We start from the raw sequence: 58,215 nt of genomic DNA, 5'->3' as shown, positions 1-58,215 counted from the left end.
AGAAATCAAAGCATACTTACCATCAGCTTGTGTTTTAGTATAGTAGTCATTAAGTTTACCATCAGCTTGAGTTTTAGTATAATAATTATCTGATAGATGTGTTTTATCTACAGATCCTTGTATATTTACATTAATATCTGTTTTATCATGCCCATAAAATAAGCTCATTTATATTATTCCTCAGATTTTATATCCGGTTTATTATTTTTATGTTCGTAAACATGTTTAACAGTTGTTATACCCCCAGATAAAAACCCTAAAAAAGGTAATATTGGTGATATTTTTTCTACTAAACTGTAAACATCTCGTTTTAAAAGGTCGTCTGATTTAAGCTGTTTTGTTAATTCTTTGGAATCTTCAATAGCATCAAACCCTTTTAATATATCTGAAAATTTTGATATAACTAAATCAGTTAAAAATTCATTAGCTTTTTGTAATCGTTTTTTCTCGTATTCAGTGTATAATTTATCAATAATTTTTTGACTAGCTTTTTTAATGTAAGCAACTGACTTGTCTAAATCACCATCTTCAGCTAGTTTAAGTAGTTGATCTCTTTTATTAAAACTTTCTTGCGGTTTATCTTGTATATTATCATCACATACAGAATCTTTGATAGTATCATTTGCGGAATCAATCTCATTAATTATATCATCAATTGTTTCAGGCTCTTTACGCTTTGGCATATATATATAACACATGTTTTATTGCGGAATAACAATTTTCCATTGGTATGGGTATACAAGTTGAATTTCTAAATATGCATACTTATTATTTTTCAATTTTTTGGTTATTTCTTCTATATCAACTTTCTCAACACCATAAAAATAATCATCAAATATGGTTTTCATATCATTGCGGTTTGTATTATAAAATGTAACTAAATAACTTATATTTTCGCGATAAGGTTTAGCAATACTAGTCAATTGCTGAGTAACCACAACAGTAGAAAGCCCATAATGACGAGCACTGAAAGCTAAACGAACTAATTCCGATGTTCTATTTTTAACTGATAAGCTAGAAGCACAATCATCAAGAATAATAAGACTATTTGTACCTTTATATACATCACTAACATATTCTAAAACAACATCTATCTGATCTTGGTTACATTCTATTTTAATTAAATCAGAATCATTTATATATTTCCATTCTTGGTAGGTTTTATTATATGATAGCGTTGGACATATTAAAATAATATAATCAAAATATCTATTAAAGTTTTTTTCTAACATTGTGAGAAGGTAATAACTTTTACCACAATTTGTCATGCCTACAATAATCATATTAAAGGGTGTATCCATTTATATATTACTAGTTATTTAGTATTGAATACTTTGTAAATTATTATTAACAAATTGAATAAGAGCATCACTAACAACATAGATGTAGCAGTTTAAATTTTTTGTATATACTCTTTTTTTAATTTCAAGTAAAACACCATTTTGAGTATTCATAATTCGTTTTCCGTTACCAGCAATATTGTTTTCTTGAAAAGTGCGTAAATCGATCACTAATACAAATTTATCATTATAGAATTTTTCAATTGTCATGAAGCAATCTATTGGGTTAGTTTTATCAAAAAATCTTTTTGCTTCTTCATAAAATACTTTTTTATCCATACCTTGGGCAAAAATACAATTTGGTAACCCTTCAATAGTGACTTTAACTGAATCGATATTGGGATATATAAAAGTTTCACTATTACTAACTGAATTTTCTGTGAATAGTAGTACAATACCTTTCATACTTTTACGAGGCACATTGACATTAATATTCTGTAATGTGCTTGATTTATCCCATTTTTCCTTTTTTAAGAGGGTTATATGATGGTAAAATAGGCTTCTACCTATAGAATATAGATTTGTTATCTCATCTGCAATTTCTTGATTTTCAATAGTTTCATATTCTAGCTGAATATTTTCTAATTCATAATCACCGATACTTTGACCACTTTGAGGAATAAGTACTTGATCACTTGGTGGTAATGTTATTATGTATTGAAAGTTATTATTCATATTGAAAGGGCAATACAATCCATGGTCTTTAATAATATAGTCAATATTAATTTTCTGTCTTGTACCATAAATATCATACATTAATTTATCTTCTACTTTTTCTGAACTCCCACTTGTAGCAGAACTATCATCCTTAGAAATAAGTTTTCTTAGATTTTGTCTACATATACCATATTCAATAAGGCTTTGTCGGTCACTTTTAGGTAACCACAGGTCTTTGTATATTTACTTATAATTATCAAAATTTCTCCTGCCACTTTAATTTGTAGTCTATGCTGTAAAATCTTACTTAGATTATTTAGAAAGTGACTTTTTGTATTACTGATTTTAAGATCAAATGATAGATTAAGCGAACCAGGAACTAAACAACTATTTGCTTTCAATTTTGGTATATTAACATATATTTGTTCATTCGGTTTAACACTATTCGGATTAAAGGTTATACTATAAAAAGTACGGGTACCTTTAATTTTTGTCATATTAATTCTTTTAAAATTAGGTAAAAGCTCTTCTTGTAATCTGTTCATATATATTAAAACATATTTTATTTTCTTCTTTGTTTATACTGATCATATATTAACAAAGCAGCAGCAATAGCTAAAACCCATAGATTAGAAGCTAACCATGCTAAACCTTTTGCTCCCCATGATATAGTCTGAGCGATAATATTCAATAATGGTCCTAATACTGGCCATAATTTCTTACCTAGGTTTACTAAAGCCTTAGAAAATTTACTAGTAGCTTGAGAACCTTGCAGGATTGCTTTTCTAGCTCCTATAACAATGGTTGTAATTATCCCAGCCAAAGATATAGCTAAAACTGATAATCCTGGTATATTTTCCTTAACCCATTCTTTAAACCGCTCTAATCTATTAATATCTTCTTCCTGTTCCTCTCGTATATCCTCTTTATCTAATTGATCTTGTTCTTCTCTAATTATAGTTTCTAATTCCGCGGCTCTTTCATGTAAAATAGTTAATTCATCAATATTATTGTCAATACCATTTTCATTTTCTATTTCATCTATTCTAGCTATAGTTTTGTTTAGCTCTTCAGTAAAGTGATTTATTTGTGCTTCTATGAATTGTGGTCTTGTTCTTTTATCGATTGTTCCAGAGGGGGTCATTACACCTATATGTTCTCTAAGTTCTTGATTAGTTATTTGATTGAAATTTTCTGTATATTGATTATTTAATTCAACCATAGGCATACTTTCTTCAGTTTTTATAAATTCATCTTTCAAATTAATAATTCTGTTAATTTCGTTTTTAAATTGTTTAACAGCTTCTTTAGCAAATTTATTTTTATTATATTGTAATATTCCATTATTATTACGTTTCAAAACAACTATACTTTTGTTGCTTCGTTTATTTCTTGTATTTAGTGGTTTGTAAGTAATATTATTTATATCAGTTTTACCTAAATTTAATCTAAGATTGATACCTTCATCATATGCCATACCTTTTAGGTGATTAAATCTAAACACTTTTCTATAATGTTTTGTAATAAACTGTTCAACAGTAAAAGAAACTTCATTTTCAGGTCTAATAATATCTGTATAAACAGGAGTGGAAGTAGGAACATCAGGAAGAGTATTAGTTTTATTTGTCTTTTTTCTTATTGTTACACCAAAATTATCGTCGGTAAATGATGTTTCATAATATTCATTATCATTGTTATTATCATCATCAATAAATTGAAAATTTTGCCAATCTTCATTATCATCGTTATTATATTCATTATCATCTTCTTGCTTCTTATCTTTTAATTCAATATAATCAAAACCTCCTTCAGCCATTATATAGATTACTCTATATTTTGTATTTCACTTTCAGGAATCCAACTGTTATGTTTATTATCATAACCTAACCATTTAACTAAAACCATCTTTTTACCTTTAACCTTCTTACGTTTTAATATCTTTTCAACTCTATAAACATCATCTTTCTTATTCACAACTGATAGTTCCTCTTCATAAAATTTACCAATTATAGGCTCTCCTTCTAGATCTTCTATTTCATATAAATTAGGATCTTGTCTAATAACTTTAGTCACTCTAAAAAGCTCTTCTGTAAAATTTGCTTCATAGCCTTTCGTAAATATAGATTTATACTTTGATATTCTAACCATATCACCAATTTTAATCTTAGGTAATGGTAAATAAGCAACTTCATGACCGTATAATGTATTCCATACTTCATCTTCATTATTTTTATTAACATCTTTAGGCTTTATTAAGATTGTACTGTGTTTTGTATTGTTATAATTATATACTAAATCATCTAATATATCAATCCGTTTATATGTTCCTTTACTATAGAAATATTTCCACATAGATGTTTTAAGCGTTCTGTTAAATCGTTCGACAATCGCGGCCTTTTTATCATTTTTAGTAGAGAAGTACTTAATTTCATGTTTATCTAATAATGATTTAACACCTACATTATAAAATTCTTTGCCCTCATCAAATTGAGCTAGTTTCGGGTAATCATTAAATCTATCTTTAAATTGACTTAATAGTTTTGCAACAGCTTTTGTCATATTATTTGTGTCTTTTCTATAAACAGGGATAGCAAATGCATATCTACTTAATATTTCAATAGCTGTTAATATCCAATAATAACCATTGTTTTTATACTTATAAGAACCCATATCAACTAAATCCAATTGTATTTGTTCACAAAGATAGTTTACTTTTATTTGTCTGAATTTATGTCTCCTAATAATAGGTTTATATCTAGTGTATGTATCTTGAGATATTAACCATTCTTTAACCTGTTTTCTACTAACATCTATACCTTCTTCTAATGCTTTCTGATAAAGCCGTTCTGCTGATTGATACCCTGTTTTAGGATCATAATAAATATCTCTTAAATTTTGCTCAATTTTAATGTCTTCATCCATTTAAATTACTCAAGATAACATTCAAGTAAAATACTACCTACATTAATAGGGTTATCATCTTGATCTAATATATTAAATTTTAGTTCGTTAAAGGCTCCTTTTACAATTGTAACTTTAGATTCAATATCATTGTATTCGTATACAGTGCCAAATAACGACTGAATTGTTATTACTGGTAAAGTTATATTACTTTTTTTTCCTTCAGGGTTATAATTATAACTTGAATTTACAATATTAGAAGAAATTTGAATATAGTTTAATTCTCTGTTTATATCAACTTTAGAGACACCATTTTGTACGATACCTTTTTTCATAGTTTTTATAGTATCATTAAAACCTAACATTTTAATAAGAGTATCAGACAATACTAGTACCTCGTCATTATTATTAGTTATTTTACACGTGCCGTTGCTTTCTACCATTTCAAGCTTTACATTAGCAGACTCAAAAAACATTTGAAAATCTTTAAAAATCCAATAACCAGAAGATAAATTATATTTTGTTGTGCCTATTGTAAAAGCTAAAGTATTATTTAATTTTATGTTTTTATATTCCCAATACACATAAGCTTTCTTAATATATAAATATGAATAGTTAGTTGTTACTATACTTTCTTGTAAGTCAATCTTTTTACGATCTCCGTCTATAAAAACAGTGAACTTCATATATAACATAGCTTATATTATATGTTAGACAAGCAAATAGAAGAAAATGCTATAAAATTAGGCGATGATTATTCAAAAAATGTACAAACATGGCCAAAAATATATTTAGAAACAACTAAAACGCCTTCGTTTTCAAATCTAATAGCAGCTGTTAATGGTGATGAAGGTCATTATGAAGACTTTTTCAATTCATCAATCCATAGGTGGGATTCAAAATTTATTGTAAAACCTACATTTCAAAGGCCGGTAAATATTGATATCTGTAACTTTAGATTGTATGTCACAGAGAATGATTATTTTATGAGTAATTTACCACCTATAACAGACACATGGTCAAGTGAAATTAAAAGTAAAAAAGAACAAACGACTGGTATAAGATACAATATTAAGAGTCATTTAAATTATAAACAAGAAGCTTACTACGCTATGATTTGTGGATGTTATGTGGCTTCGTTTCTATCTGGTATTGGGCTTAATCATTTAAATTTTGATAAAAGCAGAATTATACAAAGCCTTGTTAAATATCATTTATATTATCAGATCCAAAAATTTATAAGGCATCCATTATTATTAGATAAATATGATTTTACAGAATTAAAAAAACATATACCTTATAAAGGTATTTTAAAATTTGATAAAAACAATGATGGGTATTACGTTAATTTTCAATATTCGACTACTGATTATAGGAGCTTCATTGCATATCATTCAGAAGGTATTACATTAGTCGGAAAAATTCTTTTACAAGAGTCTATTGAAAGCTTTGTTTATACAATTCTTGGAGCTCAAGCAAATACAAGATGGTCAATAGTTAATCATGGAGCTAAGAGCCTGCAAACTCAAAACGTTTTTAGAAAATTATTAAAAGATACTATAGTGCAGAATGATACGACTGTATTTATATCTAACATGAGAAAGGCTATAAAAGATACAAATGTTATTTTAAATATGGCAATAAGCCCTGGTATGATATTAATACCCAGCCGTATGATCATATTGAATAAAAAGATTGATGGGTATAATAATATTTTAACACTAGCTAATAAAACTATGAAATTCGGTATTAATTCTAAAATAAATTTTTATGGAGTTAAAAAGGAAGAACCTAAAAAAGTACATCAAGATAATGCACCATCACAACACCTAGATACTCTAAATGAAGTTAATAAAAAACCAGTATTACATAAACATACAAAAACGATAGTAAATAATCCCTATCAAAGAGATATGGTTACTTTACTCGGTATATCAACGCTATCAACATTCATATTAGTTAAATATGTTTTTTAATATAATATGAAGAAAGTTCTAGATTTTAATCATATTTCAAGTGATTTGAGTCAAGAGGAATTTGAAAAGCTGAAAAAACTGTATTTATACTATCATAAGATGTATACTTGTTATAAATGGAAGTATAATAAATTAAAGAAAATTAGACTATCATTAAACATGGGGAGTATTTTTCTAATCTCAACTGGTGGTATTGTTGGTAGTGTAACCCTTAACCCGATAATTATAGGAACCCTGAGTGGTCTAGGTGCTTTAGTTCAAGGTTATATAGTTAAGAGTAAAATTAACAATAACTTAGAAATGTGTAAATTTGCATATACATCATATGAAAAAACACTTATGAATATAAGGTCATATTTAAGGGGATTACCTTATGATGAAGTGATATTTCTATCAGACATAAAAGTTATCGATGATATTATAATAGACAATTGCACTACTATAGATAGTATGGTGAGTAAATATAACAAAAAATATAAATGATCTATAAGATTATCTGTGAGTTATCTGTTAGTTATCTGTGAATAAAATCTACAGTATTATATAATATGTCTGAAGAAAATCTAAAAATTACTACAGTTAAGAAAGAGAAAGACCCTATTAGAGTTGAAGCTGGGAAACGCTTGGCTGCTATATCAAAAGTTGCTAAAGAACAAAAAATGAGAAATAAGATTGAATTAGAAAATAAAAAGAAAATTGAGGACAATAGCTGGAATATTAATTACGGATTCTTATTTGGAGCAGTTGGAGTATTAACTGCTATAGCTAGTCTCTATTATACAAGAAAAAATGATAAAAGACAGGAAAAATTAACAAACGATAAAGCTAGAGAAGAAACAACTAGTGAAAAACATGTTTTGATACAAAAAAATAAACAATATAATTTAGACTCATTTGAATAAAATATTTCCTATTATATATGAGTAATACTATAAATAAGAAACAATTTATGAATGAAGCTTTTGATGCAGTGCTTGTTACAACAACTGCTGTAGGTCTTTCTATGGCTTCTAGAAAACTATTTGGTCAAAAATTAACAGACACAAACAGTATCAAAGATTTTGCAAAATTAGCTATTGCTATTACAACATCAACAATGCTAGTTAAATATGCTCAAGACAAAAAATGGGTCCCTGAAAATCCATTTAAATCTGTATAAATATATATGACAAGTGTTATTACTAGTGGAGTTGGAACAGCTTTTGGGGCAGTTGTTAATGGATTAGGGTTTAGTCTAGCAGGCTGGATATTTCATAAACTTGATAAAAACGGTTATGAAGAGGAAATGAAAAGACACAATAAGGCTCTAGAGGACCTATCTAAGGCTAAAGAGGCATTCTATGAAAATGAAGTCAAGCAGCATGATAAAATTCAACAGCTAAGACAAGAACTTCAATATGCTGATGATGATATAGAATTGACAAACAAAGCTCTAGATACACTTAGAAAAGTACAAACAATACATTACAATGGGTTAACATTTCATAGAGAACCACAATTAAATGACTTTTACAAACCATCTAAGAATATGAAAAATTATCAATCTAGTACAATGGTTGTGATTGGTATTATATCTGGATATTTAATATATAAAATTACTTAAAAAAAAAAATATATAGTATTAGTATATGTATTGTAATAAAGTTATTCATAAAGAGTTAGAAGAGTTTTTTGGTTACGTAAATTGTTGCTTTTGTGATAAAAAGATATGTGATAATTATATTAACAGATCTGTTAAGACATACTTATGTTGTGAAAATCAAGAAATTATTTCAGATGACAATAAAATGGTTTGCAAAAATTGCGGTTCTGTTCATTCATATAAGATTGTTAATGAATGGATTCCAGAGATTTGGAAATGTCAACGATCAGTTCATTCAAGGAAAAAATGGTTTTATAATAAAATTAGATTGTGTGTAACTTTTGAATATGTTGAGACATTGACAAATGATTTTATAAAGGTTGTTAGTACTATGATTAAACATAAGTTGATACGTAAAAAGAATATTAGTATGTATAATTATTATATAATACGCTTAGCTAGTAGGATGGGTATACCATTAAAACACCCTATTAGAGATATGAAAAATAGTAAGACAAAAAGAGTTTTTGATGATAGATTATTTGGTGAAGTATATAAAATACTTGAGTGGGATAAAGACATCAACTGTACTTATTATAACAACTGGGCCCAGTTAAAGAAATAAAACATTTATGATTATATATGAATCTTAAAGATCTATTAAAAAAGATTAGAAATTTTATTCTATGTTGTAAAAAAACTAGTTCTAATATAGAAGGTGTTTTGAAGGATTTTGAAAAAACATTGTATAAAACAAAAGATAATTTAAACGCACCTTAAAAAATAATATATATAGTAATTATATAGAATGGTGAAAGTTATAAAAACAAAGATGTATATAAATTTAAAGGACATGAAATTAATTTAGATTTATTAGATGAAATTATGAAAGATAAAAACATGTATATTAAATCATTAAAGTACGAACTTTATTATAAAGACGATATTGATAGATATATAACTAAATATTATGAATTGAATACAAATGAATGGTTATCTTTTCAAAAATAGATATAATGTTGAAAATATAAAAAAATATTATGTGATGTGTAGTATGAATATTGATTATGAACCTGTTATATTGAATACATTTAAACCATCTAATATATATACTATTAGTAGTGATTTTATATACTTAATATATATACTATTAGTAGTGATTTTATATACCACAGTTTACACATATCACTGAAGCTTTGTTTAATAAATATCATGGATGGGATGATTGTTATTTTAAATATGAAATCAACAATATAGATACAGATGTTTATGTTATAAAATTTGATTTATATGAATATGGTCCTTATATAACTGCTTCTGGTATTATTAGAATCTATCTTAAACGCATTAAATAACTATTTAAAAAATAAAATATATAGTATTAGTATATATGTGTTCAGATAAACCAATACGAGGAAGACCAAAAATTTATACTAAAGAACAAATCAAACAACATAGGACATTATATATGCTCTCAAAACCATGGCATTGTGATTTATGTAATAAAACATATAGTTTAGCATATAAAACTTTACATCTTAAAACTAGAAAACATTTAATAAATTCAAAAATTTAGGTGCGTTTAACAAAAAAAATTTAAATATATAGTAATTATATATGATAGAAAATAAAAAACTTAAAGACTTAAAACAAAAGATTATATTAATAACATTGAAATGAGTAATAATAAAATATCATTATGTCATTTCGGCCTGGGTGGGTTTTGACTTTTAGACCATTATTTATTATCTAAATTTGATGTATATATATTAATTGATGGTTTACCAACAAAAATAAAACATTATGATTCTGATCAAGAAGGTTATAAAAAATGTAAAGATTTTAAAACATTTAAACATACTTTAATATCTGAATTAATAGAATATAATTTTAAATTAGTTGAACATAATAAAAAATTAAAATTATTAAGATTTAAACCTGATAATCATAAACAAGAACTATTATATTATTATGATACTACTGTACAAGAAAGTTTAGATGATCCTGTTATTCGTGAACAATTAAATCAGTGTATATGGTTACATATGAAAGGGTTCAATCCTTATTATGAATATGGTTTAATGCCAAATATGTTACCAAATTTATTACATAAAAAATCTGAATTAAAAGAATATTTAAAAAAAATAAAACTAAAAAAATGTTAAATAGATTAATTTAATTATTTTTTAAAAAGTTTTAAATATAGATTTATTTCTATAATTAAAATTAGTTTAAAGTTTAAATAAAATAAATATATATATATATATGAATAGAGATTATTTAAATCGAAAGGTACTTAAAGACAAACCTATATTATATAATATGCAGAAAATGAATAAAGATAAAACAAAACATAAAGTACTTAAAGACATGAGTATTTTATATATATGCCTAATATGAATAAAGATGAACTTCAAAAGTTGACTAAAGACGATTTAATTAAGTTATTATTAAATCAAAAGCCGTGGGTTGAAGGTAATAATACTTCAATTTCCAAACCAATACAACAAGTAATATCACAATCAAATATCAAACAAATGACTGTATCTCAGTTAAAAGTTATTGCTAAAGAAAAAAAGATTAAAGGTTATTATAAACTTAGAAAAAACGAATTAATCAAAGCATTAACACCAATCCCAAAACCAAGAAAGAGTGTAAAAGAGATGATTAAAGAGTATGAGAACAATACACAAATGCTATCAGATAAAAATAAAAAACCAATACCAACAAAAAGAGTTAAAATATTAGAAACAAATAATGCTCTTAGAGGATTTACTAAATCTTATACAATAGATATTATTAATAATAAAGATCCATTAAAACAATTACAGAACACTAGAAAGTATCTTACATATTATATTAAAGAAATATTAACAACAATGAAAGGATTAAAATTTGTTGAAACTCTTAAGATAACATTTGAAAAAATCAAAATTAAAAATAGTGGTGATGTTGATCATATAATAGAAACAGCTTATTTCAACAGCCAAGCTTTAACAATTACAAATAATGAAAATATTAATGAATCCTTACAAATTTCAAAACAAAATATATTAGATAAAATTAGTAAATTTAATCAAGAAGGTTCTTCATGGGTTATTAAATCTATAGATAATCATTATCTTAATGTTGTTAAATACAAGCCATTACAAGGATCTTCATATATTAATTTACCACAAGAACTTAAAAACTCTAAAAAAGGATTAATTAATATCAAAAATACAGATAATGAATGTTTTAGGTGGTGTCATAGTCGTTATTTAAACTCACAAAATAAACACCCATACCGAATAAAAAAATCTGATAAGGAATATATTAACAAATTAGACTACTCTGGGATTGAATTTCCAGTGACTGTTAAACATTATAATAAAATCGAAAAGCAAAACAAAATTAACATTAATGTATTCGGTTATGAAAATAAGCAACCATACCCCATTTATATATCAAAAGAAAAATTTAAAGACCATATGGAATTACTATTAATAACTGATAATAAAACAAACATTATATTCTAATAAAAAATTTTAATGCATTTATGTACAATCAAACAAAGCATAAGGAAAGAAAACACTTTTGTATGCGCTGTCTTCAATGTTTTAGTTCTGAAAAATATTAAATAACCATATAGAAAACTGTATATTAATAAATGGTATACAATCAATAAAATGCCTGATAAAAATAATAACATACTGAAATTCAACAACTATCATAAGCAACAACCAGTACCATTTGTTATATATTTTGACTTATTACAGAAAAGATATCTAGTTGTAATCAAAATAATAAAAATCATATACAGAAGCCTATCAGAAACATACTGACTGTGGTTATGGGTATAAAGTTGTTTGTTGTTATGATGATAAATTCACGAAAAAAATTCAACTATATAGAGGTGAAAAGGCTGTTTACAAATTTATGGAAGCTATGTTAAAAGAAGTTAAATATTGTAAAAATATTATGAAAACCCACTTTAATAAACCATTAAAAATGACCTCTTATGATGAAGAAGAATTTAAAAAAGCTGATGAATGCCATATTTGTAACAAAAAATATACTAACAAAGATATTAGAGTTCGAGACCATTGTCATATCACTGGAAAATATAGAGGCTCAGCACATCAAGATTGTAATTTAAAACTTAGAATAGATCCTAATAAATTAAAAATCCCAGTAATATTTCACAATCTGCGTGGATATGATAGTCATTTTATTATGCAAGAAATCGGAGCTATTGTTAAGAAACATACATACAAAAACAAAAAAGGAGAAGAAATTGAAATGAATATAAATTGTATACCAAATAATATGGAAAAATATATGGCTTTTATGTTAGGAAACCATTTAACATTTCTTGATAGTTTTCAATTTATGAGTTCTAGTCTTGAAAAGCTTGTTAGTAATTTACCTAAAGATTCATTTAAATATACCTCTAAGCAGTTTCAAAGTGAAAAATTTAATTTAATGATTAAAAAAGGTATATACCCATATGATTATATGGACTCGTTTGAAAAGTTTGATAATAGGCTGCCTTCAAAAAAAGACTTTTATAGTATTCTTACTGATGAGAATATTTCAGATGATTCTTATAACCATGCACAAAAAGTGTGGAATACATTCAATCTCAAAAACATGGGTGAGTACCACGACTTGTATCTGAAATCTGATGTTTTGTTATTAGCTGATGTATTTGAAAATTTTCGAAAAACATGCTTAGAATACTATAACTTAGACCCATGTCATTATTTTACATCACCCGGGTTGTCTTGGGATGCTATGTTGAAGATGACAGATATTAAATTAGAATTAATGACTAATATTGACATGTTTCAATTCATTGAAAAGGGTATGAGAGGAGGTATTTCTTATATTTCTAACCGATATGGTAAAGCTAATAACAAGTATATGGAAACATTTGATAAGAATAAACCCTCAAAATATATAATGTATCTTGACGCTAACAATCTGTATGGATGGGCTATGTCACAAAACTTACCTACTGGTAATTTCAAATGGTTAACTGATAAACAGATTAACAACATAAACCTTGCTAAATATCAAGCAGATAGTAAAAAAGGTTTAATTTTAGAAGTTGATTTAGAATACCCTGAAGAACTACATAATTTACATAACGATTATCCACTAGGACCTGAAAAAATTAAGGTAACTAGCAACATGCTGTCAAAATATTGTAAGACAATTGCTTCTAATTACAATATATCAACAGGTTTAGTTTCAAAATTAATACCTACATTGCAAAATAAATACAAATACGTTTTACATTATAGAAATCTTCAACTATATTTAGATCTTGGGTTAAAATTAAAAAAAGTACATAGAGTACTTGAATTCAATCAATCTCCATGGTTGAAAAAATAGATAACTTTACTCAAAAAGAACTAATGCAAAAATTCTTTTGAAAAGACTTCTTCAAACTCATGAATAACAGTGTTTTGGTAAGACGATGGAAAACTTACGAAAAGAGTAGATGTTAGACTAGTAACTAATAAAAATAAATTATTAAAATTAGCTTCAAAACCTACTTATGTAAGTAGTAAAATTTTCAATGAGAACCTTGTGGCTGTACATAAGATGAAAGAACAATTGGTGCTCAACAGACCGGCATATGTGGGTATGTGTATCTTAGATTTAAGTAAAACTTTGATGTATGATTTTCATTACAACTATATCAAAAATCGGTATGGTGATAAAGCTAAATTATTATTCACAGATACAGATTCTCTAACATATGAAATTGAAACTAATGATGTCTATCAAGATTTTTGGAGTGATAAAGATAAATTTGATAACAGTGATTATGATAAATACCATAAATATTATGATAATACTAATAAAAAAGTTATTGGTAAAATGAAAGATGAAGCTTCGGGAATAGTAGTTAAAGAATTTGTTGGTTTAAGAAGCAAGATGTATAGTTATATTAAAGATAATAATAAAGGAGATAAAAAAGCTAAAGGAATTAAGAAAAATATTATTAAAAACAAAATAAAACATGAAGACTATAAACAAACACTATTTGAAAATAAACAAATACATCATACAATGAAAACTATTAGAAGTGTAAACCATCAACTTAGTAGTTATGAAATTAATAAAGTATCACTTAGCTGTTTTGATGATAAACGGTATATATTAGATGATGGTATAACTACTAGAGCTTATGGTCATTATTTAAATGATAATTAAAACTTATTTTAATATACAGTTATAATGTGTAGTAAGCATGTAGCGTGGGCCTCTGTTAGAGTAAAATCATACATACCTGCTCCTCATGTTTGACTACATATCACATAACTGTTTGTAATAAGTAATTAATACAAAAGCGATATACAAAAGAATTCAAAATCCTGAAACAATTATTAAAAACACTTTTAAAAAAAATTATATGACACTCGCTTGACAGACAAATTAAAAAAAAACATATAGATTCCATATTTTGTACAACATTGTATTATACATGCGCTGATGAAATGTGCTATTACATTAAACAACCATTGTTAGAAACATGCACTAAGACACGCGCGCTGCTACTGATATTTTAATAACACTTGATTATTAACATTTGATTATTAAAGACGGTTTTTTGAAGAGCATTTCTTAAGCCTCTGTTATTCTCGAATATTCTTCGAATATTCTTCGAATCTACGAGGGTGAACCCCGATTTTCACTTCGTTTTCCCCGGGGTTCAAGAATTCTCGAGGGCTCCATTCCCCTGCTCGAGCATTTCATGCTCTGCGCTGCCGAGCCCTCTCCGAACCGATGCTTATTAACATTTGTTTGTAAAGACCGTTTATAAAATTTAAACGCACCTATATACTTCAAAAACATATAGATTCCATATTTTTAAACAATAGATTGTAAACTCGAGTTTTTTACCCCCTTTGAAACAATAACTTTTTTACATGGCCTTTTATTGAGGACGCCTTTAAAACATGGCCTTTTTTACACTGTTTTGAAATAACGATTTTTACACAGCTTTTTTACATGATCTTTTACCAGAGGGACGTCTTTATACCATGATCCTAATTTACGCTTTTATACCCACGGGTGTAGTAGTAATATACATGGAGGATTCGAATACATAAAAAGTAAACTTTTTATGGATTCGTACCCCCATGTATATTACTACTCATTTTCTTTTTCAATTTCCTTTGATTATACTTGGTACAACTGCTTTAACAGCACCCTGTTATAATAAGATACAGACCAACATCGACCCAACATTTAATACATACATATTATTATATGGATTGCTTTTAACTTTTTGCAGAAATTCATAAATTTCACTAAATAGTTGTATACAGACAACCCGTATATCGAATGTAAATCTTATTCACTTAATAAATCTAAAAAAAATTAAGTTTAGAGTAAGTTTATTGGTTCACTTGAGGCTAATATCCATTAAAGGCACCTGTTTTTTGTTTGCATTATACTTCACTACAGTGCTCGCACTTAAAGTAAGTTATATCGTGAGAACAATGGTTTTATTTACGAGTAGTCTGCCGAAATGCATAGTGCCTCTTTCTAGCTGTAAATAACGATTCCTTTGAATTGTTGGGTTAGTGTTCTGGTTAAAACAGTTCTTTTAAGAACTATTACAATGTTATTATCACCATTCACCATGGTATTTGCCATTTTGAAATCCATCTTTAAATGGTTTCATTTTATAAAAACATGTCATGAGCCGTTTGATAATAGGTATTTGCCCAAATTTTAAATTATGACCAATCAATTTAATCATGAAAGGCAGTTAAAAGAAAATATTTACCAACATTTGTAGTTAAGGTGAGTATTGGTGTTTTTAAAAAACGTTAAATATTGACATTTTAGATTTTCGCAGGTTTTAATCACCAGCTATATAACAGACACGATTACATCTTAAAATTTAAAACAACTTTACTGATTTCTATCAAAAATATTCAAAGTTTCTTACCTTGAATTTTATTCGTAATATCAATCTACATGTGCCGTGATACTTCAACGCCATGTTTTCGTAAAAACATATAAATCAGGAGGGAGTGAATATTGAAAAACATTTTCAAAGTGGAAGTTTTGACCACCAAAATCCGCCATTACCGCCATGTTTTTGACCACGCGGCCGCGCGCTAATAATTTATACTAATTTTGTTGACGTTTCCCCTCCAGTTATTATAGAACTCAATGGGAAGAAGAGGGGAGGGAGGAAAGTCATTAATATATATGAATTCAAAATGAATAAAAATTGTCAATATTCTTGTCATCCAAATACGCATATTGTTTGATTTACAAGTTAGACGCCTTTGTTTGCAATAGAACCGGAACCGCTACTTATTTACATATTACGCACATCTGTAACCATACATCAACGATGATTTTCGATAATTCAAGTTTTTAGTATTACTTTAGGATTTTAGAGATGTTTAAAAAAACGGAAAAATGCATGGTGTATTAAAGTTTTAAAGTCCTTTCATAAGCTTTGCTAGTTAGACAAGTTTGTTTAACCCCCCAATCCCCAAGAATTAAGAAGTTATTACATAAGGTTATAGCCACGACAGTTTCTTGCCATCCTCTATTACGCGAATTCGTGTCGTCTAAATTTGTCGCAAATTTTCTACAATTTATTTTTTGTGCACTCTCCAGTTTTTGGATTTATTATAGATAATATAAATATGTGTAACATAGAAAAGTTTAAAAAAATTCTACAGTGTAGTTTTTAATTTATATGCTAAATAAGAGAAATGAAAAGTACACTGTAAATTAAAGCTTAGTGTTTTCATCAATTTCTTGACTTTTATACTATTTTGTGATGTCTAAGGACAGTAAAATAGTCATAAACAGGTAAGAATTGTCTTTTACTGATGTATTTGATGGAAAATGTGTTTTAAAGACGATTTTACAATTTATCATTTTGAATGATAAATTTTGGTTGAATGTTGTGATGAGTGTTGTGTTGAATATGGTGCCAATTTTACAGTAGTCCGTGATTTCCTTGTCCAGTAACCCATCGAATTACAATAAAACTTCAACTTAACGATAAGTATGGTGCAATTTTTATATTATTAAAAAAGGAAGCTGAATGTGTACAAATGCATCAGTGAAAAACGAGTATTTGCAGTGATGAAGTCAGTAAAAGTATGTAGGCATTGATAGTATTATGAATATAATCTCTCATTTACTTTAATATATTCTCTGATAATGGCTTTGGAAATTTGGCATTGTCTCATCAAAGACAACTTTATATGACAATTATGGCTAAAATTATCTTTTGCTAGTTTCCTTAAACATTAGGTTTGTTTGAATCTTTTCGTGTTGCATGATCTTTAGTATGGCTGTAAGATTCTATGTTTATAATGAAGCACATATTATATCCAGACAATAAAGAACAATTTAACCAACCTTTGCTTATTTCTTTTCTTTTTTTAAGCGATGGATATCCACGGCATCAAAACATTTACCAATCACTGGCTTCTTTTCTTCTTTACTTTGTAACAGAAAGGAAAAACACTCCGATGAAGAAAACGTGAGGCGTCAAAGCCAAAGATTCGAACCATTGCATGTGACGTCATAATCCTGGTGACGTAACATCTGGCATACATATTATATATTACTCCTTAAATGTTTGTAAATGATGATCGTCCAGGTTAATAAAGTCCTGAGAAGGACTGTTTTTGTTGTTGACTGACGTTTCGACAACCTTAGCTGTAGTCATCTTCAGAGTCAAATGAGGAGTAAACGTCAGGTTAACCGTATTTGTTATCTGGTTCTTACGTCATTGTATTGTGTGTACAGGTAATGTGTATTGTCATTGTGGATTAGTGTGAAGTGAAATATTTTATTTTCAGTTGTGATGTGTGATTTAGGTGTGACGTTTTTAGTTGTAATGTGTGGGTGTCAATTGTGTATTGTCATTGTGAATTAGTTTGAAGTGTAATGTTTTTAGTTGATCGTTTGTTTATATTGTGAATAAATCGTTTGTAAGGTGCCGGTAATTGCTGTGATCTGTTCAGGGGGGTTTGTTCCAAGTTGGTGTACCAACTTTCTAATGTAAGCCGTTGTTTAGACAAGATAAAACTAATCACATTGCCAAACATCACCGAATCACAAAGCACAACATTGACTGGGACTCGGCAAAATGCATTACTTACAGTAATGACTATAGACAACGGTTTACATTAGAAAGTTGGTATACCAACTTGGAACAACCCCCCCTGAACAGATCACCGCATTTACCGGCACCTTACAAACGACTTATTCACAATACAAACAAATGATCAACTAGAAACATCACACCTAAATCACACATCACAACTAAAAATAAAATATTTCACTTCACACTAACTCACAATGACAATACACATTTCCTGTACACACAATACAATGACGTAAGAACCAGATAAGAAATACGGCTAACCTGACGTTTACTCCTCATTTGACTCTGAAGATGATTACCGCTAAAGTTGTCGAGACGTCAGTCAACAACAACAAAAACAGTCCTTCACAGGACTTTATTCATCTTAACGATCATCATTTACAAACATGTAACGATACTCCCGGGTTCAAACCATTTACTTTGTCATTTCTTATATTAAACTATTTTTGATTACATTACGAAGATATGATGTCATGTTTCTGCAGTGGTTGAAAACAAGTAAAAAACCCAAAGTATCTTGCTGGAAAATTGGCGGCCGTGAAGACACGGTGCGCACTTGAGTAACCCTTCGGTATATAATTGTTTTCTGTAGTTTAGGCTTAACAGTGGACATTTGTGAAAGTAAATCAAAAGTTAATTCTTGGTCTATTGATTTAGATAATTCGCTCTAAGGGTGTATGGGAGGTCGTGTGCCTAATGTAGATATAAAATTTGTTTGAAGAAAGAATCGCTTGAATCACTACCAACTGTAGATATCATTACCTATATGTGTGGCATATTAGCCAAGCATGACTAAATTTTCTTTGCCAATGAGTACGATTTGATGTGGGTCGACACCAATTGTTCTTCGTTTTATAACACCTCTTTATTGAATAATTCATTTATTGATTTGACCTTGTAGCAAACTTCAATATTCTGTCAACTTGTATAATCTTTTTTACAAGAAAACTGTATTTCGCATTGTTATTTCTCTAAATAAACTGTGAGCCCACGACTCGGCTCAAAATAATAGCGCTAAATTGCGATACTTCAAGTAAAAAGGTCGACTAAAAAACAAAACAGAAACGGTCTTCATCGTCAAAATTCTAAAGAACTGTGGGTTTTGGTGAGTGGGAACAAAGAAATTCGAATTTAGCATGTCGAAAACTATAGAATATCGTTCATGAAACTTAGCACCGTGATGGTGACTACGAAACTTTATTTCTAAGGACATTTTGATTAGACAGGCAACAGACTACATGGTCTTTCTTTGTATTTTTGATATTAAATGATGTGTGAATTTTTGTCTCCTTTGTATTTCCGTCATTTTAAAATGTATATATTCATGTGGACATGTTTAAGGCTTAGGAAAATTTTTTCTTTCTTTCTTACAGTCAGATTGATAATTTAGTTGAACTTGCAAAACATTCATGATGACCCGAATGCCAAGCTAGTGCAGTTTTCATCCAAACACTTGATATTTGGTAAGTAAAATTGATATACAGTATGTTTTTATATCTAATAGTTTCTTCGTGTAGTATATATGGTGCTTCTTCATTTTTTTAATCTTTCATAATGCATATACTTAAATACATGTTTTTAAACCTAAAAATTAGCATTATTCGTTGTAAAGTAAATGGTTTAAACCCGGGAGTATCGTTAAATGTTTGTAAATGTAGATCGTCCAGGCTGGTATAGTCCCGAGAAGGACTGTTTTATAGTTGTTGTTGTTGACTGACGTTTCGACAACCTTAGCTGTAGTAAACGTCAGGATAGCTGTATTTGTTATCTGGTTCTTACGTCAAATAATTCACTTCACACTAATTCTCAATGACAATACGTATTCCGTGTACACACAACACAATGACGTAAGAACCAGTTAACAAATACGGCTAGCCTGATGTTTACTCCTCATTTGACTCTGAAGATGACTAACGCTAAGGTTGTCGAAACGTCAGTCAACAACAAGTAAAACAGTCCTTCTCAGGACTATACCAACCTGGACGATCTACATTTACAAACATTATTCGTTATAATTAGATTATCCAATTGAAATAAGTTGTATCAAAATTGAATAACCTGCTCAATGTACACATATATTAAGATATAGATTTTCCAATATTTAATTGTTACCATGTCATTACTTATGTTACCACTTGTCATAATTTCAATCAAAGAATTCATGATTTTATGCATGGATTGTTGTGCTATATGGTATCACAACAAAGGAAGGTGCATTTTTTCCAGCTGCACTGATAGCACCTGCAAGGTGCATTGGAGTATGTATAAAAAATTCATTGCTAGTGATGAAAGTTGGCGGTTCTTCTCCAATAATTACTTCATAAGCATGAAAATGGTTGTTGAAGCTGACAGCAATATATTTCTTTAGGTGAAATTTCGTTCTGGTATCATACGCATATCGATCTCGTATCATACGCGTATGTTTTTCGTATCATACACGTTTCATACGCGTACTGTATGTTAACAAATACGCGATCGGTACTGTATATGCTACATTCTTAAAATAAGCAATAAATGAAGCCAGCCTTTTAATATATCGATGCTTAGCTTCAAAACGCACAAACCATGTCTGCTTCATTGGTCCAAATCTTTAAAAAATGTTATGTTTTTCTCACTTCTGGAATTATTTATACTTAATTATTGCCATATACCATTACTATCTCATGTATTTAGTTTCTGAGTGCTTACAACATCATGTGGGATGGATAATGAACCATATAGTGCATGTTAGGAATGATTGAACAGTCTGGATAAAGTTGAACAAATGTGGAATGATGTTCTTTAATCAGTCCCTCCAATACAGCAATGGCGTTGACTGATGTTATTTGTGCAAACATAATATCAAACATCTCTAGGAGCTGGCAGAAAAGTTTCCAGTGCTGATTGTCTTCTGGAACATGTGTACCAATTATCAGGGGTAAGAATTTTGCAAAGCAATGCATTTGTGCTGCTATAAGATAAAGTAATATGCTGGCATTTCTTCTGGCAATTTTGTCAAGTGGTGGTAGCTTACTGTCTTTACTTGAAAATTTTAGACAATGTCTGGATTATTCAATTCTAAATTTGTTGAAGCTTTCATTAGTTCTATTCATGACATTATGTAGCAAAGCTAGGTGTGTTACCTTTTTGCTTTAAGCTGTTGTCACTACAGGCCTTGCTGTAAGATCTTTGTGGCGCACGCGACGCTTAAACTTTTTTAAATATCCTCAAAGTATACGTGTAAATGACGTAGTTTTTACACTATAGTTAATTCACCTACAGTATGTGTTTAATTATTTATTCATATAGCTTATATTTGCTATAAACTTCGCTATCCAAGTGCTGGCCAAAGTCGGCCAAAGATCGTATTTTCACGTAAAGGCGCACGTGATTTTTGTATTGTTGAAAAGAGAATTCCTTGCATAAGTGCATATAAAGCTATTTCTTACTAATAATTCGCGTTAACACATTATTTTGTCATACAATCAAGAAATTTCACAACTATCTGTAAATGTATCTCCGTAATTTGATATTTGTCACCAGTTTCGCTCTTTTGTGGAAGAAATCGTAAATTGGCGAGGTATGGATCGTTCGCTTTAGTCAACTTGGGTGCGTGTGGGATCGCGGCTAGTGTGCTTTGCTGAATAGGTGAAGGTTTGTCTCTGTCATTCATGTAGCCATAGTTGAATAACTGTACACGATAATTGAGGTCCTCCAACGTAAAACATTTTTCATGATTATTGAAAAGCTTTAGCATCTCCTTGCATTCATACTGCAATACCCCTTTTAGTACATCATGCATGGCATCTCCAGGAAGGCCATCAATAACATGAAAATGTCAAGAGTTGCACAAGATTGATTTTCGTTTCACTCCATAAGTCTTAGAAAAATCTGGATTGATATCTATTTGACGACAATGATGATTGTGACCTTCCTTAGTTCGTAACTCAAAGTTCTTCTCTAAGCACAAAAAATAAACTCAATTTGACATGCACATTATATATTTAATATCATATTGAAAATTAAGTATTTCACGATACATATGCAGTTTTCTTGGTTTATTTCTTTATTCCATACCAGTGAAGTGATAAATTCATGAGTGCCCATACACTCTCTGCACTTTAAGTAAGAATCCGGACCTTCTTTAAATCTACCCAGGAGCTGTGAACCAAGATCATCCCCACAACAGTAAATTATGGTTCCTTGTAGTTTGTGTATTTGCCACTATTTTTAAAACCATATTCCTCATCCTAGCATGAATATTGGAAAATGCAAATACATACGAACAATTGCACAATAAATTATTATTGTCCTGTAGTCACTTGCATGAGAAAAAAATTGTGGTGTAAGAGCCTAGATTTGACGTAGTAGCCTCGAGTGATACATGGAAGCTCGAGAAACAAGTGAGGTCTTTTGCTATAGTTGTAATATTACACGAATTAGAGCACCTGTCCCATAAAGTTAGTAGTAGGCATTTACATGTGCCTACAACACATATAAAATTATGTCGTTTTGCGCCACAGTCACATAGATAATTCCGTTGTTTTTGTAACAATGTATCAATTTTACCTTCTCAACTTCCATCAAATCATTCATAAACGGTTCCAAAATGGCATCTCTACCTTTTTTTTATCAAGAGGAACGGTAAAAAGTGCGACTAGTTGAATGGCATTAAGTTGCGGTCTGTTCTCTGGTTTAATATTGCCCAAAGTGTGATTAACTGTTCCTAGAAGGGAGTTATTACTTTAAAAGTTAGTTCTTCTATGCCAATAATTCTGGTGTTTGAGAAATAGTGGGTGAGAAAGCTGAAACGTACAATTTTAATCATAGTCATATCATTAAATATAGCACATAATTAGAATTTCATGACGTCAAACACCAATTAATTACCTAATTTGTGTTTTCCAGCCTTACTTCCAAATGGATTTGCTATCGCCAGTTCATCGTAATAAAGAATTACTTGAATTGCCAGAGGATTTCTCGAAAACAACGGATGGCATTGGTATAGCTGAATATCGCAGAAATCTCTAATGTAAACATTGGTACTTTTATGGGCGTTTGATACCTGTAATGAACACTTTATTGTTCAATTGGGATTATGGGATTGTTTGTTTGACCTAAAGAAAGCAAAATTTCAACTAACAATTTCGTTGAATATCGAAGTACCAATGATATAGAACGATATAGAACGAAGTGTCCAGCCGCAGTCTTCAGGTCTTAATTTAATGATTACCATACAAACGGCAACCCCATTTATATTTTAACAAGTAATAACAGCCACTGAACGGTTAATAGTTTTAACTAACTCATTGAATTACCTGAGAAAGAACTGTTGACTGATTGAGCATTTGTTCCATGGATTTTAGCAATGGGACATAAACGAATTCCTCGTTAACAAAAAATTTTTTATTACCTGCTCCAACACGTCATTTTTTTGATACATGGCCAAGTAGTATATTTCTCCTTTTTGATACATAGTCAAATAGTATACGTCTTAGTTCCATAATTTCGAATGTAGTTACTTTATTATAAACTAAGATGATTGCATGCATTCCAAGAATATTACAACACGTGTTTTGTATACCTATACAGCTTGAATAAATATATATATTGTCTAGTATAATCTAGTGAGCGTGCTCAGATGTGAAGGTGTTAAGTATTAACCATTATTCTTACTACTAAGGAAAAAATATTTTTCTGAAATACTGTTTGTTGATGCTTTTTTTCAGTATTGGCGAAAGGGTTTGATAAAGGGTGATCATGGTCGAATTAGTCACTTAATCCTTCGATGGTCGTTAGTTCTATGCCATCTTTGCCAGTGTCTTTGCCACTTCTTTTAACGATCTTAGGGTTCTTTTAACAATGCCAGCTGTACGTACCTTGAACCACACTATCAAGTGATGTTTAAGTGAGAAAGTTCTTTTCCTTTAGCTTCAGTAGGTAGAGAGCTTTTGCACGTTTCATCTTATTCATTTAATCTCCATTCTGAGTGCCAACTATTTCTTCACCTTCGTGCACAACTCTTCCATCTTGATTCACTTCTTCGATGCCGTGTGTTGATTGCGCTACTGGCTTCTAAATATTAATGTCTCTGTAAGTACGACGTAGACGACTTTTGTGAGAAAAAACTCGTGTAAAGGTTATTGACATCCAGGTATATCACATGTTATGTGTAAACCAGGATCATTTTGATAGACCAAAACTAAATGACTGACAATTTCTGATATAGTTGGTGTAAAAAAATCAGTACATATTTGGCACGTAACAAGGTTCATTATTATCACTATTTTATAAAACTATATAATCAGCGCAAGGTTTTATTTTGTAAGTTACACAGAATTGTAAAAAACCAACAAAACAAGCTAGCGCTCCGAAAACTTTTATTCTTTTTGTAAATCAGTGTTTCCACTTTATAAGTTGTTACATCATTTTCACGACATCGCAAAGCTTTGTGGTATATTTGCGCAAAAATGGAATCCTTGTAAAGTGTTACTGAACATCGCTAGCGTCTTGCCGAGGTTTTTTACTCGGTTTTTTGAGTAAAATAAAACTTTTTGGTGATGTCTTTACTGTCAAAGCTCTAGTGCGCAAAACATTGTTATTTTTCTCCACGCTAATACTTTGTCGAGTTCAGTCAACGTATTTGAAGATAATTTGAAAAAATTCAGTTCACGGTTCCGTTTCTTGCTCATTGAAATGCAAATTGTTGTCTTTTTAAGATAACGAAATCGATGGAGAAGACTTTTTAGCAATGAAATTGGTTGGAACATGCTGATAGCAAGTTTTAAAGATAGGAAAAAGTTGTGGACCTCGGTTACCGGCATGGTAAGTGAACCGTTGGTGAAAAATGTAAGATGTCTTTGATATTATGTGTGAATCAGCTTTCCAAATGTAAATATATGCTCTGTTTATTTTGTATGAAAGCAAACTGCACAGTTAGCATCGATGCAAGTGCGGATTATAAATCATTAAAGTGACTATATCAGTAATATTGCCCTAAGAAAAATAATCTATTTAGATAGAGTTGATGATTTAACAACATTTGCTATATATCTTATAAGACATAATTTGATCTTCCTTGACTTTTTTGATCTCAAAGTTAACTTTGTTTCGTGTTTGACTGCGAGGTGTTGTGAGTGGGGCTAGCTCTGCTAACGTGACGTACATTGCAGAGCACGCTGCTTTTTATCGCTGTAGTTTATAGTGATATTCTTTGCAAAATGAAGGAGTGTATTTTTATTAAACTTTAATTGTATTGGTCTCTTTATTATTGAATCATACTATAATTCTACGGAGTTAAAAAGAAGCGTGTTCTCTAATGTACCTCACGTCCAGTGAACTAGACCCAGACATAGCACCTCGAGGTCAAATACGAAAGAAGCCAACATAAAATATATAGCAAATGTTCTTAAACTCTATCTAAATGAATTATTTCCCTGAAGTTGATATAGGCACTTTAATGCCTATATTCTTTTTATTCTAAAAAGTTGTATTTTTATTCTATTATTCACCAAAACTTTACCTTCAGATATAAAGTCTTATTTACTATTTTAACCAACTGTTTTGCAAATTTTGCACACTCACAACTTTAGCAGCGTTTTCATAACTGTTCCGTTTTTTTATACACCCTGTAGCTATAATCATATCCTTAAATTTTTGATATTGCGTATAATGATATTAGCTTGACATTATAGATATACTCCTTTTTTTTACGGAACTGTGCTGAGGCATTGCTCATATAGACGACTTTTATTTTAACTAAGAAGGTACTATTCTTACCATCTCTTCCAAACCGTCGCCAGTATTATCATTTTTCTCAATCGTAGCTGTATCGCAAGAATTTTTATAGCATAAAGGGGACAGGTGTTTTGGTAAATCAGTGTTGACAGGTGGCGAAACTGAATGAGTACTGCTTGACTGGAGTTCATTAATTAAAGTTTCCAGGCTTTTGACAATAATGGGTGATTCTGAAAATGAAAGAACTTACATTTCAATTGTTGAAAACATTGCTAGTACTTGTTACTAATCCAATATTTACCTTTCACAGAATTCATCAACGCAGCTAAATTTGTCGTCTGTAACTTCAAGTTTCTGCATTCTTCGGAAAATTCTTTTAAACAATTTTTGCCTTTTTTTAGCTGTAAAAAGGACGTACTGTCCTGTAAACAAAGCATTTGTAGAAATAATAATTTAGGTCATTTATAATACCAATACCCTTTCACCAGGCAAATCTCAAATACGTTAAATAAGAAAGCAAAACTTACTCTATCTGGGCAACGTCAACTGCTAAGAACTGCAAAAAGTTTATATACTTACAGAACCATTCTCGTTTAAGTTGTCTTCTTCATTTTGCACTGTTTCAAAATTTAAAAAATTAGTAAAACATTTATATTAATCACAATGCTTAAGACTCCCGAGAAGATTGCCCTGCGCTGTGAAACGAGTAGCGACAACATATACTTTTGTTAAACTTATTTTATTTCAATGTTTAAATATATATTCCCACTCAGCGTATGAATTAATCTAAAAAAGTGCATTAAGAGTACTCATACAATGCTCGCCTAACTAAACTAACATATTTGAAAATGAGAAGAACGCACATTAGCTGTGATTAATTGACAAAAGCTTATGAAACACGAAAATATTTCAAAACTCATTACTTCTAACTATCGTTGGCTGTAAATAGACGTCAGAATCACATCCAAAAATGGCCATCCTCCATTATCGAGAAAGTACTTAATGGATAAAAAAAGGAAAAACAACTTTTTTGGTAGCTAGCTTCTCGTCAGAGATTGGTTGATTTGATTGAACACATTGTTAATTGATCTTTTTGGAGTCCCGCGCTTTTTAACTCAAGGTTAAATGTCTTAACTCAGAGTTAGCTAGACCAGTGCTTGAACCCTACTTTAAAAACAAAATTCTAACCCAGGATTAGCTAACCCCATGTTAACAAATCAAACCCTAAGTTAGTTTTTACCATTAAGCTATGTCCCTTTAAGAAGCAACTGGTCAATGATCATGTACTCCTTGGAACATATTAATACTAATGAAGCATCAAGTAATTAATACAATATGAATACCTCTATTTGTTTATGTTTTCTTTAACCATGTAATATATAAGGAGTTTTTCTTTGAACTATCTTTCTACACTTTTCTTCTCTTTAAAGGGGGCTAAATAAAAACAATCATATAGACAGTAACGCCTTTTAGTACAATATTTAGCACTTTCTACAAAAGCTGGAATCCAAATGTGATACCAAAAAGATTGTAATCTCCAATCACGATAAAAAACATACTTTTTTACTTATATGTGAACCAAACTGGACTTCATAATCCTCCTTATCGGAGTCGGAATGGTATTTATAATTCCTTTGTGAGATTCTTTGACCTTTTCCTCTTTTAGGAGTTGAAGTTTTCCACTTTTCAGATACATCTCTAAGCATGAATCCATGGAGTCAAAGTCATCTAATAATAAAATGTAGAATACTTTGATTTTTATAGTTTTATAACCAAAACTTGTAGAGAAAGTATAGATACTCATTCTCATGACAAAAATGGTATATATCCAGCAATGTTTTTATAAAAGTAAGTGTCCGCCATATTGTCACTTTCATTTTTATAAATTTAGTTTATACAGAAACGATTATTCGAAATATTTATACGTTTTAAATTTATATTTTGCAGTGGCATTTCAAAATCAAAATCAAACGCCAACCTCCAAATTTTAAAATTCTTGCTGGATATCTTTCGCTTTCCGTTTTGATTGTATCTACATCAATTTTTTCGCATTTTCGTTTCGCTGCATTGAAGTCTATGGGCCACTTGACAATTATTTCGTGGGTAAAGAGCCAGGATTCGTTGTCAAATGTTGTAGAATTTTCATCTTGTATCCATGATGTTTGGCCAATATCAAAGTATTGTCTCCAAAATCGAAAATCGCAAACTTCATTCTTAACTTTCACAATTGGTCACCTTTACAACAGCGAGCTGCAAAACGATGAGAACAACTTGAACTTGATTACTTGAGTAACAGGGAAATTTGCTTTGTCACCTTGGTGATGTCAGCTCAGCATTGATTTTAGTGTGGTAATGGCGGTAAATATTAATTGTAGTAATTTCACCGCTGACTTGAACAAACGCTTGCTGCTTTCGTCCTGAGCAGTCTGTCATGAATATTCTTCAAAATTTGTCAAAATTTAGCGTTTTGATAAAACTTGTATTCGCGGTTTTGTAATTTAAGCTTTTCTTATGCTTTACAAATGATATGCAGTTGATTCCACTGTTGATCTTCCAAGAAGAACAAAATATAGACGACGAAAGCAGTTGCGTGCTACGATGGAGATAGATCAAGCAACTTCATCTGATATGGTATGGAAAATTTCATTTAGATATTATTTCTGGTAATATTGTTTTGTTAATGCTTCAAAATTTTATCCCATACTTTATGCACACTACACAATTAAATGTGTCTCTATTCGCATATATTCAAACATTTGTGTAACATACCTCTTTTGCCTTTCCAAGCATGATTGGCATTAATACATTGTAATTGAAGTATTAATTATAATTGTATTACATGATACACTTATATCTGTGCTTCAAAAAATCAAAATGGAACTTTTGTCGGTAATTTTGCAGGAGACATTGTACTTTTACTTTTGTGTAAGCTTGTAGCAAGAAACAGGAGCTCCTTAAATGTCCAGTTATAATTATGTCTATTAATGAATTCATACAATCAAAAATGATGCGAAAGTACTTGTCAAATAAAATTTGCATGTTGAAATTGCATTTTTATACTTTTAGCAATTGAGTGCATTTAAAATGAAGTTTCCCTGCCAATTAACCAAAACCAAATTCAATCAAGCCAAAACTAAACAGAGGGGTTTTCCAGGTGTTGTATCATATGCTTGAGAATGATTGTATTCTATTTAATTCCCAGTGGTGAAAAACTTAATTTTAACATGAAGCTGTTATTTGAGGAGTTCATTAACTGGAAAGGTAAAGGGCTTTGGTAGCTTGCTGTATTCAAATATAACCTTAGAACACAAGGTGTCAAATGCATGGTTGTCTATAAAATTTTGATTTAAATTTTTTGATACTCATTGTATGTAATGGCGAGTCATGCAATTTTGTTTGTTGTACAGATTGTAATATTGAATTTGGATGCAAATAGATTTAGAATAAATATACATAGATAGCGATATTAGATTAGACATTTCTTTGTATTGACACTATTCATTTTGTTGAGCTTTCAACTTGGTGCTTCAATTCAACTTGCGTGTATGACAGTGTGCTCAATACATGTAAATAAAAAAGATATTATTCTTATTGCTATTGTCCAAGTCAGTTTATCAATGGTGTATAAGCCTATAAGTGCATGTGTTCATACACATACATTATATCTTTCATTATATACATTATATCTCATAAATATACATTATCTCTTTCAACAATCAAATAACATTACAGACAATGATCAAAGTGTTTATAAAGCATTGCAAACTGCATTTCATTGACCACTTAAAATGTCGTAATTTTCATGTTAGCTAGCTTGTGCCAGTGAATGGTATAAAAGATGTTTCTACCTTCCTTTTCTATGCAAATACCAATATCATCTTGTGACATTACATTGCATAGTCATATTTAGACTGCATCAGTTCTCAATACGATTAAAAGATTTATTGACTAGTACGAGAAAATAATCAATACATGGCAGATAGGGGTGTGAAAATTTGATGCACTTCAAAATATTTGCAAATCAAACGTTAGTTATGCAAAGTGATTTCATTACCAGAAAATTTGCATAATGAACAAATTTCAATATCAGTTTAACAAAGATGATTATAAAATAAACACAATGAAACGTGTCTGCTGATTGGTCTAAAGCTGCATTGGATTAGCCTTTGAAAAACAATCTGCGCTCAACCAATCAAATCAATCGATCAATCTAAAGGAATTTGCAAATCGATCATGAATACATGTTAGAAGAATAATAGAACGTTTTGTCTGTTTCACATTATTATTATTTTATTAAAGAAATAAAAGATGTTTTTTATGTTTGCACTGGCTTATGCAAACCTCGGAGACGTTTGTGAGAACTTTCGAGCAGGTGCAACCCTCAACGTTCAGTCTCGGGCTTGCAATGATCTGCACCCGAGCTCTCCCAAAGGTCTCCGTGCTTGGATAAGACTATGCAAACACAGTAAACATCTTTTATTTCTTAAAAAAATAGTTTGTACGATGCTAGATGAGCTTGAATAGTTATTGTAATGTTTTTAGAAAACAGTCTGGCAAAATTTTGTTTCATTAACGCTTTAATCGATGGAACATATATTTGAAAGACTAGATTCAAGGTCATCAACATGATCAAAGACACAGGCACAGGCATGTCAGGAGAATGGAAAAATTGATGTTGATTTCCAGCTTAATAATAATGGCCTTGGACATGAAGCACTGCAGGTGAATGTGAAACATCATACAGTATGTAGAACCAGGGGAGGCAGATAATCAAGGATTGGGAAAGAGGGCTAGTATCCACTTTTTTGTGTGTGTTCTATTTTATCAATTTCTTTTGAAATCCATTTTAATTATTGATTATAGAACATGAATATATGAACATGAACTCCCTCCCACCTCTCATAATAGCTACTACATTCCGATTTACACTCAGAATTTGTATTTAGGTTTTAAACATCGAAAATGGTGATGAAGAAATATATCCTGGTGCTCTTATAACAAAGTCTCAAAGTGTTCTCCTGCTCGTCGCATTTTTATTAAAGAACAATTTAACAGATGCAGCTTTGACTGATCTACTCGACATTTTGAGTTTGATTTTGCCGAGCACGTTTCCATCCAGCAAGTATAAGTTTTACAAAGCAATTCAATTGGAGGAATCTCAGGTAAAAGAAAACTATTTGAATTTTTCTAATATGGTTTTCTTTATAACGACTTTCGACTGGAATATGTAGTTAGCTTCGTGCATTTAATATCTTAAAATTCAACTTTATTTTGTGCAACTTAAAGAAGAAAAGTGGTGAAACTATTCGAATTCTGCATATTTAGGGCTTGTATTCTTGATGAAAATGATCGAACTGGATTAGAACTAGCGGCAAATAACGTTACGGATTTACAGTTTATATCCCTCCCTGAAAAATTAATTGTTATTCTTTGCAGGCTCATTTTATTGAGAGTCATGTTTGTCGTACATTGGAACAAGCGCAGAAAGCACAAAGTGTGATGAATGTGATACACCTTTCAATCGTGAAAACAACATGAAGAACGGCAACTTTTTCCTTCATATTCCACTAATAGAACAACTTAAGCAGCTCCTGTCTGATCCCATTCTTTATGAATATCTACCCAACTGGAATTTGGATATAACTGAATGAACTGTTATATCAGACGTAACTAATGGTAAACTATATAAGAGCCTGATAAGGAATAAAGCTATGGCAAAAAATGACCTTTCTTTAACTTGGAATGCAGATGGCATACCTGTTTTTAAGTCATCACAATACTCTATTTGGCCTATCCAAGGTATGATAAACGAGTTACCTCCTCACCTTCGTTCCAAGAATATTCTACTTACAGGTTTGTGGTTTGGTGCGACGAAACCACAGATAAACCTTTTTCTTGAAGCATTTGTGAACGAATGCCATGATTTGGAAAAAAAAGGAACTCTTTTACGTGAAGAAATTATACCTCGCAAAGTTTTCGCATTAGTATGTTCCAGCGACAGCCTAGCTCGTGCAATGTTGAGAAACTGCAAGCAGTTTAATGGTAAGTACGGGTGCGATTGGTGTGAACATGAAGGTGTGTCTGTTCTCCGTAATAGAGGTCCCCAACTCGATACTATCCACAGCGTGATCATCAAAGCTCAAGAACATCACAGAATCAGGAAGAATATGCTTTCGAAGCTGAAATAAGAAAAGAAGCAGTTAATGGGGTAAAAGGGCTTTCGCGTATCGACATTCTTCCCACATTTGATACAGTAATAGGCTTTACACCGGGGTATATGCATTCTGTGTGCCAAGGAGTAGTCCGTCAACTGTGCAATCTTTGGCTTGATTCGAGAAACCACGAAAAGAACTTTTATTTGGAAAGAAACGTCGATCTATTAGATGAACGTTTGTCTGTAATATGCCTGCCTTCTGAAATAACTAGAGCCCCTAGATCAATAAAAGAGCGAAAATTTTGGAAAGCGTCGGAGTGGCGAGCATTTCTTTTTTATGGCCTTGTGGTTCTAAATTGCTTGCTTCCTCGTGAATAGTTAGAGCATTTGTTTTGCTAGTAAATGGTGTACATACATTACTTGGTAATAGAATTAGTGATGAAATGCTATCACGAGCCAACGCATGCTTGTTAAATTTGCAACTGATATGGAAAAGTTGTACGGTTTGACTAACTGTACATTCAATGTACACGTTATGACGCATTTAGCGGAAGGCGTAAGGAAATGCGGGCCACTTTGGGATACTTCTGCCTTTGCATTCGAAGCCAACAACCACTTTTTGCTGAAAATGTTTAATGGTACCCAATATGTTCCACAACAGATTTGCGATACTTTTATACTGTCGCAGAAACTACCAGGTATTGGGAAAGAGTGTATTCGTGATGAAGCATGTCCAAGAGTAAGGCACTTAATTAATAAACTTTCCAAAGACAAAATTCCTGCAAATAATGAACGGGCTCTTACTAGAGCTGTTACTGGACTTGGAAATGGACAAGCTGTTCGTCTCACATCATCTAAGCAAAAGTGATTAACAGAGGAAAAATGATTAACAGAGACGTTGCCAATTGACCAGCTACTCTTTATAACAGATTTAGTGTAAATCATGTGCTATACACTTCGAAAAGTTATACAAGACACCGTGATTATTATGTGAAAATCGACAGCTCAACTACCAAGTATGGTATCGTTGTTGGGCTTTACCATGTACAGCCAGACTATCAATGCAGCACTGCTGAATTACAGGCATGCCAGTACGAAGTATATTATGTTGTGATTGTGGAAAAACTTGATTTGTGTGAAAGAAGACCACTGTTTTCCAACAAATAATGTGGTGTTACTTCACATTTCGTAAGAGAGTGTACAAACAGAGACCAAATTGTGGCTCTCAAACCTGACAAAGTTAAAGACAAAGGCGTACACTTAAAACTACGAAACCGAGACTTTTTTTTGAATTGCCATGTAAGATTTACGGCGATTAACTCAAACTAGAAAGGATTGCTCTTGTCTTTCATTTTTTGCAAGTTTGAGAATACTCGACTAAACAGATATTTTAGATACACAGTATTTGTTGCATGTTGTATATATGACGCGTAACTCAAAACAGATAACTTCTTGTATATCGTACAAAGCTTTGCTTATAATGCATGCCACTATATATGTTTTAAATTGTTTATAATCATTAATTTGTACTATAGCTCTTTTGGAATGTGTTGTTTTATTCATATCATACAGAAAAATATGTAAATTGCATTTCACTGTCGTAACAGTCAACAAGACATTCCCAAAACGATTTTTTTATTACAAATAAAAAAATCCAACTTCATCTCACAATAATTTTTTTTAGCTAATTTGAGGATGATTTGAGTTTTTTACATTTTCCCATAGCTTTTGTATAAGAATTTGAAAATATATTTTTCTATAAGTTTACAAATTCCGTGAATTTTCTAAAGCACTTCTTATAAGAATTTTTTCTATGAGATTTCACATTGTAATAGGAATCCCTGAAGGAATCGTATACCAACTATAACAAAACAAACAACTTAATTGAATGTTGGCGAAATTGAAAATAAATTCCTCTTTAATTGCATGCTGTTGGTGTTCGTAATGGTTCTAAAAACTCTTTATCTAATGACTAAATTTCGACATGTTTTGTTGCTCTGCTTTGAGGAGTTTAATCAATGTCAGCTCGTAAAGCTGTTGTTTAAATTCTGTAAAGAGTTCAAACATCAGCAGCCTTTTATTCAAGAGATGACATTGTCTTTGTCTTTTACACAACCAAAAACTCCATACCACAATGCTTTATTTATTTCATGCATTAGATATCTAAAGAATCTATCATAGTTGTAAATTTGGGGAAAAAATAGATAACATTTCCTATATATTTCGATTGCTATATATGTTTTTCCAATAACATTTCCATGAGATTTCCTATAGGAATTTTAATATTGATAAAGATTTAATGGCTTTATACTGAGATATTTACCCCTTTCAACACCAATAAATTCTTATCATTAATATATTTTACAGAATTTTGTAAAATTCGACATTTTTAAAGTTCAATAAAATTTTTACTATTTTTGTCATGTATCATGCAAAGAGAAAATCACTTGTAGGAAATATAACTAAAAATAAAAATCACTTGTAGGAATATGAATTCTCACATAATAATGTGTTACTAAGATATTTAGCACCTTAAACACCTGTACTGTTACTATCGATACTCATTTCAGTAAACTTACAATTCTCACTTTTTAAAGCTTCACTAAGATATTTAGCACCTTCATCACCCATATTGTTAATGAAGATATTTCTTTCAGTAAGCTTACATCTCTTATTTTTCCAAGCGTTATTAAGATACATCACACCTGTAGCTGCTATTTTGTTATTATCAATGTCCTATTTGATAAGTTTACAATTCTAACTTCTAAAACCTTTCTAAGATATTTAGTACTTTATCACCTATATTGTTATAACGCACATAAAGTGAATTAAGCTTACAATTCTCACTTTTCAAAGCTTCACTAAGATATTTTGCACCTTCATCACCTATTTGGTTGTGTTCAAGATTTAACCTAGTAAGTTGACAATTATCACTTTTCAATGCTTCACTAAGAAATTTTGCACCTTTATCATCTATTTGGTTGTCTTTAAGACTTAAGCTAGTAAGTTGACAATTATAACTTTTCAAAGCTTCACTAAGATATTTTGCACCTTCATCACCTATTTGGTTGTGTTCAAGATTTAAGCTAGTAAGTTGACAATTATAACTTTTCAAAGCTTCACTAAGATATTTTGCCCCTTCATCATCTATGTGGTTGTTGTCAAGATTTAAGCTAGTAAGTTGACAATTATAACTTTTCAAAGCTTCACTAAGATATTTTGCACCTTCATCATCTATGTGGTTGTTGTCAAGATTTAATATAGTAAGTTTACAATTCTCATTTTTCAAAGCTTCACTAAGGTACTTTCCACCTTTAATACCTATCTGGTTACAATTAAGATACAATTCAGTAAGTTTACAATTCTTTCTTTTTAACGCTTTACTAAGATATTTTGCACCTTCGCCACCTATCATGTTTGCTCGAAGATCAAATTTTGTAAGTTTACAACTCTCACTTTTCAATGCTTCACTAACAGATTTTGCACCTTCACCACATATATGGTTTTCTTTAAGAGACAAGTCAGTAAGTTTACAATTCTCACTTTTCAAAGCTTCACTAAGGGATTTCGCACCTTCACCTTCTATTTTGTTACAACTAAGACACAATTCAGTAAGTTTACAATTCTTACTTTTCAAAGCTTCACTAAAATATTCTGCACCTTCATCATCTATACTGCTATCTAAAAATTCCAACCTAGCTAGTTTACAATTCTCACTCTTCAAAGCTTCGCTGAGATGCTTACAAAAAAGATTGCCGAAAGTACAAAAGTCAAACTCTAAGTTAATCAAAATTTCCGCTCTCTCACTTGACAAGTAGTTTTTTAAAGGAATACAGCTGTGTTTATCAAGAAACTTGCAACCATTAAAAAAAAGACCTGTTATGTGTTCACATTCAGAAAGAAATTCAAACAATGCGTTTGAATCAACAGGCGTAAAATAAACTCCATCAATACTCGTTTGTTGAGAAAAATCCTCTAACTTCCTGCAAGCTGAGCTCATTACATCTTTGTCTTGCAACTCGTATAAACACTTAATTCCAAGAAAACCAAGGACTTTATCGCCGTCTTTGATGAATAAATTTGAAATCCAGTTTTTAAACCTGCAACATTAAAATACACAACTTATTTGTAAGGGTATATGTATTGTTGCACGACAGGAATTTGATTGGCTTCTACATTAATTCAAGACCCAGTTAAAATGTTGACGAATGTTTCATCCGTTGAGTGAATTAAAGTCAATAGAGATGATAAGATAAATTCTCAATTCTCTTTTGTTTTAAATGCGTTTGGCTTTTTTAAAATTCAACGTTTGAAACGGGCCTACATTGGAGACGTATATCATTTGTAAGTTTGACCAAGAACTATTCTGGGTCCATCTAACAAGAATCCTTTGGTAATCAAACTAAGGATTAAAGTAGCCAGCAAATTTTCAACAAAACAAATTTTGTTCAACATGGGACATATTATACATGCCTCTTCTTTTAAAATTAAACTTTCAGTCTCTTTGTTTAAAATCATCGACACCGATTACTAAAATTTTTCTCTTGAAATAGAAGAAGCTCTTTGCATCAATAAAACTAATCTTTACTTAAATGTTCAAATTTACCACTATAGTTATAACGCTCTCTTATTATTTTTATAGTTAATAACTTAGTAATTGTAATTAGATAAAGTTCCCATTGCGACTTGTTAATATACGTCTAACTTGGGTACTCTTTGGTTTACAGACGAGAATCAGTAATTAAAATTTTGACAATAATTCTAGCATATGCTCAGTTATCCTCAGTATGTGTTATTTGCTGTTTCCATGACAATATGATGAATTGTTGCATGTAGTATGAAACAAATTTTTTCGTACAAACTGCTTTGAAAATGTATTTTGTAATTACGATAGCAAGACTTCCAATTGTCCGGCAGTAAGTAAATTAAAAAACACCAAATTATCAAGTGCACTTTTTTGTTCTTACGTGTTATGATTGTATTTTATTGCATATTTATTGTGAAAATAATGAGAATGTTCAACAAAATTTAGCATTTTTTCCTTAGTTAGCTTCCCAGGGAATAATGCTGAAAACATTTGTTCTGTTGCTTCATTGGTCTGGTCCATACCGAGTTATGTGACATTAGCTTTAGGAAGAAGCGCTCATTCCTTAAGATCAGTTCTGCAGGAACCGTTACACGGTTAGTTTTCAAAAACAAACCATTGAACTCAAATTACATTAACAGGAAGGAAAAATCGATGATGGATCAAGAGGAGAATCAATTGAAAAGGAACTTGCCACAGCAGAGGAAGAAGAATAGCAATTAGTTGACATTGATGGAAGTCAAGTTGAAAATACGAAAGTTGATAACATAGAAAACAATTTCATGGCCACAATTGCAAAAACGATAGAAAACAAAATTAGTTTGTCCATTACACGCCTCTCACGCTGCCCAAGAGAAACCAGCGTTAGAAACAGAATAGCGTTGTATAACTAGCAATTTAAAAAAATGTAATTCCCTTTATGAAGCAGAAAAGGAACCTTTAATTTAGAAATGTTAAAGGAGTTAAGTTCAAAAATAATGGCGACGCGCCAAATTCCTGTCCAATGAAAGTAAGAGTCAAAACTTTACAACATTTTGATATTAAACCAATATGTCAATGTACTCCCTTGTTTTCTTTTGCTGCGTTTATGAACTGTTGATAATGGTTTTAGTTGTTAAAAAATTTGATCGAAAATTTGTTAAAATATACTCAACACAACATTATAAGTATCACTGGCTAATGTAAAACATTAAAATGTTTGATTTCTCTGTTTCTGTTGATTAACCAAACAAGAGCTAAATTTTTACGGAGGCTTAAGAGAAAAACAGTTAAATTTCCATAAAATTCCATTCACATGTGAGATGCAGTGCACTATGAAGCAGTGCACATAAATGTACAACTATCTAATGCAGCTAAGCCCAATTTTCATAAATTTTTTGAAGTCCATAAACCTAAAGTAGTTGATAATATCCCAAACAGCCATTCCACTGACACACAAACTCTACTCATATAGATAAATAAAAGTCTCTCTTGGGCTGTGTGAGTACACCATTTCTCAGAGTAGTCTAAAGATGAACATGCAATGTATATGCTGGCTAGGTGTGAAACAGCCTTCCTCTAGATCTTGTAATAAACCAGATAATCGTAACATACATGCATCTTTTTTTATCAACAAAAAATGTAAGTTAAAATATAAATGTCACTACTATTTAAAAGATGGAAAGATTTAATGATGCGACTAATGAACTGGACCATAAAAAAGCTCAAATACTTCATTTGTTGAACAACAAACTGAAATTTTAAAGAAAGTAATGTTTGCATGTACATAATAAACTGTTTGTTGATGTTCTCAAGATCGGCTGAGAACGTATTTCATGTTATTAATATGAAATTTTTCATACAGTTTGAAAGGAAATTCGAGACTTTTACAAAAATTTGCGTAGACTAGTACAAACTCTTCTTCAGCAAATACATCAAAGAACTACGAGTCTATCAAATACTGCCTTGGCTTTTTATATGTAGTCATGGTAAAGTAAATGGTTTGAACCAGGGAGTATCGGTACATGTTTGTAAATGTAGATCATCCAGGTTGGTATAGTCCTGAGAAGGACTGTTTTTGTTGTTGTTGACTGACGTTTCGATAACCTTAGCGGTAGTAATCTTCAGAGTCAAATGAAGAGTGAACTAGAGGTTAGCCGTATTTGTTATCTGGTTCTTACGTCATTGTATTGTGTATACAGGAAATGTGTAGGTGTCAATTGTGTGTTGTCATTGTGAATTAGACCCCGTCCACACGTATACGGATATTTTCGTATCCGCAACTTTTTTGTTGCGGATCAGGTAGCACAAAAAAATGTTGTTGCGTCCACACGTATACGGATATTATCCGGATTTACTCTAGTTCCCATGACTTTTAGCGCTATCAGTTACCCGCACATATTTTATAACTTCGCGATAAATTGGTTAGCAATTGTGAATTCGGTCAGTGTTAAAGGTTTTTCGGCTTTGTCTGATTAAACATGTCATTATTTGGTCAGAAATCGAAGAAAAATGAGAAAAATAAGACGGACTCCTTTATTTGGAATGATGATGAGGTCGAACTCTTACTAAAAGTAACATTAGAATATAAAACATCCAACGCTATGGAGAATGTCGATTGGGAATCAATCAGAAGCAAGTATGATGACATTTTTAAACGTTTCATTGAGCAGTATCCTTCGTCGGAAAATGCCCTGATGTAGGGAAAGATTACCCCCAAACAAAGAACTTTCCAAATCAGTGTTGACATCCAAATTAAAAATGGTTCGAAAAAAGTTCAGGGAAGCTGTTGATTCAGGTAGGAAAAGTGGACATGGCCGCGTAGTATTGCTATACTTTGAACTATGCAAGCAAATATGGGGTGGTTCTCCTGCCACGAGTACGATAGCAGATGGAATCGAGACCGCTGAAATCGACGACGAACACAGCTTGAACCCAGAAAGTCCATATTATATGCTTAATGTAACTATCAGCCCTGAATTAGAAAATGAAAATAGCCCTGGTGATGCAACTAGTGATGCTAACATATCAACAGACAATGTCTCAACCTCCAGTAGCTCATCTTCCAGGGGTCAAGTCAAAGAGAGAAGGGATCTCCTTAATGCAAGATTACAAGGATACAAGAGTGAGAAACTCAAAAGAAAAATGCCTGTTGATGCACAACTCATTAACATATCACATGAAGAACTTCAAATAAAGAAACAACTCCTAGAGAGAATGGATAACATGGACAAGGCTTACTCCAACCAAATGGAAAAGCTCTCTAGTAACATGGAAAAACTCACTGATTCAGTATCTGAAGGATTTGTTTTATTGAGGCAAACGATGTGTCCTGCACCAGGTGTGATTCAGCCACAGTACATTGCTCCCCAGGCAAACTACAGCATGTTCAACTACAGCAAAACACAACATGCTTCTCAGCTAAATAGCGGACAATTTTTGAACTCTCAGTCCTTGTACTCAGACAATGAGAGTAGTTTTTAAGCTGTAGTAAGGAGATATGTTACATATTAGATATTATTAATTTCTTGAGATTTATGACATTGAAAATATTGTTGGTTTTGTTCAAAGTTTATAATACATCTTATTAAAGATGATGCATACTGTAAATGATATATAAGGTTATAAAATATTATTGGTATATTTAATTATTGCGGGTATATTGAATTGTTACTAGTATTTTGCATGCACTCTGATAATATAATTAACTGTACATTTATGGAGCAAATTCAACCAGAAGTTTATGGTAAGTTTCTCACTCTAAGTGTTGATGAAACAATTCAAACAGAAAAATTACAGTAAAAGTTGACAAAACAACGAAAGTTATTAGCTACATAAAGGCCTGCAACATGATGCTATTTTGATGCAACTTGAAACATTAATTTGCTTTTAATTGAGTAATGTAAAATCAGCTAAAAGCAGTTTTTGCATTGTGCTAATGAATTTATACTAATGCATATTCATCAACTTAACTCTTTCTCTTATTAACATGTAGAATTTTGCTTCAAGTTACAAGAGATAGCACATCATGTAATCTGGCTGAGTGAATACTGTATAATTTTAAGGGTCAAAATAATTTGTGAGAACTCTCCTATTTTCTTCCCTTCAGCTTCATTACAATCTGTTCTATAGTTGTTGTGACTAGGTGCTGGCTGAAAGTGGCTATCATAATCAATAGCTGAACAAACTTTGTCTTCTCCAATAATCTCTTTGTGAACTTCACAAAGTTGTGAAGGAAAAACATGCATAGACAACAGTAGAGATATCTTTAATGTTTATGTCCATTGCCCTCTTCAAAGCCCCAAACCTTGCTTTTAGACGACCAAATGCGCATTCAATCACCATTCTTGATTGGCAAAGGGTCATACCAAAATATTGCTCCTGAACTGTTGAACCTCCATTTGAGTATTCCTTCATGAGGTATGGCATAGGGATAGGCTGGATCTCCTAACAGGAATACTGGAATGGGATTCTCATCTGAAAGTATTTGTCGTGGGCATGGAGGTATTTCCTACTCTTAAGAAAATAATTTAACTTTGAGTTGGAAAATACTCGGGCATCGTGAACACTCCCGGCCACTTGACGACGACGTCCATAAAGCAATACTTATAGTCACATGCAGCTTGAACATTTAATGTATACCGTCCTTTTCTATTTATGAAATCTGTGGAATTACATGCTGGTTGCCTAATTTCGATATGCGTACCGTCAATTGCGCCCAAACATTGAGGAAAGCCGTGCAATCTGTGGAAGTTCCTGATATGCCTCTCAACATCTTCTTTTGTGAATGGCAGTTTAATATATTCAGGTCCAAGTCGAATCGTGATAGCTTTACACACTTTACGAATTATTTGGATACAACTTGACGCGATAATCCAAAGGCATTCGCTGTTTTCGCATACGTCCCTCGTCACTTAAGTAATAGAGTGTGACCGCTACCTGCTTAACCACATCTACTGGGGACCGCATTATTGTTGTCTTGCCTTCTATGTATGGTCTAAGTTCGTCAGCTAATTCGTGGAGAGAACGTCGACTCATGCGAAAATTTTCACGCCATTCTTCTTCTATCACAGTTTGCCTGACAAAATTGTCCCACCAAGCGCTTGTACGTCCTAATCGGACCCAAAATCTTCGACGACGAAATTGTTTTCCTGCTCGTTTTACTTGTTTATAGCGTCTGATCCGTGCATCAGACATGGAAATAAGCCTGAGGATATCAAGCTTGCGTTTGCAATAGTTGAAGTGTACAGAAAAAATTGCTAAGGTCAACTGAACACACGTTACAAGACTGGAAATAAGTCCAAGTAAAAGAGCAATGGTAACTGTATTAGTGGCCACCATGTTGAAAATTTGCGCTATAACAGTTGCTAGGCAATTCTGGTTACAAAAATATCCGGATTTACCGTCCACACGCATCCAAATTGTTTGCGGATACAAAAATTTTCACTCTAGAGAGCGGATTCAAAAGTTTCCGGATAACTCTCTGAAATATTCGGATGCGTGTGGACGAAAGGCCTATCCGCAACTTTTTTGTTGCGGATACGAAAATATCCGTAGACGTGTGGACGGGGTCTTAGTGTGAAGTAGAATGTTTTTAGTTGATCGTTTGTTTGTATTGTGAATAAGTCGTTTGTAAGGTGCCGGTAATTGCTGTGATCAGTTCAGGGGGGTTTGTCCCTAGTTGGTATACCAACTTTCTAATGTTATTCGTTGTCTATAGTCAGTATCACTTATCACTTAATAGCATAGGTTTCTCAAGCATAAGAAGTAAATATTTAAAGATGGATTTCAAAATAGCAAATACCATGGTGAATGGTGATAATAACAATGTAATAGTTCTTAAAAGAACAGTTTTAACCAAAAAACTAACCCAACAATTCAAAGGAACCGTTATTTACAGCTAGAAAGAGACACTATTTATTTCGGCAGACTACTCGTCATGTATCAAAGTCTGCTAAATGAGAGCCTCCAAACCATGCTTTATTTATAACGTTACAAAAGGTCGATGTCATCCATATTTTTAGAGATGACACTTAAAAAAGAGACAGATGAAACACTAGATGAAATAACGAGCGACATTTTTTAATAATTTTAAAGTTTTCATCAGAATAAGCATTGGCACAGCGAGTGTTGCTTAAAAGATGTTTTCTAATCGCTGAATCCATAGAATCGGATTTTCTCTTTTACACCCACGTTTTGGTAGTTGTCGTAAAGGAACAGTTTTATTCCTGACAGAAGCTGGTACATACTGTTTTATTCTTTCACTCAACCGCTTCTATTCGCTTCTGTCAGGAATAAAACTGTTCCTTCACGACAACTACCAAAACGTGGGTGTAAAAGAGAAAATCCGATTCTATGGATTCAGCGATTAGAAAACATCTTTTAAGCAACACTCGCTGTGCCAATGCTTATCCTGATGAAAACTTTAAAATTATTAAAAAATGTCGCTCGTTATTCCATCTACGCGTCATGGAGTCGGTATTAATTAAATTGACTAATCCTGTCCTTTGCCGACAAAATATTACGTGTTTAATCTGTCTCTGTTTTAAGTCTCATCACTAAAAACAGGAATGACATTGACCTTTTGTAACATTATAAATATAGTATGATTTGGAAGCTCTCATTTAGCATACGTTGACACCTGACAAGCAGTCTGCCGAACGGTTAGTGTTCTGGTTAAAACAGTTCTTTTAAGAACTATTACATTGTTATTATCACCTTTCACCATGGTATTTGCTATTTTGAAATCCATCTTTAAGTTTGTCACCACGACAAAGTCTCTGTTTCATTATTTAAGTAAATATTTCTCTTCCATCACTTGTTAAAAAAGTCTAGGCCTGAACATTTCAATACAAATATCATCTAGCTGCAGCGCGTAGTGAATTTAAACTCCTTTCTGTGTGCACTGAACAAGAAAAACTATTAGACGTAATTCAAAACAGTGATTAATGGATGTTGTAAGAACGAACACGATCTCGAGATGGCCTAAAGCAGTTTTAAAGCTGGCCGGAATAAATTAAATTTCTTGCTAGAGCATAAAAGAAGCATCCTCGCCAGATGCAAGTTAAGCACCTGTATCAAATGATGCAATTTTTGAAGCAACTGGGTGGACAAATGCTTTAACTTTTCAAATATACTAGAATAAGCCAATTTTATCAAAAGCTGAATTTAGCTTCCCATTATTAAATGCTTCAAAAGGCTAACCATAAACTTTCGCTTTAGTAATGTTACATGTAACACTTGTCAGAATACTTGGGATTATGTATAGCTCGTTTGAATATCTCAAATGACTCCGTAGTGATGTGTCCAATTACGAAATAGAATTTAAAAGTTAAATGAGATTCACCAGAAAGTTGAAATTTGATGGTAATTTTTTTGAGTTGCATGGACAACGATACAAAGGGGTCCTCGCTCTCCATCAACACATTACAGAGAAAAACGTCATTACTTTGGTGTAAAAATCTAATTGCTCTAGTTGTGAGAATGCTTATCACTTAGACCATGTCCACACTAATGCGTTTTCAAAGCACTCCGTTTTCATCGAAATAAAAACGCATCGTTTTCATTGCATTCACAGCAGCGTTTTCATAGCGTTTTCGGCTGTCCACACTAAAACACTTGAAAACGACGAATATGTGGTATATTAAACTGCGCATGCTTATACATAAAACGCCAACGGCTATTGTGATATCAAGTGACATTTTTCGCCATTTCAGGAAGTGATTGACGTAATCGTTTTTAAAAGACTCCGTTTTTGATCGTACACATTAAAACGAAACGCATGCGTTTTCAAATTGCTCTGCTTTGAAGAAGGTTTTCGAATCGATGCGTTTTCATTTGGCAGTTTATCCGTTTTTGAGTGTTTCAGTGTGGACGGAAGGCAAAAAACGCATCAAAAAGTATGCGTTTTCGAAGGAAAACGTAGCTATTAGTGTGGACAGGGTCTTGGAGCGTTGCAAGCTGACTCCTCTTTTTGCATGAGTATAGCTTCAACATGACTCCTCAGTTTTCTTGTCCAATTCAAGTTTCTTCTTTATTTTTAAATTATTAAGAAGAAAGCTGATTGTGTACTAATACATCAGTAAGAAACGAGAATTTGCATTGACGAAATCAGTGGATGTATTTCGGCTATAACTCATCTAAAACAACTTCATGTCTCAAATATGGCTAAAACAATCCTTTACTAGTGACTTTGCACAGCATACATGTTGTCTGCATCTTTTGGTTTAGTATGATAAGATCTTTCATATGGTTTTAAGCCATTAACTTCAATAATTGAATGCTTAATCAACTTAATTATTCTATGTTTACAAATTGCAATTTTTTCATGAAAATCAACTTAAAAACCTTAAATTTATAATTGCTCTTTTAAGTTATAGCTTACATTTGTTTTGCTTGTTGCTTCTGTTCGTTTTGAAACTATTTCGAAAATAGTCCTACACTTTTGGTGCGTAGTGTTTGGAGAATCCACTAGATTTGTTTTCTTATTAGCGGATTTTTTCACTTAATGTTTAACTATAAGGTTTATTTTATGGGCTTGATATTTTAGTATCTTAGTGTGTATTATGCTGAAGTCTTTTATTTGCTGTTTAAATAACTTCCCAGTGCATCCAAATACTGAATGAAGGTAGAGAAAAAGTGATCAGTGATCTACAGTAATCTACATCCACAAACATGTAAAAACCATGTTTTGAAATATACAACTAACCATCACGAAATTATTTCCTCCAAACTCAACGCCACGTTTTAGTTTAAACTTATTGAGGAGGCGTTACTTTAATATTTGCTTATCTGGCTGACAAAGTTAATGTTAAGATTATGGTGATGATGAATTAATTTAGAAAAAAATACATATAGTCACATACAATATGAAGATATAATAAAACATTTTCAATGATACAAATATTCAATGATCATAAATTTAATACCTCTTTAGAATAAAGCTGATATCTTTTCCCGTCTTTTTCTTTATATTTCCAACAAAACCAGCAGCAAATTCGATTACCAAATGCCATTTAGGATCTTTAGCCTGATCATCCAAAAACTTTTCAATGTTTTGCCAATCGTCAACAATATACAAAGCTGCAAGAAACTCTTGAAGAGTCAAATGAAGAAAACAGTAAAGATTTTTTTTTTTGTCACAAATCTTATTGAAAATGCCACAGTTTTCAAGATTTTCAAAGTTACTGTTACTGTCTCTTTCAAAATTAGGCGTCCGTCTTTAAGCCCTTCCATGGCAACATGTTTTATTTCTTGTAGATCATTATCAAGCTTGGATGGTAAAGGAATTGTTAAGTAATCCTTTGGTGTAGTCTTGCCCCTGAGAAGTGGATGGCTTTGCCATAGTAAAACTTTAATTGCTCTATTGTACAATTCAGTGATAGTCTTTGGACTATAGTTTTCATCATCTGCAAAACATTCCTTTAAGGTCATACAAACAATTTTAGTGTTAATAGGGATATAACAAAAGCTGCGAAGTTCAAGAGAATTTTTAATCTTATTTAGAATACGGTCAGCGATATTCTTATCTTCACGACAAAACTTTTTCACGAATTCTTCTATCTCATCCTCAAAAAAGCCCAAGATTTCAACTGTTCTCGTGAATATCATATTTCTAAATTTACGTTCAGCTGTGGGTCGTGATGTAATAAGAACAGTAACATGAGGCAATAGTTCACCATTAACAAGCATCTCTAAGTGTCTAATGACGGCCCTTTTTTTATTAGGGGACCCTGAGTTGTCAGTTTGAAGAACTCCATTATCTAAAGGCAATTCATCAAGACCGTCCACGACAAGAACAGTTCTTTCAGGATTTAACATTATAAATTCGTAAATACCTGAAAACTGTTCAAATGAAAGTCCAACGCAATTTCTTATCATTTCTTCAAAAGTAATGTTTTTCTTTTCAATAGAACGACATTGAAATAAAATGACCAGCTTATCGCGCAAATAGTCGTCTTCATTTGTCTTCCATTCATGAATAAGTTTTTTTGTGAACATTGTTTTACCAATTCCTGGCCTTCCGATGACTAAAATGGAGCTAGGACACCACTTGCTATTTGGAATTGACTTAAAAATGTCCGTTGCTCTTGTTAGTTTTTTCGCATTTTCTGTAAGTTTGAAATGACAATGAAGGATCTCGTGCCTTTCATGCGTTTCTGGGTAAGCCTTACTTAATTGTCTTTCTGCTTGCATTATGACGTTGACATAAATATCTTCCAGATTTTGCTGAGACATTTGTGCATTGCGTACGTTATCGTGGATATTAAATAATTTGTTCAAGTGAAGTTTATTTTTTATTTCTTTTATCCATTTTCGAAATTCTGCACGCTTTTGGAATAAGTATACCGTGAAAAACTCCTTATCTGATGTGAAAAAAGTGTCATTACTGGCCTCATTTAATAGGTATATTAGCTGACATATCGTCATTATTATCGATAAAACATCAACAGCTACAACAAGTACAATCCACCACTCACTGTTACCATCGCAAATTTCACAATTAACAAATGTCTCGTTATATGGAGGAAGAATTATACTGTTGAACGAAGATTTTTCGTTTGTTGTTGGACGCCAAGAACAAGTATAATCAATGGGAAACATGCCTGGAAAGAGTACTGTAACAAATATCAACAAACCGATCAAACGTCCAATCAAATAAATGATGTAACAATTAAATGCCCAAGAACTAGATGCAACCTTTCTGACTTCACTGCTTCTTTCTGACAAGAACTTATCAAAGTTTTCAAGTCGATGGCTTACAGACATTCCATAGATCATACTCCAAAGTAAGGGAAAAATGAAATTGAAGGACACCACATAAATATTATCCCAAGTCTCATTTTGGTATTGTCTCAAACAACTTGATTCAATGTTCTTTATAAGTGAAGTTTCTTGGAAGTTTGAAATCATCTTGTCATAACAAGTGAAAGAAGTTTGACGATCAAATGTTTTTGAAATTCCAGTAGCGATGATTGTAAATATGAAATAGATATAGAGCAGTATTTGTTCAAACCAAGGAAAACAATTCAGTGGTATGGCTTTGAAAATAGCATCCATTTTCGTATCCTTTAAAAAATGCATTAAATAGATAAGATTAATTTAGTTTAAACAATCCCCGTATAGACATGGACCGCACTTGTAGAGCATAAACTGCAGTATAAAATAATACACACCATTATGTGTGGCTTCAGTTAGCTCCACACAGTTTGGCTTCCAGATAGTATTTATAAAAAATTTCAGCCTATGTTGTAGCAAAAACACATAATTTGGCTGCAATATTTAGTTGTTATGAAAAAACTCAGTACATGCAATAACAACAATAGTAATAATTTTATAATAATAATAATTTTAAATTTTAGCATGTCAATCTTGTAAGTTTGAAACGTACAGCTGTTTTCATTAGGACACCTGCATTCAAATTATTTTAGTAATATAAAAAAATATTAGAATGCATGCAATAGTGTTCCATAATATAGAACATATAAGATGTCGAAAAGGTTGAAAGATGAAAAATTACAAATTATTTTAGATTATAATATGTATCATACTTAAAATATGGTTTACGCTCGTCCTTGAATCTTAGTAAAGGTATTTTTCTTCTATAGCTGTAAGGAAGTTAATTACTTTAGCAGTTTCGCAATATAAATGTTCCTGAAAATATTAGGATTATATTGAAGAAATTTCAAAATCGGTTCGATAAGGGTAACTAATGGGGGTTTTTTCATAGCACGACAAAAGTTCTGAAAAGAATTGCTTTGCAATAAAAGCACTAACCCAGAAGTCCTGAAAAAGAACTGTATTAGAAATTTTAGACACTATGCATTTCGAAAGACAACTCATCAGGAGTCAACGTGTGCTATTTGTTAAGGGTGGCTCAATATGTTTATATATGATTAGTTTTGATGATGACTCATCCAGTTATCATTCTGGCGGCGATACTGATTATGTATATTATTCGGTAAACTTGTTGTTGCTGCCTTCTAAAGACATTGGATCCCTGATGTGTTATTTTTGTGAAGCTACTAAAGGTTAGGGGCTTAGGAAGCCGTGGGTGTCCGGATGTCTGAACACCCACAACTTTTAGAGTGTGAGTATTCTATATAGGAAGGACACCCACAAATTTAGCTTCTTGCATGAAAATATATGACATTTTGCACGCTGAGTTTTTGCAAGCACATTGAATTTTCTAAATAATTAACGGACACCAGCAAGCTGGAAATTTCAAATTGTTCGAGCATTGCCGATATATGCAAATCATTTTTATGTAATGCTTTTTTGACAATTTTTCTAATATAGGCCGAAAAAGGAAGAAGAAACTATCAAAAATAACTAATATGAAACATTTACATTACTATTCTAAGTTTCTCGCACTATCAAATTGCGAACATGGAACACCCACAACTTTTGAAATCTTCCAAAGCCTCTGCTAAAGGTACCCAAACAATGTTCAAAAACTTATACAACATCGATTTCATTGCAATTTTCCTGTAGGGATATACTCAGGAATTACGACATTCACATGAAAAAAGATAAGCTTACAATAAATCGTATTGACTAAGAGTCATCAAAAATTTTTCCATATTTCAAATTTCTAGTCATCTGTTTCTAAATTAGCTATTTTAGAATATTGTAAAAAATAATTGAGCAGGAATAATAATTCAAGCAAACAATTAAAGAAAAACGAAGAAAAATGTGGCGTCAGTTATAAGAAATCTGTAGTTTGCAAAAAAAAAGGGATCAGAATATGGAAAATACAGAAGGATCAATCGTGTCGGACCCTTTGATGTTTTTGTCCTCGCACATGTTGTGCCGCGCATATCGACAGCCATTATTCCAGTAAGATATTTAGGGCTTTTTACTTGTTCCCAACCACTGAAATGACTCGGCGCCATTTCTTGTTTTGAAATATTTTCGATTTCATTGTGACGTCTAATGACGTCATGTAATAACAGTGGTTGAAAACAAGTGAAAACCCTGAGTACCTTGCCAGAATGATGGCGGCCTTAAGAACACAGTGCTCACTTGAGTGGCCCTTCTGTATAATTTTTATTCTGTAAAAACGTGTTTTACTGATGACGTCACATGTTATTAACATGGCCACTTGAACAGTTCACACATTAGGTCCGTATTCAGCAATAAAATTAACTAACTTCTAGCAAACTGAGAATATTTATTCAAATATCAAATTAAATCTAGCACTGCGGATTTTTAGTTAAAAAGAAAAAAAGAGGCGATCAAGCACTTTAAACAAGGCAGATGGTAAATCCGTTTGTACTCCTCATGATGACCTCGTGTACCTGTGGATTTACCAGAAAAACCTCATGATGATGCACACCATGTTCCTGAGAGTAAAAAGCTCAAAACTCAATTGTCTGAATGTTTATATGAGTCCATGACTTCATCGTTTGTTCAATAGACCACAATGAAAGTGCTGCCTTTTAACCAATTAACATAAAAAGCAATAATGATTGACTATGGCTGCATAAAAACATTTATGGTCGTTTTGCATACCACCGACTAATAAGAAAGGTAAAATAACCAGTTTTTTAGAATGTTTTTGAAAGAAAATGTGTTCCAACATTTAAACATGTTTTGTTTAATGATAAAATTTCTCTATTCAGCCTTACATTTTGCAGTCCATTAAACTGCTAAACCAAATTCATTGATTTTGCCTGATGCATGTTTATATGTATAGTATGAATTTTTCATTTAGGTTACATTTGTTTTGGATTCCCAGTTATTTCTATGTTGATTGTAAATAATCATCGCTATGTCTGGTGTAGGAATTTTTTATTTTCAGAATTTTTTATAAACTTGCTGCCAGCTGTTTCACATTTTCTCCACTGAAGCCTCAAAAGTTCTATAAATGATTTAATGCTCTGTTTTCTAAATTTAAACCTTTCTTTTACTTAGACAACTTTAAAAGTGTCCAAAAGTTCGCTAGAAGAGCCATTGCCACTTCAAACATATAATCAGATGATGAGTCAATCAACAACAAGCCACGAAACGTCCTCGTCTCAAAATGAGTATGGAAGAATTTCCAGATTACAGTGACATAGAAAGTAGGTTATATAGTATTCTAGATATTTCTCTCCTATCACAACAACTTACGTACACAGTGACACAGAAAAATGTTTTATTTCTACTGTTATAACTACCTACGTGCGTATATGGCTGTAGTCAATGAAGGATCTTGTGTGCGAAACACAATAAGTTCTTTGAATTTGGCTATGTCTTCTTCCTTAAGATGGGACAAGATAGGATTAAGACTGAATGTATTGCCGTAGCTACTTAATTATTACATCTTTGGCAAGCATTAAATTAACCATATTTTAGTGTTTTTTGTATAGTTTGAGTACTCAATAAAGATTGTTATGCGATGATCGGATATTTTCTATAATCATACGATGATGACAGTGAGGAACCCGTTATTCAACACAGAGCCCTTCAGTTACCTCCTGCTCCACGTTACGCGTCTTTTTGTAGGAACGATAAGCATTTATTGGAATTTTCTGAAAGTAATATGATAACAGCCGTCATTGAAATCTTATCAATAAATTCTAGAAGTAAGTTCTGTTGTCGGAATGCAATAGGCCATTGCTTTATTTAAAGGAGTGTAGTTTTTCACATATTTCAACGTTGCATTTAAATCTAATGAGTTATTTGGCTTTTTAGATTTGCCGGTGTAAAGCGAGCTGATCTCCCTTGCAGAAGAAGGTATAAGTGCAATTATAATCCTTGTACAAGTAGACCATTTTTTGACAGAAACATGCACGTATAAAATTTCTCTTTTCATCCTAATATAATGTTGATCTAGATTTATATGTCGGTGAACTAGCACCAGAAATCCTAAACACAAAGGATCATGCAGTAACTTCCACATCTACTAGTAGGACACCATCTCAGCGTAGTGGTAAGTTTTCTGTCATGAGAACTGACTAATCAGCAACTTTCATATATTATAACGACTAAAATGTAGAAATAATTTTGATTGATTCTTTTTAAAAAACTTTAAGATTCGTATTGTACATTTACTGTTTTTCTACGCCCATCGTTGCATTATAGGGCTTATGTATGTTCTAGAGGTGCTGTAGGGGTTGATCTTTTAAAATCTTGATGTAATTAGTTGAAAAAATGTTAGTTATAGTTAAAATTGCAGTTGTGTTCACTACGACTTAATCAAAATACATTCGTTCAAATCTAATTGTCAGCGATCGCTATCAAACTACTAAATGAATCTTTCTCCAGGTATTTTATTTCAGTCACCTTTCTGTTTCGGACTTTTGAAACTTTTAGTGCCTTAATTTAAATGACGTTTGCGTGCAATAAAGATATATGTTAACCCAGTACGTGTCTTCTCTGTAGATACATGCAACGTTTCTTCACAAGGAATTCATACAACTGGCACAACAAGTGAAAGACATTCTCAACGAAACAGTGATGTCTTAGGCAGGCTTTTCTTACAATTCATTATTGCATGTTATGTTGTTACGTTTTCATTTACGTTCATTTCGTGTGGTTTGAAATGTTTTTTTTTTCTTCACAACTAACTTCAACACGTGATTGCTTTGCAGATGCGCATGAACTTTCATTGCACGAAACGCCTTCGGCAAGTTTTATGAACATGACACCTGCAGGAAGACGTTCTCAACCAAACATTAATGGTACCTTTTCTATAGTATATAGTTTGTGAATAGCGTTGTTATTATGTATGCGCATTCAATTAGCAATTTGATGCGAGTATTATTTGAATTTTCTTGTTAGCATGTTGTAAGGTTTTATATTTATAATATCTTACGTAGGTTATACATAAGTTATTCTATTATTTTCTTATCTATCTTGTAGGCTTCCAAAGATCAGTTCTCATCAAACTGGAAACATTAATTGATAAGCAAAAAAAAGCGTTGTCAATATTGCGTGCTCTGTTAAGCGCTACTAAAGGTGTAGACGAGCACGAAATTTTGGAAGATGTTGTACCTAATCCCTTAGATTCGGTTGAAGAACTTGAGGACCATTTGTTACCATTTTTTATCATTAAAAAAGACTTTTTTTACCATTTGTGTTTGAAGCTTGAAAACATGCATGTCAAAGTCTGAAACGTAACTTTAATGACGATTTTCGTGACGTTAGGAGGTCAGACTATCTGCTTAAACTATATGAATCTAGCATCGTGTTTTTCGTGAGAGCATTTTCGTGTTCTGATTGATTTAAATACGTTACGGTACTTCAAATGGCTCTAAGGAGTGTGTCGTTTTATTTGTGCTGAAAAATTTTAACGAAGAAACTGGTTTTTCTAAAAGCTCTCACCATTCACTTTGGATGGTTTTGTTTTGCAATTCGAAATCAAAACGGTTTTCTATTTATAAATATATATGTCTAAATTGAACTTTTCCATATATTTTATCTTTAACTCTTTTTACTTGCAGCAGTTTTTGGTAGCACTTTGCGCAAACACCTGTGCAAACAGTGTTAGAAGAGTTATGACAAAGCTGGAACAAATAATCTATGGTCCCAATATAGTTTAAATGGCAGAAAGTCAAAGCGACCATTTTAGCACCTTGCCCTCTTCAAAGTTATAACAAGTAAGAACAATTAGATGATAATGATTGCTGCAGCAGTACCATGTTTTGTCTCTTTTTTCTGGTTCACAAATTGGAAAAACAGCCATTTATGTTGCTCCTTGTCATAAGGAATATTGTTGCAAGTTTTAAAAGGTAAACGTTGTATGAACCTCTGATAAACGTTGTATGAACGTCGGATAAACGTTGTATGAACGTTGTATAAACGTCGGGCTTTGGTTGAAAATACGTTACATCACAACGTTCATCCTAACGTCCCCACCACGTTCCTACGAACTCACAAAAAAACGTTCACTCAACGTTGGTCCCCGACGTTGAGTCAAAGTTCGGCGAGCGTTCGTACGTTGAGACAAGCTGGGAATGGTTTTTTGTACGCCGTTTGTATGTTGTAGCGGTAATGAAAAGGAGAATTTCATCTGCTCGTGAGAAAGCTTAGTATTCACGACATATAATATGTTTCCATGAGTATCGTTTGTTTCGTATTTCGCCTAAGAAATTGCTTTCTCAAAGTTTGTTTTCTGTAAAGTATATTTGTAGGATGATATGGAAATTTCATCATTTCCCAAGCAAAAAACTCCTTTACGTCCACCATTTTAAAAACTGAGTAAGATAGACAAACGTGCATGCAAAAATCAAAAACCTCTAAAAAATCTGATTGGCTAGCGAATTATTTTGGTTGCGAAAAAATTAAAAATTATAAGAACTCAAATTTTCGTCGAGGCGTGATGACGGCTTTGCCGTTTACGTTGCGGTTAGCAGTTCAGGTTTTAAGGGCAGGAGGCCCTTTTTGTTATAGATAAAGTACTGCATGCATTTTAGTGTCTTTCTATTACAACAAAGGGACTTTTGTGAAGCATAGTAATTATTTTAAGTTAGTATAAATCATGAATATGCCAATTAAGATATCAACAGAGTTTTAATAAAACAGGAAATACAGCTCCTGACAATGCAAATCTTAAATAACAAATGCAAAACTACGTATTAAATCCGACTTTTTCGAAGAAACAAACATCTATTGCAAATGGATAATTTAGAATTGCCGTTTGCCGTAAACGCTAAACTAAAACTCTGTATTTGTGCTTTACAAACAACAATAAGAAAAATACAAATATCACTTGAATATAATGCCTAATTTGACACGAGTTGCAAGAAATCGAAATTTGAGCATAATTAAGAGAAGTGAAAGTCTTAAGGCCTGAAAGAATGAGACGCCAAATTATACAAGTTGATGGAGAACGTTTAGTCAGAGATAAGGAGATGAAACTTCAAATGAGAGTTTTATCTCCGTAAAAATCAGATAGGTTGTTTAATTAGAACTCAGGGAGTTGTTCTAGTTTGCGTATGTTATATTTTTTGTTATAATAAACATCCACGCGAATTTTTAAAAAGTTTACCGAAGGAAAAAAGTTGACCTAATTGGTGAATGAATTGGTCGTACAAATTTGATAATTTGGCAACCGTATTGCAGAACGCAATAAAGTACGAAAACTCAGGTTAAGGATTAACGGTTGTCCGTAATCTTAACTCTATCCGTTCAAATGTTCCGTATCGTGAAGTACCAACGTTTGGAACTCCGTATGTAAAAATCGTGCACAGCCACTGTAAATATCTTATCGAAATGTTAAAAACAATTGTTAAAATACAGTCCCATCATTCGAGTGAAGTTTCAGAACAGTGAACCAGACCTTCATACAGATTGTGCGAAATTTTCTATTAGTAGCTGAATTTTGACGAGTCTAATGCAAATTTTCCTATAAATCTCATCAATATTTCTCTCGGAAAACAAAACTCACTATTTCCCTCGGGAGCATACATTAAATTAAAGTGTCCCTTCCGAAGTATTGCCCCTTGCGAAGAAAGCGATGAATCGGAATCAGAATATAATGTTCAGTCATATAATTCTGAGAAAAACTTTATACCGGGATACTGTATAGAAAACTCGGAACGCAATGAAACTTGAGCAATAATGATTGGGATTTTGACTCCAGTATATGGATGGTCGGAAAGACACTAATTCCAATCACATCTTTTTGAAGCCCTGGAAAATTAGCGTTCTTTTGATTCTTAAAACTACTGAACCGACGCTCGCTTGAAGACTCATACGAGAGCTAAAGCTTGATTTATTTGTACAAATGGCTGCAATGCAACTATTTACCATTTTCTGCAAAGGCAAGGCTTTTAGACGCTTATAGACTTTAGCTATGCTTCAGCAGTAGTGACTTGATAGCTATTTAATATAGTCAATACACAACCCGTGTATCAGGAGTACCTTGGATGACGTCGGAAATTTAGCTAGTTTCAGCCTCCTCATTATTACGGTTCACGTGGCTCACAAAAATATACCATTTTAGGGAATTTAACGCTTTACAAAAATCAAACGATTTGACCAAATTCAAATTTTTTTCTCAAAGAGACTTAAAATCATAGACAGATTTGATATTGCTAAAAAATGTTATGTGGAAGAGGCACTTTAAGGGTAAAATTGCGCTCGCCCATTTTTGTGATGACTGAATGCTGTTGAAATTACAAACAGCTTTGAAAACTGATCTCTACCTGCGTTCCCATTACTCTCACATGCGCCGTGATTTCCCTATCTAATAACCCATCAAAGTACAATAAAACTTCGATTTAACGATAAATATGATGCAATTTTACATTATTAAAAAAGGAAGCTGAATGTGTACAAATGCAGCAATGAAAAACGAGTATTTGCTGTAGTGAAATCAGTGGAAGTATTTAGGCATTGATAATATTATGAATATATTCTCTGATGACGGCTTTGGAATTTAGGCATTATCTCATCATAGACAACTTTATATCGCAATTATGGCTAAAATTATCTTTTGCTATTTTCTTTAAACATTACGTTTGTCTGAATCTTTTCGTGTTGCATGATCTTTAGTATGGCTGTAAGATTCTATGTTTACAATGACGCGCATATTATATCCAGACAATAAACAACAATTTAACCAACCTTTGCTTATTTCTTTTCTTTTTTTAAGCGATGGATATCCGCGGCATCAAAACATTTACCAATCACTGGCTTCTTTTCTTCTTTACTTTGTAACAGAAAGGAAAAACACTCCGATGAAAAAAACGTGAGGCGTCAAAGCCAAAGAAATAGGTCTCGCCCTTTCTTTTGTCTATGAAACAAATATGTGAAACATGATCTCTGAAACATGATAGTCGCTTTGTTATTTTGGCCATCAAAACTAATATTGTCGAAACTGGTGCATTTTCTCACCATATATTCATAATAAATAGCTTTCGTTGTTTAATTCACAGTAGAAGATTCCATTCGAGCATTTTAGAAACATTAATTTGATCAAGACGTTTATCAGTTCGTGAAAAGCAGTATTTAGTATAAAATAATTAAATTTGTTTTTGAGCGGAAGTTGTATGGTTTAATAATGAACGACTTGTTGTGATCTGTATATTATTTATCACTTATGACATCATATGTCAGAAATTAAGGTTTAAATGCAAACAATGGATAAATGTTCCTTTATTGGAAGTTGCTTTAAGAAACTACATTACAGCAATATGAAAAACAATAAATTGATGAAGACATTCATAATTTCATGAAACCATGCAGTATTCAGTACAAGCTTTTATCAATCTATATTCGTACGGAAGTTGTATGGTTTCAGCACAAAATAAGATTACCTATTCTGTGGTTTCGACTTTGTAATGTGATCTGCATATTATTTTAGTCATCACTCATGACATCATAAATCAGTAATGTTTGGAAGCCAACCAAAAAAGAATAACTGCTCCTATTGAAAATGCGTGTGTCAAATTGTAAACTTCATACTCTCATAGCTAATTTTGCTTTGAATTTTTTTGGCAACTTGAATGAACAAATGAAAATACCAATGCGTAAGTGCCCAACGATTATGAATTAAATACGAAAGAATAACCTGCGGTATTACTACACGAAGGACGATGCCCGACCGACAATGTAGCACGTATACATCTCTTTGCGGAATATCCTTAAGATCTAAATCAGTATAAAATAAACGTACTGTACATAAAATAGCATGTTCACGATGGGTCATTGAAACAAGTCGTCACTTAGCTATATATTTCAATGTAAAGTTCTAAAATTAAACGTGACTTCTCTGTGAGTTGAAATTTGATTGGGATTCTACAAGTCATCAGTCGGGAACATTGAACTATAATACAAGGAAAGCTACCTAAAGCAAATAATTGAAGCCAAATCTTACACCCAGACACGCGTGTAGTGTTTCAAGATTCTGAAAATTTTTGACTACACAGGCGTATCTGAGTGTAATCTAGCGTGTCTGGGTGTAAAATTTGGCTTCAAGAATTTATTAAGCATTTCTATTAAAGGTAGCGTTCCCTGTATTTTATTAGTTCAATGGTTGAGAACGAAGGAATCACATGAGAAGCGCGCACGTACTTAACTGATCAGTTTTTCACGTGAACAGTTTCAAGTTAAGAAGAACGAAGAGTGTGAAGAAGGGTGTGAATAATATATATGGGCATGTGACTCCTTCGTTCCCGACTGATGACTAGTAGAATTCCAATCAAAAACTCCAACTTACAGGTAAGTCTTGTTTAATTTTAGAATT

General features: G+C 31.8%; 1 protein-coding gene and 2 long non-coding RNA genes across 4 annotated transcripts; all 3 read right to left on the bottom strand.

Annotated features, from left to right (window-relative positions):
- Nucleotides 1–15,606: 15,606 nt before the first annotated feature.
- On the bottom strand, nt 15,607–16,529 carry LOC124435826. The gene is made up of 3 exons (XR_006945169.1): nt 16,411–16,529; nt 15,739–15,823; nt 15,607–15,663 (listed from the first exon to the last, which is right to left on the bottom strand). It is a non-coding gene; the product is annotated as an uncharacterized LOC124435826 (long non-coding RNA).
- A 10,239-nt stretch (nt 16,530–26,768) lies between these two features.
- LOC124435825 lies at nt 26,769–28,367 on the bottom strand. The gene is made up of 4 exons (XR_006945168.1): nt 28,301–28,367; nt 27,882–28,050; nt 27,666–27,756; nt 26,769–26,939 (listed from the first exon to the last, which is right to left on the bottom strand). It is a non-coding gene; the product is annotated as an uncharacterized LOC124435825 (long non-coding RNA).
- A 6-nt stretch (nt 28,368–28,373) lies between these two features.
- Nucleotides 28,374–56,914, bottom strand: LOC124435818 (protein NLRC3-like). 2 transcript variants are annotated; one of them, XR_006945163.1, is made up of 4 exons: nt 56,865–56,882; nt 56,595–56,763; nt 45,968–48,107; nt 28,374–28,572 (listed from the first exon to the last, which is right to left on the bottom strand). XR_006945163.1 is itself a non-coding variant. In XM_046985777.1 (3 exons), the coding sequence occupies exon 3, from the start codon at nt 36,474–36,476 to the stop codon at nt 35,241–35,243; it is 1,236 nt and encodes a 411-aa protein (XP_046841733.1). In that variant the 5' UTR covers nt 36,477–36,576; nt 45,968–48,107; nt 56,595–56,914; the 3' UTR covers nt 34,608–35,240. The 2 variants fall into 2 exon arrangements, 1 of the variants encoding a protein (XP_046841733.1); XM_046985777.1 differs by lacking the exon at nt 28,374–28,572 and adding an exon at nt 34,608–36,576 and having other exon boundaries at nt 56,595–56,914.
- Between the last annotated feature and the right edge of the window lie 1,301 nt (nt 56,915–58,215).

The sequence above is a fragment of the Xenia sp. Carnegie-2017 genome, unplaced genomic scaffold (assembly GCF_021976095.1).
Source record: "Xenia sp. Carnegie-2017 unplaced genomic scaffold, XeniaSp_v1 HiC_scaffold_16, whole genome shotgun sequence".
In the NCBI taxonomy this organism is placed as follows: domain Eukaryota; kingdom Metazoa; phylum Cnidaria; class Anthozoa; order Malacalcyonacea; family Xeniidae; genus Xenia; species Xenia sp. Carnegie-2017.
The sequence above is the reverse complement of the archived record's forward strand: the minus strand, read 5'-3'. Positions and strand labels throughout refer to the sequence as shown.

Coding starts and splice junctions, on each gene's coding strand:
- LOC124435818 (XM_046985777.1), bottom strand. CDS start 36,476: ATGAGCTCAGCTTGCAGGAAGTTAGAGGATTTTTCTCAACAAACGAGT.